Source organism: Manacus vitellinus, unplaced genomic scaffold, assembly GCF_001715985.3.
Source record: "Manacus vitellinus isolate BGI_N305 unplaced genomic scaffold, ASM171598v3 scaffold_66_pilon, whole genome shotgun sequence".
In the NCBI taxonomy this organism is placed as follows: domain Eukaryota; kingdom Metazoa; phylum Chordata; class Aves; order Passeriformes; family Pipridae; genus Manacus; species Manacus vitellinus.
The window spans coordinates 2,572,365-2,635,934 of NW_021940729.1; the positions used below are offsets into that span (position 1 = coordinate 2,572,365).

The following is a 63,570-nucleotide window of genomic DNA, read 5'->3' on the forward strand; positions in this document are numbered from 1 at the left end:
TTGTCACAGGTTGCAAGGACTCTCTGCATCCTGAGCTTTCTTACTCCTTGAGCCTGGCAGTCACAGAGAGGAGATTTCCTCTCAAATTCATCCCCACATTTTACCATCCTACAGCTCACCTGGTGTCCACTCCCATTCACTGGAGCTCTTCCAACCAGGCAGATGTGCAGCACCCACAGGAATCCTGGCCCAGGCAGGGAACTGTGGGGTGATGCTGGGACACCCACAGTCTCATAAAACCCTCAAACAAAAAAATCCATGGTTAGTGTTGGAAATGAAAGATGAAACAATAACATGTTTTACTAATTACCTCGTCCAAGAGCTCCATTTCTGAATCTGACGATGGAGCGCTCAGACATCAGGGCTGGGAGCAATCTGGAGAGTTAAGAGTTGTTTCTTCAGAAATTTGTGTCTGTTTCCCACTGTCCATCTTTTTACTTGCTTTAGAGATTATCTGATTCCATGTTGAATCAGTCTTTGTTAGTGTTAGGTTTGGAAAAAAAAAGAGAGTGAACAAAACAGAATGTTTGATTGGATTTTCCATCATTATCACCCATGTATTTCCAGTCTAAGACTCTCAAGGCCTAGCATGGGATCCCCATTACAGGATGCTACAGAAACTCCAGATAACCAACACATTTCCACCTTAACAGAGTCAGAAAAAGTAGTTAAAAATATTCAAATAGTTTTCCAAAATGGCTGTAGAGTCACAAAATCTCCTGAGCTGGAAGGAACCCACAGGGATCATCAAGTCCAACTCCTGGCCCTGCACAGGACCATCCCCAAGACTCACACCATGTGCCAAACACTCCTTGAGCTCTGTCAGCCTTGGTGCTGTGCCCACTGCCCTGGGAAGCCTGTTCAGTGCCCAACCATCCTCTGAGGGAAGAACTTTGTCCTGATATCCAACCTAAACCTCCCCTGTCACCCAGAGAGACTTGTGACCCTTCATCCCCTGATATTGTTAGGACTCCGCTATGCAAAGCCATTTTTGATCTCATTTGCCTTGCCTACAGCTCTGCTCTGAGCAGGAGCTTGGCCAGGTGACATCCAGAGATCCCTTCCAGCCAGCACGCTCCATGGTCCTGAGGCTGATGAGATTTCTTCACAATCCTTCAGTAAGCCATTTTTCCTCTCATAATTATTTCCTTTCCTTTTCTCTCTCCTCTCTAAAGGACAAGCAAACACTTCCCCAAAGGTTGTTCATTCCATTACATTCCTAACAGCAACCATTGGATGCCTCTTCTTTTTCCCTGTCCCTGCCAACACATTCTACGATGAGGAAGACGGGAACTCCACTCAGTTGTCTCTCCAAGTGGCTCCAGCTGACGGCTCTCCATCAGGATTGGAGAGCTGGCTGCAGTTCAACATCTCCCAGCAGACCATGCATGGCTATCCCCTGGATGTTGACTTCCAGTATTCCCCTCAGGAGTTTGTGCTGTCTGCCACAGATTCAGGAGGGCTGACAGCCTGCGAGTCCTTCACCATCGAGTTGCTCAAGCCCACCAAGGTACCGTGCCATGTTTACACTGTCCGGACAAAGAACAGCTACTGCTCTTTCCTGAGGGAGAGGAACAGGGTCAGTTTGTTCCTGGAGAAGCTCTCCCTGTATCTGAACTCCAGCAGCTCCAGGGATATCGTGGTGACAGCTCTCCAGCCTGGCTCCACGGTCATCTCCTGGTACAACAGCTCACTGTGCGCACGTGCCAACGGATCCTGGTGCACCAGGGATGAGATCCAGGGAGCACTGGAGAAATTAGGGGTGCCAGGTGGGTCCATCAGCCCACGCTTTGTCCAGGCAATGCTGCCAGAATACAAGATTGATGTGATTTTCAGCATTTTCTACAGCGATCTCTGCTCTGCCACCACAAGGCCATTCCATGGGCCTACACTTCAAGCCAGGAATGACTCCACGATTAGGGAGACCCCACCTGCCTTACTCAGCAGTCTTTGTGCCACTCTTGGAGTGGTCCTGGTAATCCTGGTTTGCTGGCTTTGCAGGTGTCTCAGGAGAATTCCTGGATCCCAGATGGTGCTGTTCCAGAGGAGCTCCCAGTTAGGCCATGCTGACGTGGAACTGGATGTCCTGAAACCCCGCAAAGCCCCCGTCCATGAGTGCAGGGCTTCAGCTCCACCTCCACTATGGATCCCACCTGGGGCACCACTCACCTCCCTAAATCAGTGTCCCAGGGCAATCCCACTCCCCCACATCACACCACCCTTCCAGCCACCAAAATACCAACTCCCTCCCCCCTATGGGGAGGGCGTGACCACCTACCACAGCCACAGCAACAGCCAGAGGCTCAAGTGAGGAACTTTTAAATGACATTAAGAGCAAAATCTACAAAAAAAGGACAATTTGTACTAGAAGGTTCTGTCCTTATTACTCACATAAGCAGTTGGTAGCTACTTAACACAACTCTTCCTGTTACAGAATTGGGTGTAATGTACTTTTTAAGCTACATTTTAAAGTTACAGGTGTAAAACTCACTCTATTGTCCAATTCCACCCCTTCAAGGGCCACAGGGAAGAGAATCTCTAAAATTCTGTAAAAGAATTTCTAAAAGCTTTTCAAATATTTTTAAATCCTTCCAGTTTAACATATTGACACATACAAAATGTAATCCATAATTTAATTATGAAATACATTTTGCAATTACATAACTACGATTAAACTACTTAATCCACAAATCCTGATTTTAACGTGTACACTCTTTTAGAACTGGTAAAATCTTCCCTGCACCTGTAGTCCATAGACATAAGAGTGGTAAAATATAAATCCAAAAGATTACTGCAGGAAACATCAGCCCTTGTAGTATCTCATATCCCTGTAAGACTTTTCAAGTCTGTAAAATACGAACACACAGTCACCCCCTGCTCATTTAATCACTGAACAGTCTGACCTGGCAGATGCTTCAAAAGTGGAAAATGGAGTTAGGAAACAAGCTAAACAAATATATATTTTAACAGCAGGTTAAAACAACCCAGAAACTTAAGAGAAACAATAATTCCATGGTAGTTTTCTCCATCAAAACATTTGACACTGGATATAAAGAAATGTGGTGGTCCAGCACATCCTACTTTCAATAAAGTAGTGAAAATCAAAGGAATAAAAGTCTTCAGACCAGGATCTCCAAAAATGACACAATGCTTCTGTAAAAGCTACATAAGCTTTAGAATGCGACCAAAAGTACTACCATGCAAGTACTATTTCATCACTCTGTAAAAATGGTCCAGAAATCATTCAGCAGAAAACACGTCTGCATCACAGAGGCTAAATAATCACCTTGAAATTAGTCAAGAACAGCTGAACAAAGGACTCAGCTACTGATGTAAGCAAAGAACAGCTGCATGATATTTGTGTTCAGGTCTATGCATCATTAAAGTTTCAGGCAAAAAAAATTCAAATATATTGATTTAGTTTCAGAGAAACTCACAAAGATGGGCCTTAAATCAACTTAAACTGTGATATAGCGAATCTGTGAGAGCTTCAGTTGCTTACAGGAGCCAGATGCAGATGAGAGGAAGGCTGAGGCACTTGGAGAGCTCAGAAAGGATTAGATCACAGCAAGTTCTCCCAGTTGAGAATTTTACTCTCCAGTAAGAGAAAAAGAGGCTCTACTCAAAGAAACTGAAGATAGATCACCTACTTTGTTATTGCACAGCCATTAATATTCAGACTAAGTCTCTTCAAAGAGCTCAGACCTACAACCACCAGTGTCTTAGAGAGCACACTCCATCAGAAAAATAATTATTAGCAAAAAATTTATTTTACTTCTGCTTACAAAGCCTTAACTCCAACACAACAACCTGAAAGGCTTTGCTTTCTAAAGACCATTTCCATTCAATTTTTAAAAGTCAACAGTTTTTAAAACCAACAGTTTTTATCTGTAAAACCCCTCACCCTCCCACTCCTTAATTGCAAACCAAGACTGGCATTTTCTCAGCTCAGTAACTCAGTGTGAGGTCTTTTCCATAATTCTGGGCTCCTGAGGAAGTTTCATATAAATAAAAGTTTTCATGAACCAAAATTAACAATGTTATCAGCTTATTACAAATTACTCAAATATTTTTTTAAACCATCACTGATTTGGAAATATTAACCAGTACTTCTGGGAAAGGACTTTAAGCTGACTAACATTTTGGATTACTTGATTTAGTCCATGGGAGCAGGGATTTTCTTCATCCCAAAGCACAACTGGGAATGCTTCAGGACAGCTCCTGTTCGCACACAGCTCGTTTCACGTGATATGCAGATTTCGTATTTCATAGCAAAAATAGGAATAGAAAAAATGTAAAAACCAATTCAACCAGAGCTATACAATTGTATTCAAACAGTACCAAGAGCAATTCCAGCATTAAATATTTCTAGGATTTGGCCAAGTTTTGTCCAAAGGAACAGAATGAGCCATCACTGCCGGCCCGCTTTTCCATTTTCTGTCGTTTCCATTCTGAAATGCAAAACAAGTGGTGAGGCTTGTTATTGGAAATGTGATAAACAGCTTCAGAAAAAACCTATCAGACTTAAAGACTTTCATAACTAGTTTTTCCATCACTGACCATCCTGTCTTCCCCTGCCCCAACTATCTTATCTCCTCCTCCTAATTCTCTGAGCAGCCATCACAGAGGTTTCTGCACAGGAACATTCCAGCAACAATTGTGAAAAGCTATCCACTATCAACCTCACCAAAAGACAAAATATTCCTATGTCTGGAGAACATTCATGTGACTAGGGAATCCATTTGGAAAACTTGACCCTTGGCAGTTTGTTTCAAGGACTTCACCACTTTTCACCCCTCTCACACTGACCCTTGACTACCATCACCTTAGTGACTAAAGAGGAGGTTGTTTTGTAGCTCTCCATCAACACTAAAGGCAAAGAAATGTATTTATACATTTTAATCCTCAGAAGAACAGTCTCTAATGCTGTAAACTGAAGTGTTCCTCCACACTGACACCAGCTATAGTGCTTTATTTACTGATACAAACCCATTTTCCTCTTTCAGATGTTGATACAGCTCAGCTTTGTTGTTGACAGAGTTCAAACGACCAATAAATTCCTGGTGTTTCCTAGAGTTGGCAGTGTTAATTCTGTTGCTCCATAAGGACAGCAAGGACATTGGTCCTAAAATTCCAAGTAAAAAGAGTCTAAGTGATCTAATTTCTGAATTCTTAAACCATTATAATGGCTTAAAAGAATTACAGACTGTGGTAGTACATGTCAAAACCACTAATATTAAACAGCCTTATAAAAGAGGCTGAATAAACACAAAATATGCAAAGTGATAACAACTGAGGAGTTGTTCCACATGAGGAGGACTCTTCTTTAAATGCAGAATCTCAACATCAAAAATTATCTTCACTGACTTAGCTTCAACTCAAAAACGATTCACCTCACTCCTTTAGAAAATACAGAGTGATGCAATAACATCTATCTTTAAAAGAAATAATAATAAATGCTGCAGTTCTTCTGGTTTACCTTTTGCCTTTTCAACTGTGGGCATTTCATCCATTGTAATAAGAGGCTTTTTGTTGGGGGGCTCAGGAGAATCAGGGGAATCTTTGATAACCTCAGTTTCTGCCAGTTCTTCTTTCTCCCGATCCAAAAGACCTTTTAACCTTTTGGAGAGGGAAGGAGAAGAGTGAAGAAAAATAGCAGAACATAATTCTTAATACCATTCTGTACTTCACAAAATAGTTCAGAGCCCATACCATAACAAAATTTCCTTTGACCCCTTGGAATGGGTGAAAAACAATAGGGAAGACTAGCCAAATAATCTTCTGGATAAAGCCTTTTGTAAAGGGAAGGATCTTAAAATAAAATTTCACTTCAGTTAGCAGTATTTATACTGTAGTTGTTGAGACAGTTGATCAGTCTGAATTCTGAAGGAAAGACCAAGTAACAATGAACATACAAAACCACCACACAATTTCCTGTTACCTTTTCCAGGTGAATTCAGACCCATTCTATAGCAAACCCCTTTTATCCTAGTCCCCATTTTTGTTCCACATTTGAAACTAAATGCAGTGGTAGGAATGGATTTGATCAAGCACAGAAAGGCATGAAGGGTCTCAGCCATAGTGACAATAAAGGTGAAAAGGTCCTCCTATCTGAAATGATCACAGCATGCACAAAACACATGCAAATTAAGCTTTTTGATCTCTTTAGAATAGTTTGAAAGAAGAAAACCAGAACAGACTGATAGATCCTTAACACTCAGACAAGCTCAAACAGCAACATGAATTAGAGATGGTAGGTACATGGACATTAATCCTGACGTTCAACTGAAGAGTCAAATCAATCCAAATTGTTGATCTACCTAAACACTAAACTATCTAGACCTTAAAAGAAGATAACTGTCTGAGTTTTAAGCCATGCTCTGTATTTCTATAAAGCAGTTTAATGTCTAATAGGTGATATGGTTACAATAAAACCCAAGAGCAGCGACCTCTCAAGCTAAAGTCCCTGTAAAGTGGGCAACAACTGGTCCAAGAACCACACTGCTTGTAAAAATGGGAATTCGAGAAGTCCACTAAGCAGGTGCTGTAATAAGGTGCCCATTTCCCAAGCCTGCTAATATTTACTGATCCAAAACAACAAGAATTATTATGTTCCAATTTTATTTCACTTTGGAAAACGCACCTCTCTGATTCTTGCCATGGTTTATCTGACTCATAGTCTTTGCCCAACTTCTCTGACTTGTCCTCCTTGTCTTCCCTCTTCCTGCCCCGTTTCTTGCGCTCCTCTTCCTCAGGGGGTTTGCTCCTGCAGGCCATCAGGCACTCCAGGACCCGCTGGTGCTTGTCAGAGTTGTTTATGTGTGCTCGAACCAGGGTCTCCAGCTCATTCCACATGATCCGGTATTGCTCATCCCTGAGAAAGGCCAGGAAAAAGAAACAGTCAGGATTTCGTGAATCACTAAACCACTAAATAAAAAGTAGACCTTAAGAAACAAAGAAAGAACCTCCAAAATCAAAAATAACTCCAAATAGATTCCCTGTCCTCCTGTACTGGAGGTCTGTCCACCTGTACACTGCATTCCACATTTCCCAATTAACACCTGGAACCAAGTTTAAGTTGAAATGACTTATGTCCACTGACACATCACATTTTTCACAAGCTCTCACTGCCAAAAGGCACTTGCTAACTATGCAATGTCATGTACTGACGTGCAAATTAATTATTATTAAATTCTGTGGATTAAGAAATAAGAAGGAATTGCACCACACTACTGTAAATAACTTCCAGTCCTGTAGGAAAATCTGTATCTTAATGTCTTTTCAGCCAGTTCTTGGAAACACAACACACACATCACAATGACTGAGATATCAGGATATTCTATACTTGTTTTAAAGAAGCATCCCATATTTTAAGTAACTGTTTCAAAAGGATTTGACTATTCTAATATATCCCAATTTGAAAGCATCGTTCATTTATAAAATGCTTAAGTTTTCCTTTTTATTAATTGGAAATGATTCCACTTTGACTGTCCAACTTGTATCAATCACAATGACGATCTCTGCATTCATATTTTTTAGCACACTTAAAATTCTTGGGTAATAAATTGATGGAGTTCTTTTCCCTAACACAGCCCTTCAATGAGACAGGTAAAGGATTCACAGCATATACAACATTTAAGTTTACTATACATTATTTCTGGCTATATTTTGAAAATTTGGTATGAAAACATTAAAGTATTTCTGACAGAAGTCCAGCATGAACAAAGAGAGAGATGCATGTCACCTTTTTGGCCCCTTTCCTCTGGTACCAACAGTTGAAATGGGCAGTGGATCATTTTTCCTCTCCATGTCGACCAAATTGTAAATTGTTTTTTGACAGTTCAGAACATCCTCATCAGTCATTGCCTCCTTTACAATCACACTGGCCAATGGCACCACCTGCAAGACAAAAGAGAAGCCAATGAGACAATCTGTGTGTAAATGAAAGGCAATGGAACCACAGAACACACAACAAAATCCCATCCTCTTATCCTAAATTTAGCAATAACTCTGAGCAGGTATAAACAGATGTGTGTTTTCTTTACCCAGCTCAAAAATTCCACCCCATTTAGATGGCATCCCAATAATCTACTGCATTAAATACAGAGTACATCAGTGAAAATAAACTGATTTTGTGGTGATTTATCATAACAACAGAGTTAATAATTCATCAAGTGGCAAGGTGGAACTTAATCTAGAAGAGAACAAAAGATTACTTACAGCTTGCATATTGAAGATGGTGGTCTGAGAAATAATCATAGGCCAGTAACGAGTGTGTTTCTCTAACTGATCTTTTGCACGTTCCAATGGAATTTCAAGACTTCCATCGATCTTATATCTGGGCTCTAGAAAAGGAGTTAATCGGTTTTCCCTCATAAATTCACCAAAATCCTAATGATAACCAAACAAGATACAATTAGGCATTTCTCTAACACAGGAACTTTCACTGAATGGGCTTATCACTAACCTGCACCACCCCCTCTGCTCTCCCTGGCCCTGCCAACCTGAGCCCTTTTCCAGCTTTCACGTGGTGAACATAAAAATAGTGGTATAGAAACATGGGTTAAAAATCCAGGAGGAGGCCTTCTGGATCGGCAAGGTATTTCATGTATGGTAAGAGTTATACCATATTTTTCCAGAGGCCATTCTGTTGGTTTACAAGAGATACAAAGGATATGTTGAAAAAAATAAAGGAAATGCAAAATTAATGCCAGTTGATTGTCTGCTCCATACCAGGGTTCAAAGCTGACAACTTCATCTTTTCTATTTATTGTACAAACCATTCCTGTGCAATCTATCCTTCTGACAATAACTGGGAGATAGTCCTATGTGTATCCCACCCACAGAAAAAATTTACCAAGAAAAATGTTACTCTAGACCCAGAACAAATTTAAACACTCATAGTGCATAAGGAGGCAAGTACTTCTTTGACACAGCAAGCATTTTATGAAGCAGAACAAGCAGATGTACTATTTTGTATTAAATACTAGTACAAAGAAAGTTTGGCCATGTAATCCACTCCAGTTCTCCAGAAAATGCACCAACACTTCCTTCACACATCTACTGTGATGCAGAAGAGGAGCAACAGTTCAGAAGAAAAAAAACCTAAAGGATCTTACTGTAATCCTGTAGTCAGTGACTCTTCCACCACACCCTTCACTAATTGATGGGGGATCTTCTAGAATTGACCTGGAGCTGCTTAAAACATGCAAAAATATTTCCCCTCCATGGCTGCTGAGCATGTGACTTATGACTTTGGAGCCAGACTTGCGTGGCTGTTCCAACAAAACTGAACGACCTGTTGGGAATGGGATCGGTTTTATTAGTTACTGCCTGCTGCAATTGTTAATTAAAACTACATAAATAAATATGAGACGGCTCTACTGCAGAAACATCCTCATTAAAACCAACTTCCAAGAAGTAATAAAATAACCACTTGGGTGTAAAGGCACCAGTTGATACCTGTTCTTAGTGCTTGAAATGGATGTAGTTTCTTGGAGACAGAGGAATAAAACTTCCTTTGCCTTGTTTCCAGTAAAACAAACTATGCATAAAAGGGCGCATTCTTCAAATAAGTTGCTTGTTATGAGGGAGTAAAAGTAGCAAAAATATCTGAAATATGCTATTAATTTTGGTTCTAACAATTTTTGTTAATCAAAAGTACTTTTTCAGTATAGAATCTTTAGAGAAAAATGCATGAAAATACTTTTTAATGAAACCACTGCACATTTAGACATTCAAATGACTTGACTGAAGAAAATATTCCATTGAAAGGATGTTTGTAATGCAATTTTGCTTGCAAACATATAAACATTGATTTTAATACTTGTTCCTTCTTTACATCTTTTCTCCCATCTTGAAGTTTCAAAACAATTCCATTCACCTTTGAGGATATTTAACAACTTTCTTCTCTTATTTATAGGACATGTTACAATAAACTTGATATTTTTACAGTATGTAGACATTTAGTGATACACAACCCAAAATGTGCTAAGTACTCTAATTGCAGTATTGAAAATTAAAACATTAAATAATTAGCCAAGCACACAAATTTACCATTGAGAAGGAAGTTTGTAAGGCATGAAGAAGGTCTGCTATTTACATCTACTGGTGAAATTCTGTATGCTCCAGTGCAATAGTGCAGCTCTGAAAAACAGAAATGAGCAGAGAGGTTGAGTGCAATTCCACAGACAGGAAAAACAATCCACAAAATAAAAGGAAGGAAGAGGAGGAAGTTAGTTCACAACCAGCAGAACTAAAAGGTCTGGATGTCTCTCAATCTCAAAGCCTACTCCCTTCACTATCTCCTTGCAATGGTTCACTGGGAGGATTCCCAAGCCCCCTCAGCTCTGAGACCCCAAGACATTCCCAAGCCCTGCTTCCAACAGGAACCTCAGCTCTTTATCTCTTGAAATATTTCAATGTATAGTCTGTATTTCTCTTATCTGTATTTTTGACTTACTGGCTCAATGAGTCAACCTTTATTGCTAATAGTCTCCAGGGGATTCCTGTGTTACCTCAGGAATTCCCTTTCCCTCCTGTACTCAGACTTGGGTAGAGATCTCTCCCTTACTCAGAAAGTAATACAGAGGGACTAGTCTACTGATAGTAGCATTGGATACACTTAATTTCCTTATAAACCTTTTATAGTACAGACAGTACTCTAATCCCACACCCCCAAAACAATAATTAAAATTGAAAAGAATTCAACATCTCAAAACCACTATGATAAAAAACCACTGTGGAACTGATGAGGCCCTGTGGGAGGGGTAAATAATTTTAGTTAAGGAACAATTTCATGATACTTCAGAGCAAATTAAAAATCAAAGCAATAAAAGCATTGCACCTCTCTCACCTCATACCCAAACGAGTACAACCATTAGTAAAGCAGGGTGTGCTCAGAGCTTATAGAGCCAGAGGTAAAAGCAAGGAGCAAATCCCCTCCTTGTGCAGGTTATCAGCAGTGCACAGAGGGGACAGTGCTCAACACCAGCTTAAAACCAGCTCTGGAAGGTTCCATGCTACCTACCCACACTGTTTGTCCGAGGGGTGCACCATTTCAATGTAACAGTTTCCTTAAAAGTGCCTTCTCTGCTATTGCCACCCACATGATTATCACCTGCAGAGAAAGGCAGAAAAAGGGGGTGATCAACCACATTTTCTTTACTACAGCAAAACAACTCTGAACTTTTAAGGTATAAAATACATATAACATGGGCATATACTGACCAGACGTTTTATTATTAAAATCCCTTCATACAGGGTCTCACTGGTAACTGGTCCTGCAAAAGCCAGCAGAGGGCCTTAAACCAGATATTATCAATACTCTTTTACATTAAACTACATTTCTTCTAGTGAGCTTTAAGAGTCTTCATGATCTTTGGCTCATATTGTCTCAGGAAAGAATTAACTGAGTTCTGCATGAAGTTTCAGAATCACACAGTCCCTGAAGATGCCCAAATCCACAATATTTGGAAGGAAAAACACAGAGATCACCAGGCAACACCGCTGGGTTGGGCCAGCAACAAAGTGGGCAGGGTAGAGTCTAATCTTACAAGTAAGTTTTGTTTCATATCAGACATTTACACATGAAAGATTAGTTTGATGTGCTTATTAATCTGCAAAAGTTATTATAAAACTACTGAGTCCTTCCAATAAAACTTTAAGCTTTCGACATCTTAATACAAATTCAGGTGAGTCCCAATTCGTTACTGTGACACTATATTCTTTTCCACCAGTCTTTAATCCTACACTCTACTAAAATATGGGGGACAGATGACAGAGGAGTACCTTCCTTTTCCTCAAAGTAATGGTAATCCCCTCACAAGGAAATAAGGCACTAGCTCTCCCAAAATGGCTATTTATGGACCATAGGACTTTTAATTCCACTAATACAGAAGTTCCAATCTGATTTATTAACAAAATTTTACATCAAGTACTGTTTCCTCTACAAAATAATTTTGCATAAGGCTTAGTGTCGTGTTTTTCTAACCTCGAGTTATTAAAAACTCACTGCAGAGGAACACTGGGTAATAATTCCAAATTCAGAAAGAAAATAGGAGGTATTTTAAATCTCACAGAAATATCCTGAACATATGTGAAAGTGACCTGTTTTTTCACTGCCATATCCTTATTACTGTATTAAAACACGCTAATAATGAGTAAAACTCCAATGCCATCATTACAAGGGAAGTCTTTTGGGTTGCAAGGAACTGAAGAATCTGCTCCTCTAACCTGAAATTTCCATGAATTTGAAGCTCACAACCTTTCTTTGTGAATAATTCCAGCTAGCTGATTTAAAGCCACCTTTGGAGGCCTATTTCTACTCACCACTCTTTAAGAAGTCAACATGTGCCTCTTTGTGATGAAGCAGCTCCACATCATAGTTGGCTGATGTATTAGCATGCTGTTCTTCCTTTAAAACAGAAAGGCAGAAAGAAGGAATATAATTACTTTGGCTAAAGGCCACCATTTTCAGAAATGAATCATTCTACATTTACCTTTCATTCCAGAAAGAAACAGAAAAAGTCTCCAACGTGCCTCAGACAACAATGGGATTGCAACGCTGAGGAAACTGCTCTCTGAGTTGTTTAAAGGTGCAGCCACCTGCTTTTTCTCTTTTTTTTTGGAACCCTCTTTCTCTTTTTACAGGTTTCATGACCAGTTGCATAGTGTAAAAGAGATAAAAATTAGGCTTTATTTAAATCAGGGAAGGAAAACTACAATATGTTGGATACCACCAACAGTTACAACTGTCTGAGCAACAAATAGTCGCTGCAGGGCAGTGACAATTACTTTTCATAATTAAACATCTTAAGAATCCAACCCAAAAACCACACTTTGAACTTACTATCATTTCCTTCCTCTTAGAAGATCTAAGAGTGCACCTCCTTACACTTTGATAATTTCACAATGTCGTTCTGCAAAGAGGACACTGCATCTTTAGACAGCCACAGAGGACTAGCAAAAACAGAACAGTAAGTCTGGTAATTTATTCCAAGTTTAAAAACAAAAATTAAAAAAAAAAAAAAAGAGAGAAAAAAACCACAGAAAACCCAACACAGTCTATCACTATAAGGACAAAGGCAGAAGGGAGAGGCATAACAGCAGCACATAGGTCAGAAAGTTTCAGACAAGGTATTTGCAAACTTAAGTCACATTGATGCCACGACCCATGCTCAAAGTTTCATTAAAGCTGTGAAAATAATTTTAATATCATGTTTTAACTTGTAAAATCCATACAATACTGCTAGTTTTCAAAGATGCAATTGCTGATTGACTGTATCAGAAGGTAATGGATTTTTTAAATCATGGAAGTAACGGGCCCCTGCCCTTTTTGTTTGTTTGAATACTGACACTTCTGTTTCAAATTTCTCTTGCTGCCTGATCAGAAAATGACTGTAAACTTAATCCTTGACATTCTCAGTTGCAAAATATATTAAAACAGGGACATAAACAACTTCTACCAAAAGATTTAATTGAATACGTTTCTTAACCAGCGATATCCTGTCCCAGTTTCTTGTTCATGGATCTTCAAACTAGAAAACCTACTGGGAAACCCTTAGTCAAAACCCAGCTCTCAGTTACAAACACCTTTATGTTGGGTGGGCATGGTAATGAAACAGAGGAAAAAGAGACTCACTATGCCACTATAATGCACAAGGGTCAAGAATATCTAAACACAACCAGAAAAAGAGAAAAGAATCACAGACAAATTAATCTGAGATAAATAAGATTATATATTTATATAAAGTAATACAAACAGAACTGAAATAACGCTTGTATTGCTACATCAAAAATTGAGATTCAGCAATACAACTTCTTTGTTCTGTGATCCTTCTTTACTTTTTTTTTTATTTCCCCCTTCTTGATTTTTACTAACCTGGTCACAGACATTGAATGTGGGCTAGTAAAATAAAATAAAAAAAAAATAAAATTTAAAAAAAAAAAAAAAAAAAAAAAAAAAAAAAAATATGATATGGAGAGAAAAACAATGTAAAAAATCAATTAAAATAAACATCAAAAAGTTTTCAAACAAATTTAGAAGTGATGCAGCAAGTTCACACAAAGCTGTAGACACAATATTACCTTCATGGGGATGTTTGTGATGGTGGTTGAAGCCAAATCAAAGTGTTGTTGCACTAAAAGATTCAATTTTGTGGCCAAATGCCTCCCTGCACGGACACTGTGCACTTCACTGGTCAGGACAGGTGAGAGCTGAAACAAAGGGACACATAGAATTCATGGATTAGGCTCTAATATCATGGAACAGTTCATTCAAAATTCATAAAACAAGTATTTACGCTGCTAAGTTTAAGGGGGAAAAACTACCATCCAAAAAACCCACAGCAAAGGGAAACAACAAGGAAGAAGCACAAATTACATCTAATTCAGAATCTGAAGGTTATGCCACTTGCTACAATTGCAATTACTACAAATGGTAGAAAAAAAATTCAAGAGTGTTAAAAAAATCTGGGTCATTAATTGTTAATAGGAAGAGTTTTTCTTTCTTTTAACTACTGAGTAACAGGAGCAAAGTAATTTTATAAGGACTGTCAGTGCATCATATATACACGTGGAAAATAAACAGAAGCCTTGAGATGTATCTGATTTTTCTTCAGCCAAAAAGAACATTGGTTTGGGGCTTAAAAAAAAAACAACTACAAAAAAATCCCCCAACCAAACACAAAAAAAAAACCACCACACAAAAAAACCCCAAACAACAAAACCCAGCAACAAACCAAACAAAACCAAAACAAAACACCACCAAACAAAATCAAAACAAAAAAACCAAACAAAAGCCCCAAAACTAGCACACCAAAAAAAAACCCAAAAATCAAATCAAAACACAAAAACAATAAGAAACCCCAAATCAAACCAAAACAAAAAATAATAACAAAAAACCACCAAAAACTCCAATCAAACCCCCCCAAAAATCCCCAAACCCAGTAGCAATAATCAAAAAAACCCCACAAAAATCCCAATCAACCAAAAAAAAAAAAATCCCAAAAACCAAACCCAGTGAACTGCCTTACAAAGGGAATTAGAATTCAATTTATTCTCTTCTGTTCACTTTTTTCTTTAGCACAACTACAGCAGAGTTTTGCAGAAAAGAATGTCAGGAAGGCAGCTGTTACAGTCCTTTTTATTTATTAAATAATATGCAGGACTAGATGCCTTTTGTGTTGAGAAGACTATTTTCTTGTGCCTTTTTTCATTCTTACAGACAGCACAGTAAAATGCAGAGCAATTGATGAATACATTGCTAAATATTTTGTATGTACATGGTTTCCAACAACCACCACACATGGTTTTGCTGCTGAACAACTAACAATAATTTGCACAAAGTCTGACATGGTTAATATTTGGTTAAGTTTTCTCTTTTTTAGCTCCTCACCTCTTTTTTAGGACGATCTGAAACCAGGCTGTCTTCTCCAACTGGGTATGTGTGGATTAACACCAGTTCACATTTCTGAATCTGCATTAGACTGAAAAATAAAAACATTTTGTTTAGCCTACTATCTCCTAGAAATTGAATCCATTTTGATTTCTATAACACAGAATTATAAATATATATTAACAACACGGTGTTTCTGAAAGCATCCTGTAGAAACGAGGTTACACTAATTATTTCCAAAGGCAAAGACTTCCAAATAAGCTTTTATCAGAACAAAAATAAAAACATAACATTTGTGGCTCTTCAGATGGTACAGCACTGCATTTCTTTTTGGACATATCACTGGTGCAACCTTGTTCGGCTTTACCCAGCTAAAAAGTGACACTACAGAGGATTTATGCCTCCAAGTGTGGGTATTAATAAGGGGATTCCATAACCATGAAAACAACTACCCAAATAATACATAGATATGTATTATTATTATAATAGGGTATATATAATTATAGGATTATTACTATTACTACTATTATTATTATTATTGTTATTGTTGTTTTGTTGTTGTTGTTATTGGATATATGCTTATATCGTAATGTGGCTCAAAGATCAAGACACTGTTTCACATCTCTACCTACAGGAATGAGACCATTTTTCTGTCTTTATAGTGGACTCAGAACCTGATTCCCTGGACAAATCCTTTATACATCCATGAAACTGCAACTGCAGCAGGAAAACACAGGAGACTCCTGCTCCTGCTATTCAAGTGCCTGAGGTGTAACCAGGAATAGGATCTCAAGCTACTGTACACTTTACAAGGCAATACAGTGATTTTGAAATTAAAAACTAGTTTTAAAGAAGTTAGTTGTTAGAGTCAAAGAAAGATGAATGTAAAAATATCACAGCATTATCAAGAAAAAGATGCATTAGATGAATTACTGCTGAGAAACACACAGGATTTAACGAGGCACTGTTATGTGACTCCTCTTAGGGCAAGATGGAGAAGGTAACAAGCTAAAGAAAACCTGTCCTGTGAGGATAAAGGATGACACTGGAAAGAGAATGTTTATACAATATCACGATTTACCACCTTCTATTTAACAGACTCTTTCAAACAGCTCATTAGAGTAAGTTTTATTAAAAAAATACATCCACATTTCAGAGAGGATATGCCAGGCATGTGCAGAGAGAAACTCAATTAAGCTTCTCTTAATAAAATAACAGTAAGTAATAATAAGCAATAATAATAATATTATAATATTTATTTTAGTAGTATCTTGACGTATTTATTAATATTACAGCATTAATATGTATTTTATATTATAGATTACTTATATATATTTTAACATACTTATATATTATATATAAATATGTTTATATAAATAGATTTTAACATACTTATATAAATTATATTTCAATATATTTACATTATTATATATTTATTATATTACTGTATACATATAAAAGTATTCTAAATATATTTATAGAAGTATATTTTAATATTTTAAGCCCCAAAATATATAATATAATAGATGTAGATTACTATCCATTTATAGTACATCAATATATATTAAATATATATTTTTAGACAAGAAAACCAATAATAAACAAATATTGATAATATTAATAGAAATTGATGGTTATATTGGTTATTACAATAATAAAGATGATAATACTATTGATAATAAGTGTGTAAAAAGCAAAATAATATCAGTAACAATAACAAGAATAATAATAAAAGTGTGTAAAAAGCAATACTCACGGGTTAACAATAATAATAATAATAATAATAACAATAACAGTAACTGTGTAAAAAGCAATACTCACTGGTCAGAGTTGGCTGCCAGCTTGTTATGCTCATGGATGGTCTCCTGAACACAATCCTCCAGCATCCGAACGTGGCTATCACTGGAAAAAGATAGGGAATTTCTTTTAATGCCGGATCATCAATCTTTTGGCTCAAAGCACCACTGAACATTCCTCTATTTCCAGACCTCCATAAACAACACTTCCAATAAGGCAAAGAAGGCACCTAATTCATGTCTGAGATGACCCTCTATGGGTGGAAGGCCACGATCCCACGCACCTCTTGGCGTTGGTGATGCAGATGATCCTGCCCCTGTTCCCGACGCGCTCCGCGTTCTCCAGGAGGGTGGTGCGGGCCTCGTGCTGGTACTCAGTGATCTTGCACAGAGCCTCCACCGCTGCCACCAGCCCGTGCAGGATGCTGCAGCACTCAGGGTCTGCTCGGGGGTTTGGGGGCCCCACAGCTGCCAAGGCTGCCATCAGCTGGTGAAAAACATGGAAATGAGCACCGGAATGTCCTTTCCATCCAGTTGGAATGTCATCACTTTAACGCGCTAATTAATATTGTCGGGAGATGAACAAACGAAACAATTAACCAGCATTGTATGTTGGCGGCCTTCTGGGAAACATCTAGCCCTAAATCAACCTCTGGAATTCAATTTATTAATTGTTAGAGCCTTGATGGGGATGCAGCTCTGCAGCATTTAAGATCCTGCTTTGTAGACGCTGCTGAGCTCTTTGGGCTGGAAGTCAGCTTAAAGAAGACAGAAGTTCTCCATCAACCTGCACCTCAGGAAGTCTTCCATCATCCCCATATCACCATTGGCCAATCAGTGCTAAAATCAGTTCAGCAGTTTAATTACCTAGGCAGCCTCATCTCCTTGGATGGTAAGATTGACAAAGAGATAGACAACAGGTTAGCAAAGGCATACAGTGCTTTTGGAAAGCTTCATAAAAGAGTTTGGTGAAATAAACACCTGAAGAAAAGTACCAAGATCAGTGTTTACAGAGCCATAGTGCTGTCTACTCTGTTATATGGATCTGAATCATGGGTCATCTACTGCCACCACCTGTGTCCCCTAGAGTGCTTCCATCAACGCTGCCTCCGTACAATCCTAAACATCCACTGGTCAGATTATCTGTCCAATACATCTGTTCTAGAACAGGCAGCTGTCACAAGTATTGAGGCCATGTTGCTGAGAACACAGCTGGGCTGGGCAGGGCACGTCTCAAGGATGTAGGACCACCACCTCCCTAAGATCTTGCTCTACAGTGAACTTGCCACCGGCTGCCGCAAGAGAGGAGCCCCAAAGAAAAGATACAAGGACTCCCTGAAACAACATCTCAGCCTCAGCCATATTGACCAACATAACTGGTCTACTCCGGCCTCCAATCAGGAGGCCTGGAGACACATCATCTATAACGCTGCTGCTTCCTTTGAGAACACACGCAGGGTCACTCTCGAGGAGAAAACGCAATGCAGAAAGAATCGTGCCCTGCAGAATATACCACCTCAGGAGTCTTTCTGCTGTGCCTTTTGCAATCGGACATGCCTGTCTCGTATTGGCCTTTTCAGCCATCAACGCGCTTGCAACAAATGTGGGTAGAGCCCTCCCCAAATCTTTGTTCGCGAAGCCCAGCCATGATGATGACTGAGCCTTGAAAATATAATATCCTCATTTTTTGTTTAGATTTTGGGGGTTTTGTTTCTGTTTTGGTTTGGGGAGTTTTGGTTGGTTGGGGTTTTTTGTTTGTTGTCTGTCTATTTGTGGGGTGTTTTTTGTGCTGTTTCTTTTTAAGTCCCAAATCGATGTTCTTGTTGGCTGGGGAAAAAAAATCAGATGCATCTCATGGTTTGTGTTTATTTTCTGTGTGTGTATTATGATGCACTTACAGGTTTATTTGCCTACCGTGCAACTGTTAAAAAAAAAAGAAGGAATTTAATAAGTAGCACCAAATTACAGAAGAAACACATATTAAAATAAATAATATTAAATTAGTGATGTAAGTCTATAGTAAGAGACCCTAAATTTTGTAAAGCTGTCTGTAGAGTAATCCAGGCTCACAGGCAGCTACTTGAAATTGTTATGCAACAATTTCAGACCAGATCCACCAACATTTTAATTAACCAGAGTTATTTCATACTAAACATAGTGAAATATTGCTATTTATTTCACAATTGAACTACACCTACAAGAGACCAGCTACAAACCATACCTCCTGCAAGTTCTGATCTTCTTGAGTCCAAGAATTCAAGACATGGGCTCCAGAATCACTCACAATGAAATTCACCTGAAAGGATCAAAAAATCACATGTGAGATAACAGATACTATATTGTTATTTCCCCAAATCCAAACAAATATGAATTACACTCCTTTTTCCTGATGTTCTGCAGATGTGCAATGACAAAGCAAACTCAAAATAACACAACAAACCACCAAAATCACACACTCCTGATATGTTCAGTTTTCCCTTTAGTAATACGAGTAACAACTTCTTACTCTGTTTATATTTTTAAGCCATAAAACCAATCTCTACACCAAATTAGAACTGCAGATTATTAAGTATTTCAATAATTATGCAATCTTTTCAGCAGAACAGCCAGAAAATAAAATCTAATACTGCAATACTGCACATCATTCTCCAAGGACTGTCACAGTATATCATGAGGTAAATATCCAACAAGATTTAAAAAACATCACCTAGGAAAACATATTTAGAAAAACAGGGAGCTGTGTGTGCCAGGAAGCACTCCCACTTTCCCAAACTGGCAGTTTCAGGGTGATCCTACCTCTTCCTCAAGCCAAGAATTCCTTCAAAGTTGACACCATAAACTTTATGAAGAGCTACTAAGTGTGTCTAGCAACAAAATTCAGTTTGAAGCAATACCTCACAAGCTTTTGTAAAGTTACAGCTCAGGACAACAAGGGAATAAATCTCTAAGTTGCCCTAAAGCCCCTCTTCATCTCTTGTGTTAAGTTATAAAATTAAATATGTTATAGGATTCATATATTACTAAAACCAACTTAAGTGCTGTAAAGCATAACAGCAGCAGAAAGAAATTTTAAATAATAAATTATATTTCATATTTCAATCTAACCAACAGTTAATGATTTTAAAACACTTAAATATAAAAGAAAAATATTCCTCATACCATCAAGAAGGCTGGAAGAACTTACCAGTTTCTTGAAGGGGAAGATATCATACATTATTCTACAGTACTCCATGGATGATTCCACAGAGCAGGTCCATAGGGACTTGGAGATGGGTGCCAGAGGGATAATTCCCTGTGTCCTGTTCTTCACTAACATGTCGAATTCAACGTGTTGCCTGCATGATTCTGCCATGTAGGGGCAGTGATCCACCACAAAAACAGTTTTATGAGACTCAGAAAATATTTTCATTTTCTTCCTAAAAGAAACAAGACATCAAAATCAGGGAGAAACTGTAGAAACTGTCCCTGCCCACGGTCCCTTCCAACCCAAACCATGCTGTGATTCTATGATTCTGTTATAACTTTGACAGAACTGTTCAGGGTTTTTAAAAAACACAAAAATCCCCACTTTAAAAATCTATTTACATGGAGACAAACATTCCTCTTGAACTCTAACTAATCCATATTTAGCAGACTAGGTTTATAACCAGAAGAAACTATTTTTTCTCAGGAGGACAAATGCAGAAAAAAGATTATACTGCTGAGAAGGCAACAAGAACTCACAGTATTGCCCTCTCCACTTCCCTAGTTAAAAGAAACTTAAAAAAATAAGCAGAAACTGCTTCCTACTTAAAGCTTATTTCCTAAAAAAAAGTTACATGGAAAAACCAACTTATGATTAAGCTTTACGGAACTTCAAGTACCATAATCAGACTTTAAACTGATTTTCAACCTTTACTTTGCTAAACACCTCTTGATTTTTAAACTCATATTTGCATCTGTACTACAGTCTCTCACTGATAAATACACTAAGTGTGAAATCATAGTGTAAATGTTTCTTATCCAGCAAGGCTTAAAGGAGCTCTCCTTGTGTTCTTCCCGACTATGCAGCCTGAGCCCTCTGCAATGGAGTGTGGAACATCTTCCTGTTCCACATCCACAGCCTGGGTCTTCCTTTCCCACAGCACAACTGAGAGAATTATCTCTGGAAGAACATCAGACATTGTGTTAGGGTGGACATCTTTGCTCAGGGACCCAAACTACATAAGAAAACTAATCTTAGACTAGTCTTAGACTAGCTACTCAGAGCACTGAACTTCAACCACACACTTCCCATCAAATGTATGCAGCTTCCAGATGTTTCCATATGGTTTCAGGGAATCCCAGAATCGCTGGGGTTGGGAGGGCCCTCTGGAAACCATCCAGTCCAAGGCAAGGTCACCTGGAGCAGGTGACACAGAGACGCGTCCAGGTGTTTTTGGAATGTCTCCAGAGGGGGAGACTCCCCGCCCTTCCTGGGCAGCTCTTCCATGCTCTTCCTCGGCATAAAGAAGCTCCTCCTCGTGCTGAGGTGGAACTTTTCGTGTTTCCAGTGCTTCTTGTACTGTCGCGGGGCACCACCGAGAGGTCTATCAGTTTCCACCATAATAACCTATTTTTCCACGTAATTCTGCTGAATTACAAAACACACGACCTCAAAAAACCCACAGACGAGCCCATTTAAAAAAAACCCTAAAATACCAAAGCAACGAGGACCACACAAGTCAGGACTGGGGCCGCATCTCGCTCTTGGTGGGGGGTTGGACGAGGAGGAGGTTTGTGCCGTGTCCCGAGCCCAGCACCCAGGCGCGGGGGGCGGGTGAAACGTTCGGCGCCCGCTGCGCGTTCCTCACCTGGGCCGGCTCCTCCTGTGGTGCAGCAGCCCCGCTCCCGCTCCTCGGCGCGCCCGGGCGCGGCCGCGGCCCCGCTCGGCGGAGGAGGAGGAGGGACGAGCCCCGCGGGCCGCCCTAGACGGGCCAGGGCGGCGGGCGCCTCCGGCGCGGGGCCCTCCATGCGGCTGAGGCCCTGCTCGCCCTGCGCGGGCGGCTCGGCGGGGCCCGCGGGGCCCGGCTCCGGCCGGCGCGCCCTGCGCCCGCGGGGGTGGCAGAGGCGGCCGGAGCCCCCCCCGCTCCGCCCCCGGAGGCCCGGGGGGCCCGCGCGGCCACCGGCGCCGCACCCGCGGATCCGCCGGGCGGGAGCGCCTGGCGCAGGCCTGCCGCGCCTCCGCACGGGCCAAGGGCCGCGCCGCGCTGGCGGGGGGGTCACTCGCCCGACTGCCAGGCCGCGCCCGGCCCGCTTCGTGCTGCTCCATCCTTGTCCGTCCCTATCCCGGCCCGGTGCCCTCCGGGCACTCGCCCCGCCCGAGGCCGGCGGCGCGCGTCAGGATCTCGCGAGAGTCAGGGCAGCCTCCGGGGCGGGACAGTGCAGGAGCGGGTGAGGTCTCCGAGATCTTGACCCGCGGTGCGCGCCCCGCGGAGAGAGTGTCGGGTGTTTTGTTCCGGTTTGTGAGGGAATTCTGTGTTTTATTGCAGTCTATGAAGGAATTCTCTGCTTTATTCCCGTTTGTGAGGGAATTTTCTCCTTTAATCCAGTCTGCGAAGAAATTCTTTGCTTATATTTCGGTCTCTGAGGGAATTCTGTGTTTTATTCCAGGCTGCCTGGGAATCCTCTGCTTTATCCCAGTCTTTGAGGGAATACTCTGCTTCATTGCCGTTTGTGGGGGATTTCTGTGCTTTATTCCAGTTTGCTCCCACAGAAAACTCCCTGTTCTTTGAAACGTCACGCTATTTTTACATTTTAACAAAGAAGGGCACCAGCGGTCATTGGTCGCACGTTACATAACTTGTCTGTTAATTAGTACTCGACCCCGTTTGCTGGTTGGAAGGGACCTTAAAGATAACCCAGTTCCAACCCCCTGCCGTGGGCAAGGACACCTTCCACTATTCCAGGTTGCTCCAACCTGGCTTTGGACACTTCCAGGGATGGGGCAGCCACAGCTTCTCTGGGCAACCTGTGCCAGGGCCTCACCACCCTCACAGGGAAGAAGGCGATCCCAACAGCCAGCCTATCCCAGCTCACAACGCAATACGTTAATCACCCCTGTCCCGGTGCAGCTGCTTATCAACAATTTTAAAACAAATTTCCCGAGTTTGGCTCCAACCCGCCTCGGGAGGCCCAGGGAGCGCGCCGAGACCTCTCGCGAGATTTTGGGCGGAGCGGTGATGGAGCGGGGGCGGGGTGTCCTCTCGCGAGAGCAGCGCACGGCCGGTGCTGCAGCGCCCCCTGGCGGGTGCACGACGCAGCCCCTCAGGCCGCCATTTGTCACCGGCCGGGGCCGCTCCGGGCTCACCCCGCGCGCCGGAGCCCCGGGCATGAGTGAGTATCCTGAGGGGTTCGTGGGAACAAGGGCGCCGCAGGGGCCGCAGCCGGACGATCGGAGCGCGGCGGCCCGCCCTACGGCTGGGCGCCGTGAGGGAGAGGAGCCCCCCCACCTCCATCAGACCGCGAGCGGGACGGGCGAGGGACCTCTCAGATGCCGTCCTGGAGGCGCTGGTGTCGCGATGGCGCGGCGGTTTTGGGGGGGGGAGGGAGGGGAGGGCGCGACGCTCCCGGCGGTGACACCCCCGGGATGGTCCTGTCACAGCGGGAGTGTGGCGATGACACCCCAAGGATGCCCCTGTCCCACCGGGAATGCTGGTGGACTTCTGCATCCGCCTGAATTCCTTTGAAACTGCATCCTGGCTCAGCGCTGCCCAGCTGGTCACTGTGGTAAAACCTGGAGCTGTGGGAAAATGAGGTTTCCAGTGAGGATACGAAGGAAAGAAGAGACAGAAAACTAAATAATTGCACAAAAATCTTTATTATTTAGTGTTGTTTTTTCTTCAATGTGCTAATGGAAGCCATTAGTAAATAGCAGGAAGTGCCAGGGAATGGATGTGTAGGAGGAGTGTTGCTGGGCTGAGTTGTTGCTCTGCTACCTGTTGACAAGGTTGCTCTGAACTGGGCATCTCTTGTAGGGCAGAGTTCAGGAATAATTAAATTTAGTTCCTGTAGTCATGCTCATAAAAATAATATACCATACGAATTTGTTTAAATCAATTATATTTAATTAATTGGGGGTTTTTCCCCCCGACTGTCCAGGTTAACTCCCAGGTTTAGCTCAACTGCAGGATAAGGCAAAGGTTTTGTTTGTCATAGGCAGCCAGAAAGAATTTTGAATTGTTTACACATGGACCGTGAATTAAGGAAAATCTGAAGACCAGCCTTTCACTCAAACATGGATCTCATTAAATCAATTCCTGCAGCTGTTCAGCAAGTTGGAAAGTCATCTCTTGTCTGGGATATTTCTGTGGTCCAGTAGGAATCTGAGACTGGAAGGAGGAGCAGGGAAAGCAGATCCCTAAAAACAATGCACAATGATTCCTTTCTGTTTAATATTGAAAAGAACTTAAACTGTTAGAGTGAATAAATGAACTACCAGTGATAACTCAGGTAGTTCTTTGCTGAAGAACTTGATACCTCAGATACATCAGATGGCAATTTAAATGAAAATGCTGTTTGATAAACAAACAGGAAAGAATCAACATTAGGAATGGTTGTAGGAATCTGTGTGCCAAAATCCGGATGTTTTTGATAACACACATAATCCCAGAAAACGCAGGTTTAATTTCTGGTGGTTGAAATATCCTTCCTTCCACTACTTACCCAGGACAGTGGGAGAAGGTCAGTTGAGGTAAATTTGAGGATTTCTTTAAGCTTGGCATAAAGATCCTGTACTGTGATTTGTAAATGTGCCTGAAAAAGTTAAAAAAAATCAACTTGAAGCAATTTTTTTCCATGTAGCTCAGGAAAGACTCAATAATCTTTAATCCTTACAAAAATCTTTACTTTCCCAAACAGCCTGGCTAAGAAATGGGTTTAGCTGATTCTTGCTGTGCCTTAGAACATTTCCTAAAGCAAATATGAAGCCTGATATCAATAAGTCTCATAACTCATAAACCTTTATCCCTGCTGTCTGATGCTGAAGGAATTGAAGTAGATTTCCTTCTCAGTAGAACAAGTGCAAGGTTTCTGAAAAGAAAATGAAAAAGGCTGAAAATCTTGGTTTTGAAACTTAATCGACTAAACATGAATACAAAAAAAATTCAGTGTAAAGGTCAGTGTTTTGGAAATGCTGGTATGTCCAAGCATTTTGCAAGCTTGGCAATTGTGGCCATAAGTAATTTCTCTCAACAACTACTGCAATTGGAAGCTGGTATTTTAATTACGCAGTCGGTCCTTTTCCTCGCTGTCTTTCTCCATCCTGCAGAAAATTTCACAGTTCCATTCCAGGCAGTGATGTTTGTGTTCATTTATAGACATGAAGAAATTTAATTCTCTGAGCTTTTCCTGAGCAGTTTTCTCCATCAGTTTGAGCTGTTCCTTCTCTGCCAATTTAACGCATCAAAATCTTCCAACCTGCTGTAAACCTGGATTTACACCTTAATTATCCTACTGTCAGGAGGTTGTATCCAGCTGCTTCAGGCTAAAAAACAAAGCTCTATCCCGCAGATAGTTGTGTGCGTAGCGACTGGGGGGTGTGGTGGAAATGACGGTTTGTGATGTTCAGAAATGAGCTGCACGATCGAGAAGGCGCTGGCGGACGCGAAGGCACTGGTGGAGCGGCTGCGGGAACACGACAGCGCGGCCGAGGCGCTCATCGAACAGACCACGGCGCTCAACAAGAGGGTCGAGGCCATGAAACAGGTTTGCTTCCCAACCTTAGTTACTCCACTGGGACATCAGCATGGAATTTCCCGTCACCTCTGTGCTGCTGTAGAATCAGTACAGTGTCGGGTAATCCTTTAATGCCAGAGGTGTTTTATTGTAGGTGTGACTGCCACCTAAAAATAGGTTGTTTGTATCGTTGGATCCTGTGAAAAGGTTTTCTCACTTGTGATCATTTCTGTTCTGATGGTCAAGGCATGTCGTTAGATTGAGTAGATTTCAGTAGAGAACTCCTGGAGAACCTAAAGGTGTCTCCTGACTTTCCATATGGGAGTTCATCCTGTCACATTAATAAAACACAGGATATCTTAACGGGGCTATAAAATAATAAAACCCTGCATGTGATTCAGCCCTGTAAAACTCGTCATGCCGAGGCTTCATGGTTTCAGATCAAGAGTACTGAATTTACCCTTCTGTTGGGAGTCAGGATCCACTCACTCGGATCTGTGTGACTTGTACCCACAGTCTTGTGGTTTAAGGGACTGGGAAGCCACAGTGAGTATAGAGAGGTTAATGACCTCATGGTTTGTCTCTACCACATCTCTATCAGTTCTAAATTACCTGATGGTGAACTTGACCTGCATAAATAACACCCGCTACACATATCTATGGAGTGAAACTTGTTTAAAAACAAAGGTGATGGTTTTATGTCTCTAGAGGACAGCATGTCAACAACACCTTTGTGCGTTTGATATTATTATTTAAAACCAAACACTGTCTTGCTGGTTACAGACCCTGACTGACAGAAGTGGTGCTTTGTTAACTGCTGTGTAATGTCAGCCTTTGTTTACTCAATATGTTGTGCCTTGTTGGTTTTTTCAATACCCAGTACCAAGAAGAAATCCAAGAGCTCAATGAAGTAGCAAGACATCGCCCTCGGTCCACGCTGGTGATGGGGATCCAGCAGGAAAACAGACAGATTAGGGAATTGCAGCAGGAAAATAAAGGTAAAACGTGAAAATTCTATCCTTTCCAAGTTCCAGTTGCACCACTGGAAACAGTGAGGAGATAAATAGAACTTAATTCTGCAATAGAGGGATCTGTTTGGAGATGTGTTTTCCCACTGCTAAAAACAACTAACTTAGGAGCAGTCAGAACAAGTTGTGGTGTAAGCACAGTTGTGTAATTCCTTCTGGAATTCTGTACACTAGGAATGTACTTCTCTTCCTGTCTTGGTTCTTTGTTAAGCTCTAACTGAAGTTTAAATCCTGTTGGCAGAACTACGCACATCTCTGGAGGAGCATCAGTCTGCTCTGGAGCTCATCATGAGCAAGTACAGAGAACAGATGTTCAGGCTGCTTATGGCCAGCAAAAAAGATGACCCAAGTATAATAACAAAGCTAAAAGAGCAACATTCCAAGGTAAGAACTTCATTGAGGTTTTTGCCTTTGTTTTTTTAAATTAACACTTCATAGTGGATTAGTCCAAAGCTTACTTTGTCTCACTTTTTATATCACTGTACTACCAACAAGTCTTAATTTTTGTAATCCAGTCCATGCAACACAAACAGGAAACTTAAGCAATTGAGTAACTCAACCTTACCAGCTTCTCACTTATTTAAACTTTAAACAAGTAGCATTTCATTGCCGTATCTACTTAATTTACTTATGTTTTACTTTGATCTTTAAGGCAACTGTCCTATTGCACTGCCAGATCTCAGTGATGTTCACATTTTTAGACTGGTTTTAGCTTAATGCTCTTGACTCCAACACATAATTAGTGAACCTGTGCTTACTAGGAAGAACAAGCTTTTTAAATCCAATATTCAAATATTTTTACCTTAAATATCATAAATTTTAAAAAAATATATTTCAAAAGCCCTTTGGAATATTGAAAAACGTTACTGGATTCGAACTATAGCATAAAATCCTACAAAAGGACAGGTATAGATCCTTTACAGAAGAAATTACCTCAGCACATGGTATAACAGCTCTTACAGACTCAGGAGCACCAACACAGGAAAGTAAAATTATATCCATCCTCAAATGGACTTGGAAATTTCATTTAGGAGCACTCCAGTGGATTAAAAGCTTGGGGAAAAAGAAAAAAAAAAAAGAAAAAATAATATCACACAATATTATAGAGAGACTGGAGATTTAGGCTTCTACATTTTTGTTAAACCTGATCCCACAAGAATGCCTGACAAAAGGGATTTATTACCCTTAACCTGACATTTAGGATTCTGGAATTTCATTACTTTTTCTCCTGCTCAGCCTTCACATTAAGTAAGGTTAAACAGTCTTGAAGCACTTTTTAAACGCTCTTGTTAGGTACCAGAAAGGGCTGTTTCCTCAAGTGCCAGCTCTTACCTTTAGTGCCTGTTTACAGGAGATCATTGATTTCTGTTAATATCTGATCTGACATCAATGACCTTGGAACAGGCCTGAAGTCATAATGATCCTGAGGCACAGAAGCTGGAAAATAGGAAGGAGGGAGGAGAGCAGGATATCTGAAACCCACAGCCCTTCTCAAGGCTTATCCCTGCCTGACCACAGCTTCCTGCCAAGCTAAATTTGGGATTTCTTTGAAAAAATGTTTCCTGTCATCACCTGCACTGGAAACTGAGCAGCAAATGAAGATTTACAGCAAGTTTTTCCCTGGCCCCTCCCATGGGAGTGGGCACTGGAGGAGGAAGCAGCTGAATTAGGGCTTGGGCATGACAAAGACTTGGCATCATAGTACAGTTGGAATAAAAGACAAGTGGAGAAAAAGACAATGCAAGACAAAAGCTTCTGGGAACACCATTCCACTCTCTGGTTTAACTGGGCAGCAGTGAATTCCAGAGGGAATTCAGAGGCTCTGCAGAGAAAGGCAGCAGTGACCCTTCCGTGTTTCCTGAACCTCTGAAACCCAGATCCCACATAAGCTGGAATTGGAGGTGGATTCAAGCAGAAGTATCTAAAAAAAGACTGAAGGACAGATGTGAGTTTCCTAAGACAGGACATCGAAAGGATGACCACTGCCTCTGGTGTCCTGAAGAGATAAATGTCCATGGGCTGGTCCTGGGGATTAGGTTTCCAACTGGAAAGAATGTTGCAGACCCTGCTGCTCTCAGCTGAGTTGTTTTGCATATCCCAAATGATACACAGCAATTCCTGCTGCACAGGAAGGCCTTGGCAAGGCAAGCACCGGGCTGACTCCATTTGGAGGCCGTGGAAGACACAGTTAAGAAACTTCTGATAAAAGGGGTCAATGTGGGACAAACCAGATTGATTGGAATAAACAGGACCATGGTGGCCTCGTACCGTGGGAGCTTATTTTCCAAAATTTAGGTGTGTGTTAATAAATTGTCACAGCAGTTAAAATGAGGCACATTTAATGCTTCATTTTGTTAAATATATTGCTAAATTAATATATTACTGACCCTTTCTGTGTCAGGACCTGCAGGTGCATGTGGACCAGATCACCGAAATGGCAGCAGTGATGAGAAAGGCCATTGAGATCGATGAGAGGCACGGCTGCAAAGAGCAGGAACGCATCACCCAGCTCGAGGTGAGGGTGGAACACCACTGCAACAGGGAGCAAGGCAGGGAATGGCAGCACAGCTGCTTCTGTGGAGTTCCTCTTGTGTTACACTTCCCTGGTTGGAGTGGTGCAAGTGCCATTTCGCCACTCCAGCTTTCTCTCAAGGTGGGGTGCAGAGGGGAGCCATAACAGAGCAGAAGGGTCAGAAACCTGATGTTCTCAGTTGCAGAAGATAAAGGATTTTAATCCTTTTGCACTAGTTTGGAGTAGAGGGAAGGTTGCTAATGTAATTCCCATGATTTCTTCCTGGAGTCCTGTTAAATGCCTTGTTCTTTCTGGTTTTAGCAAGAAAACAAAGGCTTGAGAGAAATCCTCCAAATCACTAGAGAATCGTTTCTGAACCTCAAGAAAGAGGATGCGTCAGAGAGCACCTCCCTGTCAGGATTAGTGACAAGCAGTGATTTGAGCCTGAGGAAAAGCTAAGGACTGTGGGAACCAGAAAGCCTCAATTGCATACTTTCCCAACGGAGCATCAGGGCTCACTGGTCAAGCACTTGTTCTTGAATAGGGCACCAGCAAGAGGATGTGTCAAACTCCAGCTCAGTGGCTTTTATACTGTGTGAAATAAATTACATTGGTGTGACAGACTCATTGCCATAGGTCTGACTGCAGCAGGAAACAGATTCATGGGAATTCCTTTTATATGAAATCATTTTGCAGATAAAAGGTGAGATTTCAAATAACTTATATAAGTTATTGCTCATGCAAAGTTTCAGTGCAACTATTCTATAAGAAAAGGTAAGATTTCAAGTCCAATCTCCGGCTAAAAAGGAGTAACTTATGAATATGCTTTGTGCACGATCCACATTTTTTCCTTTGGTTTCTTTTTTAATAAATCCTCATTTTGCAACAAACCTGTTTGATTGAAAGGGCACAGAAGCAGAAAAGGCCACACTGGAGAAGGAATAGATGGGACTAAACTTCCTAACTGGGAAATAGCAACTGGATAGCACCCAAGCAGTGGCTGCAGAAAGGTGGGTGGGAGGAGGAGCAGCTCAGGGCAAGGTTGGCAGCCTGCAATTAATATTCTGATTTTCCCTTTCTTCAGTACCAACCAGTCACCAAAAAGGTTTTAAGGTGAGTTAAGCAGAGCTGAACTATTCTGAAATTACCCCTTAGGCAAGTTCGATTTTCAGTGACAACAACACAGAAGGAACTCAGATCCAGCACTTCCAAGGGTGCCAGTTTAAATCCAGCTTCCTGGGCCTCCATTAATTTATATGCAGAAAGGACAGATAAATCAGCTCATTTTCACAGCACATTTTATAAATGGAGAAACTGCTGCTTCTCCTCCCAGAGCACCTTCTAGGCTTAACAACACGCTGAGGACATCCACCTGCATGGAAACAAAGTTAGAACCATTTCCAAACTTGCTCAACATCCAAGGGAAATTTTTGGGGGAACATTTTAGCTCCAGCACAGAATATTCTTGCCTGCTGTTATTTTCTGTAAAAGCTTGCCAGTGCTGCTCTGATTTAGATTTTGCATTTCTGCTGTGGCTTGCCAGAAGCAACATCTTTTTTTCACTGGAGTGTTCTGTTGCTGCAAACTTTATGAGAGATTTTGGGTTCAGTTGCTGAAGTTCCTGTTTCTGGAAGCATCTTTTCAGCCACTGACTGGTGTCAGAGACATTTCCACCCCTTGGATGCTGATGCAGCTCCATGGCTGAATTCTGGCTAGACTTCTGACTCCAGAGAAGGTTTGTTGGTCTGTGGCAATACTTGGAGGTTGTTCTATTATGAAATAATACTTGATTAGTGTTTATTTTTGTAAATTGAAGAGAAATGCGACTTAATTTATCTACTCCCAGCCCTCACATTTGATATGTCTCCCCTCTCACCCCCCTGCCCTGATCACTTCAGAATTCTGAAGAGCCTTCACAGTGTGTGGAGTGACTTTTTCGTGGCATACCTGTTATTTTTGTAACTCAGATGGCTTGGAAAGGATTTATGGCTAGAATTGTGTACTGTACAGGAAACTTATTTTATCAATAAAGCTGACTGAAAACACAGATGTTTCCATGATTAAAGCAAGGCTGGAAGGGAAGGAATGTGGTGGAGAAGTTTCCACATCACACTTGTTTACCAGCCCTTTCCACACTGTTGGTCAGGAAGGAGCATCAAGGTCCAAAAGTGGCACCAGAAACCAAAAGTGAAAGAACAAGGAGATGCAGCAGGAACAACATTCAGCTGGAGGTGTCCAAAGGCCACCTTCTCTCAGCCTTTCTTCATTAACCAACTGTTAAGGAAACACTCAGTGCAACTTTTCAGTCTTGGAAGGAAAAAAGCACAGCTTGAGTATTGTAGGAGGCAGCTGCTGTTTGGCTCGCCAGGAATTCACTGAGTAGCACATGATGAGTCATTTAAAAAATTCTTTTCAGTGTTCCTGAGCTTTTCTGCTTCCCGCACGTGGTTTTTGTTCCCCCTCAGCATTCAGGATTTTAAAAAAACAATCCAGCTCATTTTAAGCCCATTAGATAATGTTGTTGCACCAGATAACATGGAAAAATTGCTACAGGTGCTTTTGTGAAAAGCCAGTTCTGAGCAGGCAGGGAAGTTTTACATGACCTTGTGCTCCTACCACTCCCTCTCACCCCCAAAACGAGCTCCTTTGTTGCTCTGCTCTGGAATTCTCTTCTTCCCAGCATGGAAGGACAAAGCCTTGCTGCCTCCCCCAGAGCCAGCTGGGTGCCTGGAGCTGTGGACTGGAGCAGGCAGGGCCTGAGAGCAGGAAAACAAGTGTTAGAAACACTGAGCACCTGTTGGACAAACAAAAGTGTTACTGGAGCTGTTGTTCCTAGAGGAAACTCTAACACCAAACCTGCTAATCCAAGCAGTGGGAAGGGACAACCACCAGATGTGTACTGGCAACATTCCAAAGAACAGGATCGTTTCTTTGTTCTCTAGAACCTGGTCTGGCAAAGCCATCCCAAAAAAGGTTCCTTGGGTCATGCACTTCCTCAGTGGCTTCCCAGAGAACATTCCACACTCCAGCCTCTGGGTGTCACTGCAGCCATAGATCTATAGGACAGGTCAGCCCAGCTCCCCCACCTCACCCCTTGGGAAGACTAAATTTTTCCAAGCAAACTATCCATACAAGATCCAAGGCAGAGGCTCAGCTGTAAAACCATCACTGGATTCAGAGAGCGCCCTTCAGTTCCACCATTCTTTCCAAAAGACATCTTTATTATAAAAGACATAGAAAATTCGAGTTAGGCTTGTTTCTTGCATGACGTTAATCACAGCAATTATAAAAACCCCACCATGGTAAACACGGTTAAGAGCATTTCTAGACCACAAGTGTTTGCTCCTTGCCATCATCCAGGGCAGGGACTGCTCAGGATCAGTCAGTGAGACCCAGGGAAGAGCACCTCCTTTATCCCGCACAACAGCACAGGGAAACAAGCCCCAAACTGCAGGATTTCAGCCTTGCTTTGCTGTTCCAGCTCCAAGCAACCACGGGATTTGTCTCCCTAAACTTCAGGAGAGTTCAGTCACCTCAGACACTGTGTCACTGAGCTTTCACTCCTTGAAGAAAAGTCATGTTAAAGTCATTAATTGCCAGCCTTTTATTGCCAGGGTGTTTTAACTTCCAACTAAGCTCCCAGAGAAACCAGTTTCCTTAGGAAGAGTTGTTTCTCACTTACTCACTACCAAAATTTAAAGCAGGGGCTGAGAACTTCAGCTTCCACCACTGGGGAATGTCCTCGTGGAGGTTCCATAAAGGAAGGACTGTGCACTTGGCTGCCCTTGCTAAAGGCTCAAAACCAGGGAGAAGGAAGAGTCACTATAACCTGTATCAGGATACAGGATGCAACACTTCAACCACCTTTGGTTTTGGTTTTTAGGAAGGGAATAAAGCCACCACACGAGATCCCAATCCTCCACTGGACACAAGAGTGGTCCCTCATCTGCTTTTATCCCACATTCTGCTTTGGGCAGAAGCAATTCCAATAGGTAAGGAATACATTCAGTCAGCAGAGATCCTGGTCAGTATTTTGCTGGCTGAATGCTGTTTTCACATCCCTGACAGGCAAAATTAAAAGATGATTAAAAATAAACATTAGTGTTTCAGCCAACTCCAGGGAAAAAAATTGCCACTGGCTACGAAGAGCTTACTTGGTTTTTTTCTTTTATAACAGCACCTTCAAAGGAAGAGATCATACCAGAGCAGAGACAAGACACAGGCTGTTCAGAAAGCAAACGGGGAGACAAACTTCTCGTGTTCTCTTGGCAATCACCTCTGCACACAGAGCAGATGACCAGCTTGCTACAGAACCACCCAAAGGAGGGAGAGTCTTCTCATCCCAGGTCAGGTCCACATCCCGAGCCCTGGAGTGCACACGGACAACAGTTCATTCAGTGCAGTTTAAACTCAAGTCTCTTGGTCCAGCCTGCAAGGCTCAGGAACTCTGCTGGGAATGGCTGTGCCTGCAGCCACACATTCTGTACCTGTACGAGGTGATGCTGCAGCTCCTGCTGGAACTCCTGGGTATGTCCTTGTCTCTGCCCTGGCAGCTGGACACACTCAGGAGTGACCCAGGCAGTACCTTAGCAGTGATTCCCACACACAAGGGAACAGCCAGGATGGTCCAGGTTGCTTTCCCAAGGGCTGTTTGACACTCCCCACACCCAAAGAGCAACCTAGACCACCCTGAGATGAACCCCGAGGACAAGGCCCTGCAGCTGGACACGAGCACGTTACAGTTGAGCTACAGAGGGCATGTAGTGTGTACTGACAGGAACTGCTCCTGCTGGGCAAACCTCTCAATCAGCAGGACAAAGGAGCAGTGGTAAACCCTGCACCACTGCCTGGTTTGCTGGGAATCATCTTGCCATTCCAAGGTCCTTCCTCTCTGTTCCCACCAGTCGTGCCACGTTACAGAAGCAGTGGAGTTCTCTCCCCGGCCGGCTGGTCTTTCTGAAAGAACTCTTTGATGTGCAGCAGCTTGTTGTGGATCCTCTCTCTCAGGGGAGGGATGTGATGGCTGGGGTCCAGGATATTGGTGCTCCTACGCTCCCTTTCCCGCTTCCAGGTGAGATAGGGGTGTGGTGGGAAGGGCACCTCACTCCTCTCCCGACGCAGCTGCACAGTCACCCCACTGAGGGCCAGCATTGCCCACACTGACAGGATAATCAGGTCTGGAAAAAAGGAAAACAGATTCCTGCACCACAGCCGAACATTCCTTCCTTTCCCACGCACAAACACTGAACAAGTTCAGTGACAGAAATGACATCTTGTCTCCACATACCCACATGTTCTCTTTCCACCCCTTCCTGCCCTCGCTCCCTGTTCACAACAGAAGCAGAGTCAGTGATTCCTCTTTAAAAAGAGAGAGAAGTCCCAGGAGGACTCACCGTTCCTCTGGAAAGGCACATTGGTGTAAGCTCTGTTGAAGTAGTCGTTGAGGACCCTTCGGAGCAGGTCCAAGGTGATGTAGGCAAGGCTTGTGTAGACATAACAAGCAATTGCAAGGACTACTGTGTAAGAGCCCACTATTCCAGAAGCCAGGATGTTCAGCTGGAAGGGAGACAAACCACAGCTTTAGGAGACTGAGAAACACTCTTTATTCCCCATGACAGTAGAATCAAGGAATCACAGGATGGTTTGTGTTGGAAGGGACTTTAAAGACCATCCAGTTCCAACCCCCTGCCATGGGTAGGGACACCTTCCACTGGACCACGTTGCTCAGAGCCCCATCCAACTGGCCTTGGACACTTCCAGGGATGGGGCAGCCACAGCTTCTCTGGGCAACTATTTTGTATTATCAGTTCTTCTGTGAGGAATTGGCTGCTCACACCTCTCCAGCAATCCTGTTAAGACAGAACCCAACTAAATGAGGTGCTGGGGGATGCTGTGGACAACATTCCTTGGCTTAGGGACCATTTAGCACAAGTGGAGCTGAACAGGAACTGCCTGAAACTGGTCCTGTGCTGAGTTCCTTGAAGCTGTTAAGTTTTCAACACATATCCCACAAGATGACACAATCTGACACCCCTTCCTCCCTCTCTCCTCCTGAGGTGAGGGCACAGAGTACTCACAATTCTTGGGCAGCCAACAAAAAGCACTGGAACCATCAAGGCCACAGAAGTGAAGGTCACCCAGAACACCACATCATCACGGAACACCCTGTAGTCTCCTGCAAAGACACCACATTTACCAGTTAGTGAAACATTTCCTTTATTGCAAGTGGTTGGGGGTGAGCTTTTTTACCCCAAAATTCTGTACATTAAGAAATACCTGGAGTTTCAACAATACATTGTTGGAAAGCTCAGCTTTTGAGCTCAAATGCTGACTGCTTAATATAGACTGGAACAGTTAGACAAGAACAAGAACAGTTAGGCTGCCCCAGCTGAGCACAGTCTCTGTGCTCTGGGTTGGGACAGCAGATCTTGTCCTGAACCAAACATTTTTGATGAGGTCCATGTTACTCATCTGGTAAGAAAGAAAAGTACCAGGGAGCTGTTGCCCCTGAGTTTAGGGGTTAGAAGCCTGTATGGGTTTCTGAGCTAAAACCTGCATCTATTTAGGTTTTACTCCAGAGTATGGTGCAAGGGCCACCATCACAACACAAAGCAACAAATTCTTCTGGCTTTTGTGTCTTTTAAAGTCTTTTTAAAGGCCCTGATGACATCAGTATTTCAGTGCTTACCTAGAGGAGTGAAGAAGAGCATGGACACAAAGAGAAATCCCAGCACGAGTCCAACAACAAACATGCAGAGCAGGACAGAGCCAAATCTCCACCAGCTCCCAGCCAAGAGCAGCCCCCCAACAATTCCAGCCACTGCCGTCAAAATGAGACGCACTGGGAGAGAAAAGAGGGAATTCCCACACTCTGAGAACTTCAGCAGCTTTACTTACACTCTTGTTTGGCTTTTTGCAACATGTATCAAAAAATAAACATAAAATAAGTAAAAAATAACTAATTCTTGCTACTAGAGTGAGTGCAGACCTTCTACTTCCATTTTACAGCTGAAATCTGTGTTTGATCTGAAACACAGGTCTACCCATTGCAAAAGAAGTAGGAGGAAGTCTGTTCCAAAACCTGTATCTTCCTTGGATAAATAAAATTTGTGTTCTAGAGTTGCAGCTTTTAACTCTGCATCACTTTGATACTGGAAGCAAAACACTCTGCTGCGTATTCAGCTATTGTGGTAGTTAGAGCTCAGCTCAAGACCTGAGGTATCACCCTCCCATCCTTCCTGATAAAACTGAGCTTTTACCTGAGGGATTCATAACAACAATCTTTTGGGAAGAGCCTCGGGTGTCCTGACACATCTACTCACCATCATAACCAAGGCCAGTGACCCTTGTGATGAACACAAAGAAGAAGAATGCTGAGACTATGAAGCCCATGAAGAACAAGTCTAGAGAGGAAGGAATAAGTATTTAGTGACTTTTTTTTTCTGGAAAGGGGTGTCCTCAAGCACTTCAAATAGCGAAAAATGACATATTTATATCTATATTGCCCAGCATGCACCCTAATTCTATGTTTCTGTTCTTTCCATACCAACTTACTCTGCTCAGATACTGTAAAATCAAAGCAAGGGACCTAACTGGCATGGAATCACCATCAACATCACCATTCTAAGTTACAAATTATATTCACAAAATTCCAATCAGACTTAGGAGATGAGAAAAAGCAAACATTCAGGACCTGTTTTCCAGAATCTGTGCCCAAAAAAGCAGGTGAAAAGACCAAGAACAGCAAAAGCAGTGAAGAACACTTTGGTAGAGAGTTTACCTAAAAGGAGAGAGAAAGGGTTACTACAGCATTGCACCCAGTAGTGCCAACAACTGGAGTAGTTCCAGATTGATTAAGAAATCCTTGTTACAGAAACTTCAGTCCTTGAATAATCAGTTAAGTGTCTGTAATTTGTTTATAACACAGATACATCTTTGGCTGAAAATTCTCTGCTCAGCTTTAGAAAAAAAAAAACAACTAACATTCAATCGTCTATAAAAATCCGTGCCATGGGATTAGTGCCCAGGCAGCAGCCACTGCCTTCTGCACTGCAGCCTCCCCATCATCTCCCTTGGAGAGATTTCCCATGCCACAAAAAGGATCATCAGCATACCAGCAGGGCTGACCTCTGTCTTCCAGGCAACAACTCTACTGGTATTTAAGCTATTTAAAGAAAGAAACCACATTTTCCATGTGGTCTGGGTTAGGGAAGAGAGGCTTAGCCTTAGTAATTTGTCTCATGGAGTTTGACAACAATTATTGGTGTTAGAGTATAAGAAAAAAAATTATTAGAACAAATCTTACTTTCTGAACCAAATTCTCACAATTTTCATGTCCCTTCTGCAAATCATAATGGGAGTGGCAGCTTTGCTCTGTTTCTGCTCAAATTCCATCATTTTATAACTTTGTAGTAATTTCACTATTGCTGACATTACCTTTATGCTTATTCTGTGACTCCCTCCTTTCAAAACACTTGCAGGTTACTGATTCCTGTCAGCACCAGTTAGAAAAATCAGGCTGGACCCTAATCTGGCTTGTGTTTTATTACTTCACCTTCACATCCAGCATCTACCATCCTACAAGGGATTTAAGATTATGTATCCAGTTCAAATGGGAAAAGCTGGAGCAGCACTACAGAGTAGCAAGTTGCTACTGTTAACCCCACATATTAAACCTCCATTAAGTTAAACCTTCAACTGCTAATTGTTCTCAGCCTTACTTTATCATTCCAGACTTTCTCCTCCATCAAGGAGCAAATTGACCATAAAGTAACAAAACACATGCAGTGTAATCTCACAGCACCATGACATAAATATCTAAGTTCATATCTACATGTTGGAGCACAACGAGCTCCAGGGGAGCTGGCACGGACATACAAATCCCAACTTACTGAGGGAAGAGCAGTTATCCACCAGGTCAGCAAAGCTGCAGGCATATGTGTGCACAGGGATGTAGGCAGCAGAAGTGTTCCAGAGGGGATCCCAAACTATGACATTGTAGATCACACCTTGCCCGGGAAGCGAGGAAAAGTAGATATTGGTCTTGTCATCAGTTGTCAGAGTGAGCATCTGGGGAAGTAAGGAATATTTGTATGGCATTTAAGACAGCACCACTGCCACGTGCCTGGCACAGCAGGCCTCAGACTGACCTTAATGCCATTGGCTTTGATACTCTGCACCTCAGACATCTTCCTGATGTGGCTCACGAGCACCATCTCAGACAGGTCGTTCTCAGGCAGGAAGTACTGGTAGACATCATAGCGCAGCCGCCACCGCGAGCTCTGCCCTGTCCCCGAGTCACAGGACGGGGGGTTTGCTCCCCTGCAACCACAAGCACATCAGTCACGGGCCCAGCCATGATCCCAGGCAGCATTCAGGAAATAATGGCTTTGAACTTGGAAGTCTCAAGTTAAACAAACCTCTGGGTCCTTATCGTGCCTCAGTCCCCGTAAAGAAATAAAACTGCCTGTAACCCAGAATTGCTCCTCAGTCATTATGAGGAATGGGGAAGTCCAGTATTTGCTGGCTGCTTACACTTCTGAAGTTGCACCACCTCTCCTGCAAGATGCAACTCTCAACTTTTATCTCCCTCACGTCTAACCTCTCCCCCTCCCCCCTTTCGCCATGTACATTTGTTCCAGTAAACAAGATTCCTGGATGGTTCAGCCATCTGGGCAGAACCCTGTTTCAGCACCCTGGCCAAATACAGCACAAAAGGTGTTGCTGAGCACTCTCAAGTTCTTCCACACACCTGGTATATCCTAAGTTTGCAGGGGCAAACTTGATGTGTATATCAACCAATGTATAGTCCAGGTAAAGATTTGGATCCACTTCCAAGTCAAACTCTAGATTGCAGCCTCCAGGAATGGGATCTAGAACACAGAAAAGGTAACTGTAGTTAAGCACTTGCGGGCACAGAAAATGGTCAGGTTCTGGGCCTGCAGCACCTCTCCTGTGAAGACAGGCTGACAGAGTCAGAGTTGTTCAGCTGCGAGAAGGAAAGGGGGGCCTACAATAAAGCTGGAGTGACAGGACAAGAGGGAATGGCTTCACAATGACAGAGAGCAGGTTTAGATTGGATATTTTGAAGAAATTCTTCTCTGTGAGGGTGGGGAGGCCCTGGCACAGGTTGCCCAGAGAAGCTGTGGCTGCCCCATCCCTGGAAGTGTTCCAGGCCAGGTTGGATGGGGCTCTGAGCAACCTGGGCTAGTGGAAGGTGTCCCTGCCCATGGCAAGGGTGTTGGAATGAGATGATCTTTAGGGTCCCTTCCCACCCAAACAAACCTGTGATTCCAGGACATGCACAACAGTTTTTTACTCTAAGGCTGCAGTCATGGCAAAACCACAGACCATCCTACCCACAACTCACAGCTCAGCAGTGACAATAAACCTTTTCAGCCCATTTCAAAAGAACTTCTGGCATCTCCATCAAATTTCCACCACAGAAGACTATCACCTCTGAAAGGTCAGCATCCCTTCCCAGGGAACGAGAACATACCTTTCTCCATGTAGGGAATGGAGATGGCTGTGCTGAGCACCTGCCCAGCATCCAGTGCCCGCAGGTACCACGTGCACACGGTCTGCTGAGGCCGGAGGATGGACACCAACCCTCTGTCCACTCCAACTCCTGAGCTGTTCACAGATGGAGTCTGGGCAGAAAGAAATTACATAAACAAGTAGTTCTCCTGGAGAGGATTTCTGCCACAGTTTGATGTATGACAGGAGGCCATTCTTGCCACAGACCTGCCAGGCACATGTCAGTGCCAGTTGCCACAGATGAGGCTCCACCTGGTTAAAGTCTGGCTACGGATTGAGTAGAAGTGTAACAGGACTGGAATATCCCTCACAAAATGTGAGATGGCACCAAGGAAGCATTCTGGGAACCAATGTACAGCAGCACCTCACTATCTCCCCCAGAAGGGAGATGACTGGCTTAACACCAGCCATGCCAGGTGTGTTTGGGGCCAGGTCAGCTACTGCCCCCATCACCCATCCCTTCCAGAACCAGGACTCTGCAGGAGAGATCAGGCAACAATGGCAAAGTCACACTCACATGGCTGGAACCAACTGACCTACAGGCAAATCTGTTCTTCAGAATGCAAAGTTTGCTTTTGTCCAAGACAGCCACAGCTACCTGAGGCAACACTGTAAGGAAGCACTTTGTTCCTGGCAGACTTCAAGGTCTGGCTCAACTTCATGTTTCTAGAGGCAGACCAGCCCTAAAAGCAGTACAGATGTATTTATGCATCACTGCCCTTGGCCTGTGGATCTGAACTGGCAGCAGAAGGTTCTACTAGAGGCAAGCAAAGACTGATCAGGGGTCCCAGTAATGCCTCAGCCCCGTGATCCTGGCCCTTCCACCAGTACAAAGATGGTTGAGCTGGGGGACTTGTGATACAGGTCGTTCATCTTTTAAGCTTCCCAGGATTCTTCTTGGCACTCAGTACCTTCTCAAGTGGAAGATACTGATGGAGAGAGAAAAACTGGATGACAGCTGTCAGATCTCCATCTACCACCTTCAGCTCAGTGAATGCTCTGTTCAAACACTAGCCAGAGCCTCACAACACCATAACAACAACAAAATCATATTTTACATCAGCCTCAGTCTGTCCCATCATTGCTGGGATGCAGTGCACAGCAGCAGGAATACTTATATTGTTATCTAGAAGTAGCAGCCTTCACTGGAGCACTGCGAAGGAACTTCTCTATGTGTCAAAGGAGAATTAGATCCAGGACAAGGAGCCGAGATAGGAAGACATCACATCTGTAGTGGCCAGATCCAAGCCACACAAACAGCAGACGACTAAACATCCCCAAGTGATCATGTCCAAGGCATCTGGCAAACACTTGAATGGATCTGGTTTTAATCTGACAAGAGTAGTAAGAAGGCACATGTAAAAAGCACCACTTCCACCAAATAAAGAGCTTTGAAACATTTTTAAGCCAGCTCTGAAATTCCTTTATCAGTCAGTCCTTCAAAACAGCAGCTATGACATGTGAGTACAACGAAGGATTTCTGAAGCTACAGCAACACTGCCCAGGTAAGATACATTATTTACACAGCTTCAGCTCAACAGTCCTACAGGTATCAGAGCCAATTCCTTTGTGGAAGGAAAAGCAGCGCTTAGGAGCAGAAGAGCCACTCTTACCTTATCAAAGGATATCACCACATCACTCTGCTGGGCATGCACTTGAAAAACAACAACAGTCACATTGCTGCCGATGTTCCTGATCACAGCTTCCACTGGGCTGGTCTGGTTAAGGAGTACATTCCTGAATTTTCCCAAGGAGAGCTCAAGAAGACCTGCTTTACAAAAAAAAGGAAAACACTTGGATGGTTTTTTTTTGTCCAGAGCAAAGCCTGGGAGCAGGGCAGGATGTTGCTTTGTGCTCCTCTTGCCCTGTAAGCTGTCCCAAGGTTTCTGGGATGCACCTACAGGAACAGGCACAGCCAGGGAACCTGCCCTAAGGGCCTCACCTAAACACATGGGCATTCCTGCCAGGAGCTCAGGATTCGATACTGAGCTCACCAGCTGCAGCCAACTAGCCAGTAACACTCCAAAGAGACAACAAGGAAGGATACTGAGGACTGATCTTTGGGAAATGCAAGTGTGTCCATATTAGCCAGCAAACTTGCACAATATCCATTAGACCTCCTGGTGAATTCCCACAGCCCATGGGAATTGGAGTCCACTTCCACAACACAGAGTCAAAGCTGTAGCTTAAAGATGTACCCTTACCCACCTTCAGCTATTTCACAAGTTTTTTGCTCCCAGTTATTTGTCATCATTAGGATTGTTGGATCCCGACTTCTGCATCTAAAAATCTGGCTAATTTTTCCTACACACACCCCAGACCATTTCTCCCTACGATGAGCACAACCTCGTGATCCACTGCCATTTTAACTTGAAAAGAACCACATGACCCAGGATAGAAGACCTCTGAGAATCAGCTTTGGCTTGTCCTTCAAGTCCTGCAAGCAAGCCGGGCTTCTCCCCGTGCTGGGCTCTGGAGGGACAGGGGATGCCAAGGAAGGAAAAAGATGCAGCCACACAGAATCCACAAGGTTCTCTGGCTGGTCGTTGGCATCCTTGGTCAGCTTCTTGGCCTCTTGATGATATGTCAGAAGGGAGCTCCAACCCTCATCTCACAGTGAAGGAAGAAATTTCAGCCCTTACATGCTCACTCCTAACATTCAGTTAATACCAGTGCTGCATCACCAATAAAACCTCAGCTGAAATATGGGGATCATAAACCATCTGTGAGGCAAAAAAATCTCTGTTCTTCTGTTCCGTCATCTGCAGTTGTGTTAAGGTAGAAAACATTTTTATGTCAGGTTTTCAAACAGTAATTAATGTAAAATTAAAGCTACAAATAGAGCTTTGTGTATTCTTCACTTCCTGATTCTCAGCATTCAGATACCTTCCCCTTCACCAGATCTCTTTCCCCATCAGCTCAAGTCCTACCAGAAAGGCAACCAGCAGCATGACTGCTAAAGAAAAGCACTCACAAGGCACCAAATATGCATCTACATGCTCAGAAATTTGAAGTGAAAGCTCAGAACGCAGGGAAAACATCTTTCTTTGATCTCTCAGAACTTCAGCAGTTTCCTGAACCGCAAGATGTTCATGCTTAGATGTCTTTCAAAGAAAACAAAGCTGAAACCATACATATCCTCTCTGTGATCTACATCAAGGGCAGCGAGCTGCATTGCTCTGCCTTGTTCCTCACCTCCACTCCGTGCTCATACTCAGAGGCCCCTACATAAATAAGGGCAGATTCGTCAGCAACACACACAGCCACTGCTTCAATGTGATCATGAGACTCTGAGTGTCAGCACACTGTCTCAAGTTTAATTAGCGTGTTAATTAAGGTATGGTGCTCTACATTGCTTTACTGTTTGCATAAGTGCTCCTGGAGCAGTGCATGTGATACACATTTCATCCCTATGTCTGGGCAGAAGAGCAGGAACAGCTCCACCCATCAGACAAGTATTTTGCATCCAACCTTCTCCTCTGGGCAAGCTGGACCCTCCTGGAGGTAGCCCACCAAACAGGACCAGCAGCACCAATAACACCACCCCACACAGATGCACTTGGCCCATCAAGTCAGCAACAAAACCAGGAGCAAAATCCAGGCATCCCAACATTTTTTATTGCTTCCAACAGCAAAGGTCTGGAAGCACTCCAAGATGCCAGGCTGCCTCTCCTTCCTTGCCTTTAGGGAGAACTGTAACGGTCAGAACAGCTTTGGATGAGACACAAGAGAGGAACCCCCAGTGTCACAGAGCTTATCAGGTGAACACACACCCAGAGGAAGTCAGAGTTACTGACACTGAGCACAGATGGAGCACTGAGTAAGTACTACTCCTTATAGCAATGCCAGCATGGATCTGGGGCACAGACAGTCCTGCATATGGAGCTGGCGGACACAGGCAAACAGGCCACTGTCACTCCATATTGGAGCTTTTCTGTCACATGAAGGACAAAACCAGTACAGACAGCAAAGAAATTGAACCTTTTGGGCTCTTCTGAGATCAAAAGCCGTTATTCCTAACTCCAAGCAACACTGGAATCAACTCCAGAGTACCAGCTCTTGTTATCCCTGTGACACACACTTTCCCCAACAGGCAACACCCAGCTGGAACCATTTCCATCATGCTGATTCAGCGCCAGGCTCTCAGTTCCTTCCATGCTTTGAGTAAAACACATTCCCAGCTCCAACAGCCAAGTGCCATTCCCCACCAGCACTAAGTGTTACCCACACAGGTTCTGGATAAGAAACACAACTGAAGAAATGCCATTGCTTCCCACACAGCGACAGTCTTCACCTACAGAGCCACACTCAAACACTATGCTTCCCTCAGACAAAGAGGTTCTCTGCAGTCAGAGAAGATACCCTGACAACCACCTTGCACTGGATATGCAGAATAACCTTCTTTAAGTGAGCTGGGAGAGTTAGGGAGCACCTCCCAGTGTAGAGAGTGCATCAGCAAGTAGTCACATGGAGATACTTAATGAAGATGAGATGCAAGCTCAGACTGGAAACCAGCTTGAGTAAAGAAAACATCAGCATACAGTTACTTCACAGAACGAAGCCAGGAGCCACATCCTATCACACCTGCAAGGCCATGCACACAGGGATGCACAGGACAGTCCTGCTATAAGGTCTCTTGTCTTCCCACACCAGTGAATTCCCCCAAAAAAGACAGCACCCACCCTGCCCCCAAAAGAAGCAAGAAGACTTATGAAAACTCCTAAACTTTAACTGTATGTGTACTGAGACTCAGGCTTAGAGCAGTTTGATGTTTAAAGCAAATGATACCACAGAGTGTGGCTTGTCATCATCATCATGATTCCCATCCCAGAAGACTATTCTGTTCACCAAGCTGGAGGTCTTCACAGCCTGAAAAGTGAGGGCAGAGCTTTGTGTAAACCTCTTATTTTAAAATACTGTCTCTGCATAGACTAAACAGCCAGCACAAACAAGTTCCACCCAGATAAGCTCCCTTCACAAAAGAGGGCATCGCTCAGTCCCGGTTACACTGTGAATTCACTTTAGTTTTTCCCACACTAAACAATCCAGTTTGGATGTAACAAAGAGGTGGAGTTCCCTGGAAGGTAACAAACAGGATATATCAACCATTTCTGCACAAACAATAAACTTGGAGAGCTGCAGCCCACCAGAACCCCAGAGAGGTAACATAGGCCATCCTGCACAGATTTTACTTATCAGCACTTTTCAAATGAAGCAGGATCTTCTAGTATTAGGAGAGCCCATCCCTGCAGACTGGGTGTCCACAACTAAATAACCACAAGACAATTTCAAATCAGTGAACCATTAAACAATGTGTCCTTGTTTCAAGGGCCTAATGATCAGTTAGACATTGGCACACAAATTACACAGTTTATTAGCTTTCCACGAGGGAAATACTTGCCCTCTCCACCTTCAATCCTGCAAGGAAATACAGCAACAGGCAAAGCAGTTCACTTAGTCCCACAGTTGTTTTGCATTTTACATACTGTAAAAAAATTACTCAACACGTGACCCATTTTCAATCAAGTGCAGGAGACAGAGTGTTTGTCAGCATCTTTTAATATAAATATTAAGGTCTAAGAACCCTGAGCCTTCATCCTCACACCAGCTTTTAAGGCCTGTGAGAAGCAGGGAATCCTTGGCTCTGGACTAAGATCTTGGGTTGAGACTGGGGGGTTCTCTGCCGAGAGAAGCCTTCCACACGTGGGAGTGGTTCCAAACGCTGTCCTGAAGCTTTACAAAGTATCCCAAGAGTCTCCTTTGGCACAATAAAGCTTCATTCACTCAAGGCCAGGTTGGATGGGGCATTGACCTACCGGGAAGTGTCCCTGCCCATGAGAGGGGGTTGGAATGAGATGATCTTTAAGGTGCCACACCATTCTATGATTAGAAGCAAGTTCAAATATATAGCAAAAATAAGAGGAGGAAGCTTATATCAGCCCTAATGTGAGGGACTGCCTGCTTATCTCTGAATTATCTCTGAGAGGAAACTGTTTATTTTTTCCTTTATTTGAACAGATAATAGTTTAACCAGAAATAAGTAAGCAACTGTTAAGTCTTCCCAAACAATAATTACAGTGCACTTAATTGCGGACTCCTATTTTCGTCACAAGCAGAAATGCAGGGAAATTACCAAAAAAAAAAAAAAAGCCCATGCCAAATAAAATCAGATTAGATCAGCACAAGAAGTAACTTTAGGAAACAAGCTGCAAATTGTAGGAGGTCTAACTCATTTCCTTACCTTTCACAATGACAGTGGTTTGCAACCCACCATTCACTGGGTGGTGGGAACTCATGACCACCTGTACATGGTCAAAACCAACAAACCAACAAACCAACCAATACGCCTCGAACACTTTTTAAGCTTATTCCCTTACACACTCATATTCACGGGTACTGAACGCCACCTTGTTCCTGTAGGAGGGACACAGCCCTGCACCAGACCCATCACCTGCACCGCATCCCTGCAACGGCATCGCTAAAATTATTCCTTTTTATCCACTAAGAGTGAAAATTATGGCGTTCACAGCAACTAAGCTGTAAAACTAAAAAAAAGGGGGGGGGGGAAGAAAGGGAGAGGGTTGTTCTCACTTTCCCCGCGGAAGATGAAGATAACGAAGAATACCCACTGCGCTTCCCCAGCTCCGCAGGCAGCGCTGATCCCTCCGGACAGCTGCGGGTCGCCCCACCACGACCTGGGACACCCCCAAAAGGCTCTGCACTCGCAACAATCCCTTTCCCCTCCATCCCGCTGGGCATTAACCCGGGAACAACCTCCCTGCTCCCGGTACCAGCCGGGGCTCCAGCGGCCGCTTAATGGCGGCCACAGCCCGGCCAGCCCCCGCGCCTCTCGCCGCCCTCACCTGAGGCACCGCCATGGCGCAGCACCCCCAGCAGCACCAGGAGCAGCGCGGAACGAGGACAGACCCGCATGGCGCTGCGGAGGGAAAGGGAACAGGGGATATGAAGCTGGGAAAGGGCCGCAGCGCTGAGCGGGGCTGGAGCGGGGCGGGCGCTGTGGGGCGGTGCGTAGGCGGGACCGCCCCGCCGGGGCCGCTCGGCCCTCTCAGCCACCTGCGTGAGGGGTGCGGCAAAGAACCCTTCGATTTCAGGAATAGTTGTACAATGTTTTAATAATACACGTTAGGTTTTGGGTCCGCCGGCTTGTGGCTTGGCTTCTTAGCTCAGGAGCACGAAGGAACCCCCCCGTCTCAGTTTACACACGCAGGCAAATAAAATCCTTACTCCAACTGTGCCATTGGGAAAACACTTGGGGCAGATTGTTTTGTATCGTGGCTGCACCCACAGCATCACTGACAGGGCTGAAGAGGGAATTTTCACAAGGACATGTAGTGACAGGACATGGGGAATGGCTTCAAACTGACAGACAGCAGGTTTAGATTGGATATTAGGGAGAAATTCTTCCCTGGGAGGGTGGGGAGGCCCTGGCACAGGTTGCCCAGAGAAGCTGCGGCTGCCCCATCCCTGGGAATGTTCCAGGCCAGGTTGGATGGGGCTCTGAGCAACCTGGGCTAGTGGAAGGTGTCCCTGCCCATGGCAGAGGGTTGGAATGAGATGGTCTTCAAGGTCCCTTCCAACCCAAACTATTCTGTGATTTTAAGAAAGAGGAAACTCCTGGAGGTCTCCAGCCCAGCTGGTCCCTCAAAGCTGGCCTATGGCCGACACTAGATCAGGTCAACCACCATTTTGCCTCCCCTTGCCTACAAATTCCCAAGAGCATGGAGCCCACAGCCTCTCTGGGTGTCCTGTATTGCACATCTTGATTTAGGAAGCCCCAAATATTTTCTAACTTTCAGCCTGGCCCTCCGCATGCTGCCAGCTGTGAAACACCCCTGGTAGTCAGGGGAGATAACCTGTGGGAAGGCTGGCATTGTGCCCAGATGTCAGAGATAAGAAGGAAGGGGTTTAAGTGCTGAATGACCATCAGTTCATTCCCGGGCAGTACTGACTGGCACATGTGGCATTTATTCTCCAACCCTTGGGCACAGAGGCCAGGTGGTGGCTCTAAGCTGTCTCCCTGGGGATACCACACTCTGGCTTTTCCCTGATGGATGTGATTCCTGCTCATTTTGGGGCTGGAGTGGGGCACCCAAGCGCTGTTGCTGCTTTTAGCCGGGGCCAGAGTGACTGCTGTACAGCAAAAGCTGCCCCTGCTGTGGCATGCCAGCTTTCTAGTGCCGGTAACAGGACCACAGGATCAATTAGGTTGGAAAAACCCTCTGAGATCATCGAGTCCAACCTTTGACTAAACACCATCATCTTGTCAACCAGATCACAGTACTGAGTGCTGTGTCCAGCCTTTCCTTAAAAACCTCCAGGGATGGCGACTCCACCATCCATTCCAGTGTTTAATCACCCTTTCTATGAAGAAATTCCTCCTGATGTCCAATCTAAACCTCCTCTGGTGCAGCTTGAGGCCATTTCTCCTTGTCCTGTCATTTTCTACCTGGGAGCAAAGCCTGACCCCCATCTGGATATACATCCTCCTGTCAGGGAGTCGCAGAGAGCCATGAAGCTGGAGAGTTGGGCTGATTCCAATGGGATGAGGTTCAACAAGGCCGAGTGCCGGGTCCTGCACTTTGACCACAACAACCCCCTGCAGCAATACAGGCTGGAGACAGAGTGGCTGGAGAGCAGCCAGGCAGAAAGGGACCTGGGAGTTTGGATTGACAGGAAGCTGAACATGAGCCAGAGTGTGCCCAGGTGGCCAAGAAGGTCAATGGCATCCTGGCCTGGATCAGAAACGGTGTGGCAGCAGAACCAGGGAAGTGATTCTTCCCCTGGACTCAGCACTAGTGAGGCCACCCCTGGAGTGCTGTGTCCAGTTCTGGGCCCTCAGCTCAGGAAGGACATGGAGGGGCTGGAGCAGGTCTGGAGAAGAGCAACGAGGCTGGGGAAGGAACTGGAGCACAAGTGCTGTGAGGAGAGGCTGAGGGAGCTGGGGCTGTTCAGCCTGGAGAAGAGGAGGCTCAGGGGAGACCTCCTCACTCTCTACAACTCCCTGACAGGAAGGGGGACCCAGGTGGGGGTTGGTCTCTTCTCCCAAACAGCTATCAGTAAGACAAGAGGACATGGTCTTAAGCTCTGCCAGGGGAGGTTTAGATTAGATGTTAGGAAGAAATTTTTTCCAGAGAGGGTAATCAGGCATTGGAATGGGCTGCCCAGGGAAGTGGTGGATTCTCCGTCCCTGGAGGTTTTTAAGATGAGACTGGATGTGGCACTTAGTGCCATGGTCTGGTAACCGCGGTGGTAGTGGATCAAGGGTTGGACTTGATGATCTCGGATGTTTTTTCCAACCCGGCTGATTCTATCATTCTACGATCCTATGATAAGGTCCCCCCTTGAGCCTTGTTTCCCACTCAGCCGCGCCTCACAGGACGCACCGCAGGGATTTGGGATTCTTTTTTTTTTTTTTTACTCGAACGAAGGCGTTCCCGAGGGAAATCCCCGGGCTGGGATGAGCGGTGCCCGCACACACAGTTCCTCCTCCGGGCGCAGGGGGCGCCGCGGCGGGCGGGGCGGGGCGGCCATGGCGGGGCGGCCATGGCGGACCGGCTGACGCAGCTGCAGGACGCGGTGAACTCGGTGAGGCGGCCGCGCTCTCCCCGCGCTCCCTCGGGGCTGCGCCGGGCGCTGGGGTGGGACGGGGTAATTAACGCGGTGCTAATTGCTGCCGGCAGCTCGCAGACCAGTTCTGTAACGCCATCGGAGTGCTGCAGCAATGCGGGCCCCCTGCCTCCTTCAGCAACATCCAGACCGCCATCAACAAGGACCAGCCCGCCAACCCTACGGAAGGCAAGTCTGGCTTGGGCATCGGGAGTGCAGAGCCCGGGCTCGGCCGACAATCAAGGCGGGAGCTGGGGGAGTGATGGAGGTTAAGTCGCTTGTTGCGTAAGATTGTGGCAGCAGAAATGCGGTTTTAAGAGCCAGCGAAGCATCACGATGTATTTCTTGTGCTGGTGTCTGTGCAGAGGCAGAGCAGCTCCACAGCTCTAAACTGCTTCAATACGACTGTGGAAACACGTTGTTAGCGAGCTGCCCATGACTTCCAAGAAGCCTTTTTAGAAAGGATTTCATAAAAGGATCTCATTAGTTCTGTTGAATCACGAATGAGGTTAAAATTCTCTATGTTATAAACCTTTAATTACTTGTGTTTGTCTGCGTATCATGGAATCATAGAAGGTTAAGGGTTGGAAGGGACCTTAAAGATCATCTCGTTCCAACCTGCCATGGGCAGGGACACCTTCCGGTAGACCAGTTTGCTCCAAGCCTCACCCAGCCTGGCCTTGGACACTTCCAGGGATGGGGTAGCCACAGAAATTAATTAAGGAATAATGTCATGTTGAATCTCCCCACTGGCATTTGTGGATTTATATTTACTATTTTTTTGGAGAGACTAGAAACTGATCTAAGGCACTGTCATGGTTTAACCCCAGCTGGCAACTAAAGACCAGGTAGCTGCTCTCTCATTTCCCCCTGTACCGAGGGGAGAAGAACTGGGTAAAAAGGGCAAAACGTGTGGGTTCAGGTAAGAACAGTTTAACAATGGAAGCAAAATAAAATGTAATCTCATACTGTACCACTGCTAAGAAGAACATTTACCCTGTCCCAGCCAAAATTAGAACAGGCACTGAAATTGGGAAGCAAACTAAAAGTTCTCTCTGATTCAAGAATTTCAAATAATGAATAACTGTGTTATTCTAGTCCTGGATATTTTTCCTTATTTTCTTTTTTTCCTCTTTTCTTTTTCTCAACAAGAAAATGTTACCTATATCTCAGATTAGGATTTTTCATTAGAACATCAGGGGAGACTGGTTTGGAGGTCTTTCTAGGACAGTTGAATTTTGAATTAGTTGGAAGAGCCAGCTGGAAGGCTTGTTTGCTTCCTTAAAACTCTTTACAGGTAAACCCAGTGGTGACCTTAAGTTTTAAATGGATGTATTGGTTTTGTTGTTGTTGGGAGCTTTTCTTAGGTTAAAGTCAAGTGTACCTTTGAGAATGTTAATCTCCTCTGTGGAATTTTGCCATTACAGTGTTTTCTCTCTTGCTTCCACAAATCATTCATGAACCAAGCACATAAAGAAATATATAAAGTCTTAAATTATAAATTGAAAAGGACTAATTCAATGTTTTAGCAGTAGTAGTGAACTGAATTCAAACTGAATGGACACAATTCCATATGGAAAAGTTTTGTTTCTGGCTTAAGGTACCTTTACTAACAATTCTTTCAGTGATATAGGAGCTAAATTAAGCTCTGTTATAAGCTTCCAGTTTTTTTCCACTTCTCAGGGGCAACTGAACTTTCTCAGTGGCAGAATAGGAATTCTTTTTTCTTTAGATTAAAAAATGTCAAATTCTTTCTCTAGTGATCGGTGTTTAATGTGATTTAAAATATCTGTTTGAATCACTGTCTTTGTTATTGTTCTTTTTTTTGGTAGTGGCAGATTTCAGGGCAGAGATTGAAAACTTAAATGAGTTTTGAGCTAATTCCCAGTACTTAGTGCAGTCACTAAAACAGTCAATACTGGTATTAGTGATTTCTTAACTGGCTGATGGTGATGGAGTTCTGGCTATTTTCTCATCTGCACAAAACCCAGCCCTCTGTATAACTAGTTACCTTGTTTAATATAGGATTGGAATGAAACTGCCTTCCTCTTCCCAAGGGAACCCACAAGGAAGATGGAGAGAGACTATTTCCAAGGGCCTGGAGTGACAGGACAAGGGGCAATGGCTTCAAACAGACAGGGAGCAGGTTTAGATGGGATATTAGGAAGAAATTCTTCCCTGGGAGGGTGGGGAGGCCCTGGCACAGGTTGCCCAGAGAAGCTGTGGCTGCCCCATCCCTGGAAGTGTCCAAGGCCAGGTTGGATGGGGCTCTGAGCAACCTGGGGATAGTGGAAGGTGTCCCTGCCCATGGCAGGGGGCCGGAACTGGATGATCTTTGAGGTCCCTTCCAGCCCAAATTCAAACCGCTCTGTGATTCCATGACTCCAATATGTTGGAGTTCCCCTCAGTGGTGACCCTGCTGTTTCCTTCATCCAGGATAAAATTTTTAAGACCTGCATCCTTCAGTCTAGCCTTTCCTGTGCTGTGTGTGTAGAGCTGTGCTGATTCCCAGTAATTCTGTACCTTCCCCTCCGTGTTTCCTAGAGTATGCCCAGCTGTTTGCAGCCCTGATCGCCCGCACTGCCAAGGACATCGATGTGCTCATAGACTCCCTGCCCAGCGAGGAATCCACAGCGGCTCTGCAGGTAAGAGTGTTCCTAATTAAAATACCAGAACATTCCCCAAGGCAAACTTCTGCCTTTTTTCCGGTTTTAAACACATTTTTTAGCCTCTAGGCCATGTAATCTTGAAAAAGGATTTCAATACAAGCCTGACTTTTTCATGAGAGTGGCCTGTGAGAGCTTCGTAGGCTTAGTGCAAGTACTGCACTTGCATCTAGTTCTAAATAAGGTTATACTCAGTGAGAATATTTTAAACTTAGTTTTCTGTTAAAAGCATTTTTTTTAACATTCTGTCACTGGAAACTGCTCACCTCAGCTGTTCAAATATTAATAGATCAGATGCAACAATACTTATGTCTTGGGGGTTGTTTTGGTTTTTTTTTCCCCTTGGATAATGTTTCATGTTTCTCTTGCTCATTAGGAACACATTTCATTTTGTAGCTGCAGAGCCCACACCTTACAGAAGCCTTTTGTTCTTCTACAATGTTTCTGGTTGTTAAAGGGTTTGCTGGTTATCCTTTAAGCTCTGTCACAAAACAGTTCTTTCACTTTTCAGTTCTCCTTTGGACCAGCCAAACTTGGGTTTTGTTGTGGTAATTTTTTTTCTGTTATTCCTACAGATCTTGCCTGTTAAACAGCATATTCTTATTTCCTTTTTGACTGTTTACATCAAGTATTTTCTTTTTAGAATGGAGCAGGGATGCAGAGTGCTGTTTCTCTGACAACCCTGATGATCACCCGAAAGCTTTACACCAAGCAGAAATGACTTGACAGTGGCATCACGTTTGGTTTTAAACAGGGGAGGTGAAATTTGGAGATGTTCCTAGTCACAATAATTGCTGAACATACTAATTGGGCTCGTTAACACTAGCATCATTTCATGGAACTGCATTTTTAATAGCTGAAGGTGGAATTCCTGCTGCAGACAGATTACAGGCTTCTCCCATGATTGAGCAGGGTCTGATCCAAGTGACAGGAAAAGCAGGATGTTCCAGAAGGAGAAGCTGGTTATCCAGTAGGGATATGCTTTTCTTAGAGGTGACACTTGAACAGTTTCTTGCTCTGCTAATGCAGAATTTTATGTCACAAGAATTCCCATCTCTTTTGTTTTGGGATAAGTTAGCTTGGATTCTATTACTTACTGATTCCAGTTTTGATTTGTATTTTCTGCTGCTTAGTTTGGTGCAGTATTAAAGATAAATATTCTGACATTTTTCAAAGAAACAGTTTTGAAGGTGCTTGAAACGCTCTAAAATGTGATAGATAAATACTTGGCAGAACTATTTTTATTTTTTTTAAACTAAGATTGTCTTGGTTTGTGTTTCATATCTGAGGCTTGTCTTAAATGATAAGCTCCTCCAGTAGCTCTCAAGTCCTTCACTCCTGTATTAACCTTCATTAAAGACATCAGTGTTGTAGAATAGGAGGTGAATTTGTGGATAAGAATTTGCCACTTCATTTAAACCTGGCTTTTTAAAGACCTGCAAAACTACTTGGAAAAAAATACCAATTTGAAAGTATTTAGCTTTGCCTTTTCTGATATCCAGTTAGAACAAGTTTTAGCCATTTTAAATTTGCTAGATATTTTAAAGTATTAAAATACTTTGAAGCTAAAATGTTTTATTTCACTACATTTTGTCTAAGTCAAAAGCAGTTTGGTTCTGAAACAGAATCTTGAAGAAAGAAAGGTTGAATAATACAGTTCCATGTGAAATATGCTATTTAATAATACAGTTCCATGTGAAATATGCTATTTAATAATACAGTTCCATGTGAAATATGCTATTTAATAATAGAGTTCCATGTGAAATGTGCTATTTAATGAAAGGTTTAAGGAAGTTGTGCTGCCATCTTGCTGAGCACCTTTCAGTGAGGGAGTGGGGAAGGGGATAAATACTCCTCATCAGAAAGGCTGTACTGAACCAAGTGATGATATGAAGCAGCTAACATTTCCATTTAGGTTTTTTTGGTGTTTATTCCATGTGGATTTGCACAGTTTTAGGCTGCCAGGCCTCACAAGCTGCTTTGAAGTCGTTAGTGTGTAATTCAAGCACTAAAAGAGAATCTTTCTTTCCCTGGGAGCTGTTCCTTGAGCAACAAAGTCACGTCGGTGTCCTACTGCAAATCCTTACTTTTCCCCCTTGTTTTTCTAAGGCTGCAAGTCTCTATCGGTTGGAAGAGGAGAACCACGAGGCGGCTGCCCGGCTGGAAGAGGTGGTTTACCGTGGGGATGTGCTGCTGGAGAAGATCCAGAGCGCCCTGGCGGATATCGCACAGTCACAGCTGAAAACCAGGAGCGGCACCCCCAGCCAGCCCCTTCCCGAATCCTAGCGCCAGAGGGCAGCGTGGCCCTGCCAGACCGCCTCGGGAACACCTCTGGATCCACCGGGAATGCAGCAGCAGCCCGTGGGACTCTGCTTTGTCAAAGCTCAGACTGCAGGTTCTGTGTGGGAAACACTTCTCCTACGGGATCAGTGGTGCTGCTCTGGAATTGGGTGTATTGATGGATGTTTCCTTGCCTGAAAATATGAATTTCTGAGCTTTCTGTTCCAAACTTGTATAGTTATGGTATGCTTTTTGTAAGGCTCACGCAGACACACTTGAATTTGCCAGAGTTCCATGGGGACGGTGCTGTGAATGCAGTGGTGGCCATCTGGTTTAATTAACAAGAATGGTAATTAAACATTGGTGTGACTGATGGGCTGGTTCACCACCCTTTACAGAGCAAGCGAAAGGGAAAGTAAACTCTGATGTTTGCAGAATAATTGGCATCTCATTTACAAATAAATAAACCTGCAGATATCTGATACTGGCGTTTATTATTGTTTGTAACTCAAATAGGCATTTGACTCCCTTATTGCCACTGATAGGCTCTCACTTCCTCGTGCCACATTTTCCTGGTATTCTGCATCCTCTGGTAGCTGGAGAGTGCCTCTAAAGCAGACAGGGATCAGGAAGCAGTGGATGACTGGGAAGAAATTAGCAGTGAGGAAAATAACTCCTTATGTAATGTTGCTTTTCCATGTGAGCAGTGGCTGCCATGTGAGTGCTGGGATCATGAGCAGCAGGACTCCTCTTGTCCCCAAAGTGCTCTAAAGAGGTTTTTTAAAGCTTCCTAGTGACTGGTTTTTCAGTACTTTACCTGTGCCTACTAAAGTAAATGTTGCCAATTATGTTTGTGATACAGTTAAAAACAACTAACACAATAAGGTCAGAAAGCCAAAATTGCTCTTTTTTCCTCAAAAAGCAGTGTAGTATTTTGATGAGTGAGTAGTGCTGTAAGGTGCACCACCCCAGTAGTTCTTGTGTGGGTATTGTGAATCTTCACTTGCCCTTTCCCAGTCTGCAGCTCAGTCAGTAAGATCGGGATCTTTTGTTGGGTCCTGACAGGAAAAAGGGGATGACTGCTTTGCTGCAGCTGCCTAATGGACAAAGCATGGGTTTGGGGCTTGGAGATGTGGATCCCTTTGCCCTCTGTCCTAATGTGCTGCTTTGTCCAGCTGCTGCTGTTGGGGTTTAACCATGTCTGTGTAAAAGGCAATGTGTGATAGTGGTGATCTCCTTGGGGTGCTCAGGGGAGAGTTGCAGGGCAGGCAGGATTACTGTGTCTGTGCCATTTAACACTCCTGTTTTCAGTGCATTAGAGAGAAAGGGGGAATCATAGAATGGAATGGGACCTTAAAGACCACCTTGTTCCACCCCCCTGCCATGGGCAGGGACACCTTCCACTATCCCCAGGTTGCTCAGAGCCCCATCCAACCTGGCCTTGGACACTTCCAGGGATGGGGCAGCCACAGCTTCTCTGGGCAACCTGTGCCAGGGCCTCCCCACCCTCCCAGGGAAGAATTTCTCCCCAATATCCCATCTAAACCTACTCTCTGTCAGTTTGAAGCCATTCCCCCTTGTCCTGTCACTCCAGGCCCTTGGAAATAGTCTCTCTCTATCTTTTCCTGTGGGCTTCCTTCAGGTCCTGGAAGGCCACAATTAGGTCACCCCAACTTTCTCAGCCTTTCCTCACAGCAGAGCTGCTCCATCCATCTGATCATCCTGGTGTCCCTCCTCTGGACTCGCTTCAGCAGCATCATGACCTTGCTGTGCTGGGCCCCCAGAGCTAGAGGCAGCACTATAGGGGGGGAAGAGACAAGAGAATAGATGGAGGTAAAACATCATGAGAAGAAAACAGAAGCATTGAGCAGAGCTTGTGCACATTCTGTTGGACAAGGAGTCCTGCCCAGTGAGCAAACTGTGCTTTGAAGGAAGACAGTGCAGAGCATAATGGAAAACTCCATTGAAAACAATCTCAACCACTTCAAATGAGCAGGAGCATCTCATGCTGGGAATCCATAGAGCCCACTGGCAAAGATGTTGGAATCAATTTAGGAAATGTAAGTGGCTGATCAAAGTCTTTTATTCTTTACTATAAACAGCCGTGCTCGGAGGTAAGCAACACCTCGCAGCAGCTGCTCTCTTTTCCAGAGACAGGAATACAGAGGAGTTTGTGCACTTGTTTTTGAAGACAAAAGTGCTTTAGTATTATTTTAGCTTTTTGCTTTATGAAATTAATCTTGGATTATTATTGCAGATGGGGCACTGACAACAGCCTGCCCACACCTGGGGGGGTTTATAAAAAGACAGGGCCAGGCTCTTCACAATTAAATTTTGGAACACAGTGTCCCCAGAGAAGCTGGAAATCCTGGGAGGCTTTTCAAGACTTGACTGCTTAAAGCTCTGACCAACCTCAGCTGACCTCCCAGCTGAGCCACCTTTGTGCAGGAGGTTGAACTCCACATACCTCCTGAGGTCCCCTCCGACCTGAGGGATCCTGTGGATGTTGGACACATGCAGGGTTTCCAAGAGAACCAAGAGATTTTTAAGGAATGTTGTGTCCCCATTATCAAAAGGCAAGTCTGGAGGACAGAAAACTCGGGTATCTGGTGTCACCTCATTCCTGTTGATGTGTTGGGAGGCCACGGAGCCGACCTTACATATGGTGTGAAATTCCACGCTGGGGCGACCCAAGTTTCCAACAGGTGCCCTTGGAGGGTGTGATATGCAAAATCCACATCCTACACTTGGAGAAAATTGATCTGTCACATGATGCTGACTCACTGGCAGACAAAGGCAGACTCCTCTGAAGAAGGGAATTGCATTTGTGTTTTATATAGCTTGTTATGGAGCCTTATGTAAGAAATAATGAGAGCCCAATTTTCAGGCACCAAACCAGAGCAAAAGTTTTATTCTGGCTTATTCTTTCAGATCTACAGAAGCACGTTGGAATTGCTTTCATTGACTTAAGAACAAATAACTAATTTTTTCCCCTGTAACCCATATTCTAGCAACAAAGAGCACAGAAAACAGAGTTTGCAAACTTTTTTCATGTTTCAGCCATGTCAAACTGTGTGTTTTAGGTGCATTCACAGTGGAAATTATCCTCAGGAAGTTTCTGGCTGTTTTAGTGGTTTGAGTGTGACATGCTTTGTAGGAGTGGAGCTTGGCAATTGCTACGTGCTGTTTGTATACACTTAGGTGTAGGTTTTCTGTTTATTTTTGTTTCTTGGAAAGCCTGGTAGGAAACAGGCACACCAGGAATTTTTTATGTTCCTGCTGCTGCTGTACTCAGCCAGCACTAAGTAGCCAAACACATTCCCCTCTTGCTCTGAGCACAAAGAACTCCCTATTTTATAGGTGTTTACACCATCACCATGTTTCTTCTGAATTCCTGTTTATAGCAACACTCAAGTGTTAACCCAGCAGCACAAACAGTTCTTCCACTGGCTATTTTAGCTTGCTATTTACTTACTGTAAAGATTACCAGATTTAGCCTCTTTAGCCTTAAATGCTTCACTGAAGGCCTAAATGAATTAATTTTGTGGGGTGGAAATTTGTAGCTGAGGAGGGACTGTGTAATTTCCATCCTCCCCCCACCCTGCCCACTTAAAAAGAGAAGATTGGAATAGTAGCCCATTTTCAGGAATCAACATACTCCAGCCTATGGTTGTGTGGGAAAGCAAGTGACTGCACTTTAAGTGTGAGAGAAAAATCCTAATTATTTTCCCAAATAATCATACAGGGAAGAGAAGCCATATTCCTAAAAAGGACAACACCTTGGAAGCTGACAGCTCAAAGAAGAGGGCTCATGCACCCAGACCCTGCTGGGCTTGTGGAGCAGCCTGGCTGCTTGGTGCCTTCCACTGGGAAAAACATGAGGAGGCAAATCTTAGTTCAGTGCTGAAGAAGGGGGATGTTAAAGGAAAAATGTCAGGATACAACTGTAATGTACAACCTAATGAAGAGTGACTTTCTGAAAGGAAAAAATAAGGTTCCCTCTTTGCTGCCTTTCCAGAGGCCCCAGGAAAAGGGTGGGTTTTGCTGACAGTCAGCTGCCATTTTATTTTGGATGCTCATGTCAAACACTCTACTTAAGCCAGTATTAATTCTGAAAGCTGGGCAGTTTTCACATTCTGCAGTCAAGATTAACCTCTCCACATGTTCCAGCGAGCACCCTGGGAGTTTAATGGCCCTGGGAACGAAGGGAGAGCTTAGGCAATGGAGGTTTTCACTTGGAGGTGTTTGAAAAATGGCCACGAGCTGCTGTCAGAAAGCTTTCTCTTGTGCAGTGGAGCAATGAGGGGGCAGAAATTTATTGAACTTCTGCTGTCAAAAAGCCAGCAGAGTTATCCAGCTGCTGACAAAGGCGATTGATGGAGAGGAAGCAGATCCTCTATATCAGTGGGACTAAGCTTAGGAAGCATCCTAACAGTCCTAGGCACAATAAAGTGCAGTTACTGTGTGATTTACAGTGTAAAATGATGGGAGGGAAACACTACAGTAAAGGAGAAAAGCCACACCTAAACTGGATTCCTAAGGGATGCAGGATGTGGCCCTCCGTCCCCAAGAGGCACCGAGTCTGGACGTAAAATTATGTAACTGGTTAAAATTACATTGTTTTAATTTGTACTGTGGGAACCAGCCATGGAAAGGAGCCTCCAGTGGAGCTGGGTGACATGTTCCAGCTTGCTCCAGGCACCCAAGAGTCCAAACCTCTCTGCTTTGGCAAGGGAGAGCTGGCATTCCAGGCACCACACAAGTCCTGAGACTCTCAGTGTGCCAGGCAGGGAGCACAGAGTGGCACCTGCCCTGGCTTATGCTGTCCCACAACAAGGGGGATCCTTCCTGTGACTCCAACAAGCTTCCTTGTCTTAATTCCTCTGCAGGTACTTTCCTGCAGCCCAATGAGTATGGAGCCACACTCTCCTGTGTGCTTCCTGACACCTGAGCCCTAATTGACCAACTACAAGTAATTAATACCTGCCAGCCTCTCTCTCAGGAGAAGGAATTACGATGTTTTAACCTGAGGTGTAGCTGGGGAGCCAGGGATCCATTTTCTTTTCACACAGGTTGTGTCATGAGGTTGTATTTATGATTTAAGAAAAGCACTGTATTCCTTACAAAAAATAAGCCAGTATTCCTTAACTGTTATTTATGGCCAGGTCATATTTAAGTGTCTGCTCTGTAACAGTGGATATTGATAAAGTCTTGACTTTGCTGGGCTGTGGAATACACAGTAAATTGAAGGGTAAAATGTAAGGAAAACGTTCCTTTCAGAGAAACTCCACCAGGAAGAATCCTATGGAGCAACAGCACAAAAAAACCTGTGGTACCCCAGTATTTGTGGTTCTTCGGCTGTGGAGCTTTAGCCTTGTGGTGTGATTTAAACCTGCACCAAACACCCTGTGGTGATGTGTTTGCTCAGTGTCAGCCCCTTTCCTTTCCATCCTGTGTTTAGTCCTTGTCACGTTAATCCCAGCCTAACCTACACACAAATCCCAATCTCCTTGGTGTTCACAGTCTGTCCTGGAGATTTATTGCACTGCCCCACTGAGGTCAAAGGGAGTGATTCCCAGAAATGGAGTGCAGGACTGCACTGGAATGCTTGTGAGGAGACACTGCACTGCAGAACTTGGAATTCTCTTTTTTACAGATGATTCATGATCCTGACATGCTCAGGAACTGCTGTCCCAGACACAACAGAGCAGCTGTGGCACTTGCCAGAATGCAAGTTCTGGCATTTTAACCCTCCTTAAACCTATGCTTAAACCTTCTTTGTTGTGACCACCTGGATGGTCTCCAGGAACTGGATTCCTTTCTTCCAAAACACCCAGTCCTTTCCCGACATCTTCAGGTCAGTCTTTGAGTCCAGAAGAACGCGGAGTTCTAGAGGACAAAGTGTCTCTGTTGAAACTGTTTGTGGTCATGTTTGCTCACAGTTTGCAAGGGATACCCTGGTTTTACACAAGCCTGTAAAACTTTAAATTCCATGCCAGTATTTTCTCTCAAAGATGTTCCGCCTCGCCTGGAATCACTCAAATTGTCCCTAATCCAGAAAGATGGATTCGGAACGCGTGGATGTGGTTCGTGTGTTGGTATGAGTCAGTATATCTGAGGGGAGGAGGAAAGTCACAGCTTCCAGTCCCTGCAGAAATGAACACACAGAGTAACACTGGGAAAGGGATGCAAAGATTCACCATTCCAGAAGTCTGGAACTCCAGGTCAAATAGCTCCAGGTGCTGAGAAGGGAGAGGAATAATCCCCTGGAGAGACTTCAGGGAGTTCTCAGACTCACTCCACAGGCACAGATATCCAAAGGGATACAGTTCTTGCCTCTCTTAAGGGTGCGCTGGCTTGACCTAAATCCTCCTGTAACAGACCTGAGCCAGGAACAGCCAGTTTTGGTGGCTAATTAAACTAAATAACCAAAGAACAGGTAATAAAAAACAGAAGGTGAATATTGTGCACAGTGTTTTGTTGTTGCAAGAACTCTCCTGGCACTGACACCCCACCTGGAGGGACAGGTGTTAAATACTCCAAAAACCAGGAAACAATTGGGTTTTTAAAGCTTGGATGCCTTAATATTGCAAAGGATTGAGATATATAATAAGTAAATCTTGTAAAATTGTAGCAAGTTGGGGGACAAAAGTAGTCTGAGAGGCTGAGAGAGCCAGAATATGCCACCAATGTGCTTTAATCACTCTTTGTATCAGTGTCTGTGCCACTGCTGCAGCTTTCAGAACACCATCTCTGTCACTGTCTCTATTGTGAGGTAGAAAAAGCAGACTGAGATGACTCACAGGTGTCTGGAAAGGCCAGAACACTTCTCTTGTACAAGTTTCATCACAGTAGTTTCATGAAATTACTGTGGAGTGATGTCACCCAAGGAAAATGTCATCCCACACGAGCTGCCCACAAGTTTGCCTTTATGAAGAAGGTCGAATAGTTCAGCCTATGTTAAAGGTTAAGCTGACCAGACACTGCTCAGTAATCACAACATTTTTGTTGGTGTCCTTTTGGAGAGGCCGTAGAAAGGGGGTTTTTCAGGCTGACATCATTCCAAGTCTGTGTTTACTTATCATAGGGGTTTGTAGGTACCTCCTTTGGCAGATCAATGTTAAAAATAGCTCCAGGTGCTGAGCAGGGAGAGGAATAATCCCACTGGAGAGACTTCAGGGAGTTCTCAGACTCACTCCACAGGCACAGATATCCAAAGGGATACAATTCCTGCCTCTCTTAAGGGTGGGCTGGCTTGACCTAAATCCTCCTGTAACAGACCTGAGCCAGGAACAGCCAGGTTCGGTGGCTAATTATAAAAATTAGCCAGATAATAGAAAACCAAACAGGACAGAAAATAGTAAACAAAAGGTGGACATTGTGCACAGTTTTTTGTTACGGGGTACTGAACTCATCATATCATACTTTAAAAATTCCTCTCCCCCTAAGGCTGATCATATGCCAGCTAAGAACCTGTGTGGGTGTGGACACGGAGGAGAATTTGGTCCCCTCTGCTTCTGGGCAGTGATTTATGTGCTTGTCTCACCCTTTCTGGGGCCATACCCTATTTACAGACTCACAGGGGAAAGAAGATTATTTTTGTCTTCACCCCTTTCCTAATTTCTTTTCCTCTCTTACAAATCCTTATTTATGAGAGGTATTTATAAGGTTCAGGTTTCTATGGGCCTACAGTTCCCTCCCACACAGTGTGTGCAGTGGGTGATGGGGTGACAGTGACTTAAAGCTGCTCTCACACATGCTTAGGGAGCTCTGACCCCCTGTGATTTCATCATAGGATTTTCCAGGCGGCGTTGCTGCTCTCCTTGGATGGCAGGCAGGCGGTTTGCTGAACTTTTTAAAGCACCTCTGGCTTTTTCACAATGTAAAAATAAACCTGTCTCGCCCTATTTTGAACTCATATCTTAGGAACACGATCTCTGTTGATGGTAAAGGTTTCCAAAACCTAGCAGGAAGCAGTTTAAGCACAGTGCATTAGAACTGATTCAGCACTTCCATATGGGCACGACCTGGTGTGTTAGAGCAATCCCATTGTTCTGCATGTCCTGATCTGCCTCTGCTGGGAACCAATGGCTGTTGGCATTTCTAAAACCCAGCATTTCTGTACCTGGACTGGGCTCTGTGCAAGCCTGGATGTGGCTGGTAAAGTGCTCTCTGGATTCCCATGTGACAATTTCTGCACACAGCAGGGGTTCTTCTTGTCAAGTATTCCTGGATTTGATCTCTAAAGCAAAAGCAAGTCAGGGTTGATAACTGGAGTAATACATGCAGTAATGATTTGCAACTTTATCCCTCAATATCCAAAGCCACTCCTATATCTCTGTGCGTATAAATATGTACACAGCCACCACCCACACTCACAATGTTTGTCTAGGAACACAAACTTGCAGCTGTATTTAATATTTTCATATTATTCTATGTGTGACTGAAAGATGAACTGTTAAAAGAAACCCAATGAAATTACAAAGATCAGGGATCATTTACTGCTTGTGTTCCCTTAATTATGACAAATTTCCCTGGGTTGTGCCAGCTAAGGACAAAATGAGGACAATTAGTCCCTGAGGCTTCACTGGTTGTCACTGCTTCTCCTTCCTGCCACTCTCTCCCCCTTTTCTTGGATCTTTCTCTACTTCTGGGGGGAGGGGTGTTCCCCCCTTCCCACTTGTCTTCGCACAGGATATGAGTAACTGGCACTGAAGTAAAACTGAATTACTCACTTCCTCCACCAGGGAACTCAGATCCCTCAAGTGTTCTTCCTGCAGAATCACATGAACATTCCTGTGCCTGCTCCAGACTGGGAATAACCTTCGAGAGAACCAGGTTTCCAGCGTTTCATGGGTTGAATCAAATGGGGAGAAAAAACCCTCTGAAATGCTGTTTCATGAGGTATTTTTTGTGTCTGGAGAACGATCGATCACATAGAATGAAGAGTCATCATTTAAAACCTGATGATATTATATAAATGATGGGGTTTCATAGAAAAAGGACCATAATCTTGTATTTTCTTTTAAGTTTC

The 63,570-nt window shown here is 43.8% G+C and overlaps 4 protein-coding genes across 7 annotated transcripts; 2 read left to right on the forward strand and 2 right to left on the reverse strand.

Moving 5' to 3' along the window:
• Positions 1-3,748: 3,748 nt before the first annotated feature.
• On the reverse strand, positions 3,749-22,078 carry INTS13 (integrator complex subunit 13). Of its 2 annotated transcripts, none has more exons than XM_008930959.3 (17): positions 22,026-22,078; positions 20,378-20,609; positions 19,415-19,489; positions 17,478-17,680; positions 17,219-17,299; positions 15,398-15,488; positions 14,089-14,217; positions 12,331-12,415; positions 11,030-11,119; positions 10,057-10,146; positions 9,120-9,298; positions 8,221-8,391; positions 7,745-7,899; positions 6,644-6,874; positions 5,480-5,619; positions 4,990-5,125; positions 3,749-4,451 (listed from the first exon to the last, which is right to left on the reverse strand). In XM_008930959.3, exons 2-17 carry the CDS (start codon positions 20,600-20,602, stop codon positions 4,412-4,414), a joined length of 2,121 nt encoding a protein of 706 aa, XP_008929207.1. In that variant the 5' UTR covers positions 20,603-20,609; positions 22,026-22,078; the 3' UTR covers positions 3,749-4,411. The 2 variants fall into 2 exon arrangements, with proteins under 2 accessions (XP_008929207.1, XP_017939172.1); XM_018083683.2 differs by lacking the exon at positions 22,026-22,078 and adding an exon at positions 21,874-21,893.
• Positions 22,079-22,654: 576 nt separating this feature from the next.
• On the forward strand, positions 22,655-31,474 carry FGFR1OP2 (FGFR1 oncogene partner 2). 3 transcript variants are annotated; one of them, XM_018083684.2, is made up of 6 exons: positions 22,655-22,672; positions 25,781-25,917; positions 26,768-26,885; positions 27,157-27,299; positions 29,317-29,430; positions 29,749-31,474. In XM_018083684.2, the coding sequence occupies exons 2-6, from the start codon at positions 25,783-25,785 to the stop codon at positions 29,884-29,886; spliced, it is 648 nt and encodes a 215-aa protein (XP_017939173.1). In that variant the 5' UTR covers positions 22,655-22,672; positions 25,781-25,782; the 3' UTR covers positions 29,887-31,474. The 3 variants fall into 3 exon arrangements, with proteins under 3 accessions (XP_017939173.1, XP_029819834.1, XP_029819835.1); XM_029963974.1 differs by lacking the exon at positions 22,655-22,672 and adding an exon at positions 23,417-23,547; XM_029963975.1 differs by lacking the exon at positions 22,655-22,672 and adding an exon at positions 23,443-23,547 and having other exon boundaries at positions 25,723-25,917.
• Positions 31,475-32,630: 1,156 nt separating this feature from the next.
• Positions 32,631-46,985, reverse strand: TM7SF3 (transmembrane 7 superfamily member 3). The gene is made up of 12 exons (XM_018083688.2): positions 46,827-46,985; positions 41,577-41,731; positions 39,926-40,076; positions 39,179-39,299; positions 38,577-38,748; positions 38,319-38,496; positions 37,121-37,207; positions 36,750-36,830; positions 36,116-36,268; positions 35,505-35,602; positions 34,821-34,983; positions 32,631-34,604 (listed from the first exon to the last, which is right to left on the reverse strand). Exons 1-12 carry the CDS (start codon positions 46,894-46,896, stop codon positions 34,342-34,344), a joined length of 1,692 nt encoding a protein of 563 aa, XP_017939177.1. The 5' UTR covers positions 46,897-46,985; the 3' UTR covers positions 32,631-34,341.
• Positions 46,986-49,511: 2,526 nt separating this feature from the next.
• MED21 (mediator complex subunit 21) lies at positions 49,512-55,018 on the forward strand. The gene is made up of 4 exons (XM_018083696.1): positions 49,512-49,569; positions 49,665-49,779; positions 52,135-52,235; positions 54,366-55,018. The coding sequence occupies exons 1-4, from the start codon at positions 49,528-49,530 to the stop codon at positions 54,540-54,542; spliced, it is 435 nt and encodes a 144-aa protein (XP_017939185.1). The 5' UTR covers positions 49,512-49,527; the 3' UTR covers positions 54,543-55,018.
• The last annotated feature ends 8,552 nt before the right edge of the window (positions 55,019-63,570 follow it).

Excerpts from the sequence above, each read along its gene's own strand:
- INTS13 (XM_008930959.3), bottom strand. The coding sequence starts at position 20,602 with ATGAAAATATTTTCTGAGTCTCATAAAACTGTTTTTGTGGTGGATCAC. Across the intron at positions 12,416-14,088 it reads TCACAAACATCCCCATGAAG|GAAGAACAGCATGCTAATAC; the intron begins GTAATATTGTGT and ends TCTGTTTTAAAG. Across the intron at positions 9,299-10,056 it reads TACAAACTTCCTTCTCAATG|GTCGTTCAGTTTTGTTGGAA; the intron begins GTAAATTTGTGT and ends CATTCCCAACAG.
- FGFR1OP2 (XM_029963974.1), top strand. Across the intron at positions 27,300-29,316 it reads TAAAAGAGCAACATTCCAAG|GACCTGCAGGTGCATGTGGA; the intron begins GTAAGAACTTCA and ends TTTCTGTGTCAG. Across the intron at positions 29,431-29,748 it reads AACGCATCACCCAGCTCGAG|CAAGAAAACAAAGGCTTGAG; the intron begins GTGAGGGTGGAA and ends TTCTGGTTTTAG.
- TM7SF3 (XM_018083688.2), bottom strand. The coding sequence starts at position 46,896 with ATGCGGGTCTGTCCTCGTTCCGCGCTGCTCCTGGTGCTGCTGGGGGTG. Across the intron at positions 38,497-38,576 it reads TCAAAGCCAATGGCATTAAG|ATGCTCACTCTGACAACTGA; the intron begins GTCAGTCTGAGG and ends TTACTTCCCCAG. Across the intron at positions 34,605-34,820 it reads TGTGCCTTTCCAGAGGAACG|ACCTGATTATCCTGTCAGTG; the intron begins GTGAGTCCTCCT and ends CCTTTTTTCCAG.
- MED21 (XM_018083696.1), top strand. The coding sequence starts at position 49,528 with ATGGCGGACCGGCTGACGCAGCTGCAGGACGCGGTGAACTCG. Across the intron at positions 49,570-49,664 it reads TGCAGGACGCGGTGAACTCG|CTCGCAGACCAGTTCTGTAA; the intron begins GTGAGGCGGCCG and ends TGCTGCCGGCAG. Across the intron at positions 49,780-52,134 it reads GCCCGCCAACCCTACGGAAG|AGTATGCCCAGCTGTTTGCA; the intron begins GCAAGTCTGGCT and ends CGTGTTTCCTAG.